The 60,948-nt window shown below is 49.1% G+C and overlaps 4 protein-coding genes across 11 annotated transcripts; 2 read left to right on the top strand and 2 right to left on the bottom strand.

Annotated features, from left to right (window-relative positions):
• The first annotated feature begins 8,261 nt into the window (after positions 1-8,261).
• Positions 8,262-11,390, top strand: SDR39U1 (short chain dehydrogenase/reductase family 39U member 1). The gene is made up of 6 exons (XM_079768502.1): positions 8,262-8,288; positions 8,593-8,699; positions 8,795-8,877; positions 9,205-9,326; positions 10,250-10,393; positions 10,667-11,390. Exons 1-6 carry the CDS (start codon positions 8,273-8,275, stop codon positions 11,077-11,079), a joined length of 885 nt encoding a protein of 294 aa, XP_079624628.1. The 5' UTR covers positions 8,262-8,272; the 3' UTR covers positions 11,080-11,390.
• A 1,258-nt stretch (positions 11,391-12,648) lies between these two features.
• KHNYN (KH and NYN domain containing) lies at positions 12,649-21,345 on the bottom strand. Of its 7 annotated transcripts, none has more exons than XM_079768496.1 (8): positions 21,279-21,345; positions 20,261-20,485; positions 18,378-19,486; positions 18,099-18,229; positions 17,919-18,015; positions 14,898-15,005; positions 14,590-14,691; positions 12,649-14,055 (listed from the first exon to the last, which is right to left on the bottom strand). In XM_079768496.1, exons 2-8 carry the CDS (start codon positions 20,459-20,461, stop codon positions 13,803-13,805), a joined length of 2,001 nt encoding a protein of 666 aa, XP_079624622.1. In that variant the 5' UTR covers positions 20,462-20,485; positions 21,279-21,345; the 3' UTR covers positions 12,649-13,802. The 7 variants fall into 7 exon arrangements, 6 of the variants coding, with proteins under 6 accessions (XP_079624622.1, XP_079624627.1, XP_079624623.1 ...); XM_079768501.1 differs by having other exon boundaries at positions 21,127-21,314; XM_079768497.1 differs by lacking the exon at positions 21,279-21,345 and adding an exon at positions 21,092-21,191.
• Positions 21,346-21,967: 622 nt separating this feature from the next.
• On the top strand, positions 21,968-24,819 carry CBLN3 (cerebellin 3 precursor). The gene is made up of 3 exons (XM_079768503.1): positions 21,968-22,494; positions 22,790-22,909; positions 23,237-24,819. Exons 1-3 carry the CDS (start codon positions 22,195-22,197, stop codon positions 23,432-23,434), a joined length of 618 nt encoding a protein of 205 aa, XP_079624629.1. The 5' UTR covers positions 21,968-22,194; the 3' UTR covers positions 23,435-24,819.
• A 7,713-nt stretch (positions 24,820-32,532) lies between these two features.
• NYNRIN (NYN domain and retroviral integrase containing) lies at positions 32,533-59,118 on the bottom strand. Of its 2 annotated transcripts, XM_079768563.1 has the most exons (9): positions 58,701-58,824; positions 51,145-51,263; positions 50,262-50,908; positions 48,550-50,142; positions 47,520-47,650; positions 47,280-47,376; positions 45,733-45,834; positions 45,404-45,505; positions 32,533-37,185 (listed from the first exon to the last, which is right to left on the bottom strand). In XM_079768563.1, the coding sequence occupies exons 3-9, from the start codon at positions 50,750-50,752 to the stop codon at positions 34,305-34,307; spliced, it is 5,397 nt and encodes a 1,798-aa protein (XP_079624689.1). In that variant the 5' UTR covers positions 50,753-50,908; positions 51,145-51,263; positions 58,701-58,824; the 3' UTR covers positions 32,533-34,304. The 2 variants fall into 2 exon arrangements, with proteins under 2 accessions (XP_079624689.1, XP_079624688.1); XM_079768562.1 differs by lacking the exon at positions 51,145-51,263 and having other exon boundaries at positions 58,701-59,118.
• Positions 59,119-60,948: the final 1,830 nt, after the last annotated feature.

A 60,948-nucleotide genomic window follows, 5' to 3' on the forward strand; every position in this document is an offset into this window, starting at 1 on the left:
CACAAGCACAATGTTGAGAGAAGAGAAAAATGCCAGACTAAAAAGAACATCTATTGTGTCAGTCCATTTATAAAGAGTTCAGAGGCAGACAAAACTAACCTATGGTGTTAAAAGTCAAGATAGCAGTTGCCTTTGGTGAGGATGGAAAAGGCAGGAACTAAGAGGAGGCGCATAGCTTGGGGAATGGCAGGCCTCTGGAGGACTGGTACTGTTTCTGCCCTTGACTGGGGTCGTGCTTACATGCGTATGTTTATTCTGATAATGCACTGAGTTACAATAATGTTATACTGCACTTCAAAGTTTGGGGATTTTGTTAAGTCGGTTTTTAGTACCCCTAAGTTTTTTGGTTACCTCATTTCTAGTTAACATCTAAATCTTGATATTCAGTGACTTCTCTTTTTTTCTCATCCAGCCAATTTTACTATATTTTATTTAAAGGTGTGTTTTTACTTACAGCAGCCAGCCTCCTGGACTATGCTGGTTAGTCACTAAGGAGGAGGATTTTAAGTGCCTGAAAACACTAATCCAGGAATTTTAGTTCTTAATTTAGGGGGTTCTTATGGGTTTATTGCCTTTTAATATTCTATCTTTCCATTTTAATTAACTAATTTCCCTAATTTATTTCAGTTATCTCCCTCTTCCACAAGGATGTTGGGTTTAATTGGGTGTAAACACTATTACTAAAGGAATTACAGTTAATACCTGGCTTTGTTTATGTTGCTATCTATTTGCACATCCCGAAATCTTAAGTAAAAACATCACCTCTAATTTCCACCCTAAGGAGGCATTTTCCACCCTTTGTTTCCTAAAGTAATACAGTTTATGTTCAATTAACAGCTTCTCGAACCTCACTTTTTACTCTGGACACTGGCAACAGCCTGCAGCCCTCCCTTTGAGTGGGTAGGAAATGGAATTTCTGGGCTAGTGAGGCCTCTGGTGGTGTAAGAGCTGCTCATGCTTAATACCTCCTTTCAGCCTGACCAAAGGCTAAAATCTCTTTCATATCTCTGTCTCTCCTCCCTCTTTTATTTCTCTCTCTTAACACACACACACATACACACACACACACACACACACACACACACACACACACACACACACACACACACCAGCACTGACAGAGCACTTAGGAGGGTAACCCTTAGCTCATTTCTCACGTACTGTTCTGGGAACTAAAAGCAGAGAGATACCAGGCCCTAGCTGGTTTGGCTCAGTGGATAGAACGTCAGCCTGCGGACTGAAGGGTCCCAGGTTCGGGTCCGGTTAAGGGCCCATGCCCAGGTTGCAGGCTTGATCCCCAGTAGGGGGCATGCAGGAGGCAGCTAATCAATGATTCTCACTCATTGTTGATGTTTCTATCTCTTTCTCCCTCTTCCTTCCTCTCTGAAATCAATAAAAATATAAATTTTTTAAAAATAGGGTAAAAGCAGAGAGATATCAGGAGCATTCTTGTCTTCACAGCAGGTACAGACCAAGAGCAGAAGATGGGGCTGATACTAGAGGTGAGAAGGTATCAACTCCTGAGTAAAGCTCTACTGTGAATAGATGTCTGCGTAGGGGTCTGACTAGAGAGGGTAGCCTCTAGAAGTCTTCATGGAGGGGAGAGAAGAGAAGGTGTAGCTCTGGGACAAAGCTGGCCTCTCCACAGAGGGAAAGGCTTAGGGAAACCTGCTTTTATTACCATAAACCCCAGGGTCAGAAGAGAATATCTTAAAGAGGAGAGGCAGGGGGTTCCAAATCTGTTGTATCTTCATATTAGGATTTTGGTGGATTTGTTGGTTCTACCATATTTTAATCGGAAACCATGTGAAATGATTATTTGAATAGCATTTAGCAAGTAACGTTCCAGAACCTAAGAGAAGTTGCAAAAATCTGTCCAAACAAAGTGAAGCAGAGGGCATTCACATAGTTAGGGGTGGATGGGGGAAGAGCAGAGGCAGCTGTCACCAGCAACCCCACTTCCCGTCTTGCCCTGCCATGCTGACAGAAGCAGCCAGGATCCTTGCTTCCTGTCCCGCCCAGTAGTGATGGCCTGACCACCCAGAGGGACTGTGCTCAACTCCTTTTACTGTTTCAGGAAACAACTGTGGGGGAAACAGTCCCATTTTGATGAATGAAGTCCTTGCAAGTTTTGCAGACTTAGGAGGGACCCTTGACTTCTTCAAGGGCAAACCCAATGCATTTGCTCCCTACATCAGGATATGTATGAGACAGAAATTTCTCATATCTTGTGGTCCATCACATATTTGAATGTTTTAATTGCCAAATTGTCAGATGAGCTATGAGAACTGAAAATAGTTACATTAGTTGTTGTTAAAGGAGAGGCTGAAGAAGAGTAAGTTGGTCCACCCATCCCCAGAACCCAGAAGAAAAGAAGACTTCAAGGCCTTTGAGGGGAGCTGAGTACACTCTGACAGAGCCTGCTCTCCACCAGCCTCCCTGGAGAGGAAGGAGTTTGTTGCTGGGAGCAGAGCACTGTCTCACAAGGGCACAAAGCTCTGGAAGGGATACCCATCTCACCTCCGTGAGGATATCAATGGACCTCCACCCTCCTGAATCTGTGATCTAAAAGCACCTAATTTAATAGAAACTCCGCTCCCTCTCCCCCCACCCCCACCCCAGAAGCTCACAGGATTGTGCCACAATTTCCAGGCACTGCCTAGAGACTACAAGCCTCTCAGAGAAGTCCCAATTGCCCCCACAGAGCTTGTGGTGCTTTTTATTTGACACTCCTCTCTTCAAAAGTTAGAGCCTGTCCTGGCCGGTTGCTCGGTGGTTAGAGCATCAACCTGTGGACCATTGGGTCCCAGGTTCGATTTCCAGGCAAGGGCACATACCTCCGTTGCAAGTTCCCCAGCTCCACCCCTACTACAGGAGGCAACCAGCTGCTGTGTCTCTCTCATGAGGATGTTTCTCTCTCTTTCTCTCTCTCTCTCTCTCTCTCTCTCTCTCTCTCTCTCTCTCTCTCTCTCTCCCCTCTCTCCCTATATCCCTCCCTTCCACTGTCTCTAGAAATCAAAGGAAAAAATATCATCAGGTGAGGATTAAAAAAAATTGTTTTGAGTTAGAGCCAAATTCCCCTCCCGATGTATTTAGTGACTCACTTCTAACAGAGTATAGTAACAGTGACTGTGTTGGGAAGCACTGGACTTGGTTGAAAAGTCTGTAAGGAGGATTCTCCGAAAGGTCAGGGGCCTCTGGAGGGACCTTGCTGAAGGCGGCATCCCCTACCTTGACTTTTCCAAACAAGTCTGAGCTCCCAGGTGTTCTACTGGAATCTCTATGTTTAGTCTTCAAACCCGACCTTGTAGAAGCATGTGCTTTCTCAAGGATACTTACCCTGCTGATTGTATCTAGAGGTTAATTTTAGTTCAAGCTGTTGTTACAATAAAAGCCTAAGGAGGCAGGCAATCGAGGCTACTTTGTTCATAAAGCAAAACAGCCCCTTAGTCTCTCTTTCACAGAAACATGTCAGAGTAATATATTCATCCATTGCTCAGGGTCTGCTGGTCAGCCCCAGCATAACTGTATGTAACTTCTGAGACTTGGCTATTAAGGGCTTTGAGGCTTCTTCCTCATTCTTACTTTCTTAGATCACTCACTCCAGGGAAGCCAGCTGCCATGTTGTAAAGACAGCAAGCAGCCCTAGGAAGAGGTCCATGTAGCAAGAAATTGAGATTTTCTACCAACAACCAACTAGAAACACGACCCCCTGCCAACAGCCATTTGAGTGAGCCATCTTAGAAAAGGATCCTCCAAGTCTTCAGATCATTGCAGCTCTAACTGCTATCTTGACCATAACTTCATGAGAAACCATGAGTCATAACTACCTAGCTAAGCTGCTTCTAGATTTGTTAGCAGTGATATATAACTAATAGTGTCAGACTGCAGCAAGGTGCCTGGGCCGTCATGCCTGTGGCAGTTAATTAAGAGATGAGTCTGAGGGGAGACTAACCAAGGCCCATACATTCCATGCTATTAACCAGAAGACAAGCCAAGTGTTCCTCAGTGCTCTACAGAAAACTCTGGAACACTGAGATCAAGACAAGGAACATGAACATCAAAAGCAGAAGGTATGATACCCAGAAGCATATGTATCGGTATCAAAGCATTCCCAAAGACCTAACCTAACCAGCTGTGCCTTAGATGTCAGCAGGCAACATCTAAAGGCCCAGTGAGATGAGATTCTTCTGAGCAGGCATTGAGGACTAGACAACAGTGCCTGGACCAAAGGGCCTCCTACACCCAGGTAACTAGCTGAGAGAAGGAAAGGGAAAGAGGGATATAGCACTCTAAAAGACTAACAATTTACCCAGAGAAACTGAGTTAACTGAGAAATTTTAAACTAGAAATGATAACGTTACTTGGGTTGGGTGAGTTTAAGTTTATTCCACTACTAAGGAGAAATGTTCATGAGTAACTTATGTTCAATTTTAAAAAATAAAGTTATATTTATGCATGTCTGAGACACAACTATACATTTTAAATCCACTATATATTGTTTTTTATTATGAAACTAGTGGCCTGGTGCACAAATTCATGCACATTGAAAGGAAATTAATTAGAAGAAATATTTTAATATCCCTATTTGCCCTTTCTCTATAATAAAAGTGTCAACCAAATTCATGACGGAAACATATGCATGCGATTGGCACCAGTGAGAGCTTTTTATGTATCGCACATGCACAAGTTAACTTAGCCTTTTATATATACTAGTATAGAATAAACTTGATTAATTAGACCTGCTTTCTGATTTAGTTAAACTTTTTCCAGCCCAGTGAAGCACCCCAACTTCTCTTGTCAGCAACACAGTAGTAAATATCAACACAAAGCAGATTATTATTATAGATCATGCAGGGAGAACAAAGGGTAAAATATTTAACTGCAGCAGTGTTTGACTATATTCTGCGCATTGAGAAAACCTGAAGTCATTTTCAAGGTCCACCATTTCTTACTTCTCTTCAGTTGGGTCAAATTTCTAAGCTTTCTAAATCTCCATTTTCCGGCTAATGAAAAGAAAATAAGATTCCGAGTCTCCCATCTACCTACTCCAGGACATCTGTGAGGATCAAATAAGATAAAGCACGGGAAAACACTTCACAGACATTTGGTTAAAGTGTGAAATGTTTCCACATGGTTATAAAGCAAGTCGTGTTCCTGGGCTGAAGAAACTACAAGGAGGCTAGTCATCGCTAGGGAGAGGAAGCCAGGTGTTGCTACATGACATCATTACCCAGCACCCACAGTGACTTTTTCCAGGCTGGGCTGGGCTGCGAGCCACGTTTTGCACCATGGCAGTATTGGCTGCAATTTGGTGGGCTGTCGCTCTGGGGTGGTGGCAGGGCCTGTGTCCCACTTTCAGGAAGCCAAGTGTTCCTTTGTCGGCACCAGGTCCACACTGCCATTTCTCTGTAAATGGCCAGTGCACGTCATGGCAGCTCCTGCATTGAGTGTCTGCCCCCTGGTGGTCAGTGCACATCATAGCGACTGGTCAGACCAGCAGAGGGACACTTAGCATATTAGCCTTTTATATATCTAGACTAGAGGCCTGATGCACGAAATTCATGCAAGAGTAGGCCTTCCTTCCCCTGGGTGCTGGCATCGGCTTCCCTCTGGCACCCGGGACCCGGGCTTCCTTCGCAGCCCTGGCTTACTTTGGAAGGATGGAAGGACGTCTGGAAGGACATCCAGTCTAATTAGCCTATTATGCTTTTATTATTAAGGATGACTAGGCATGAATTTTTTTATTTATCCAACTTGAGATTTATTTTGTTTACTGAATCTGAGTATTCCTATATTTCATTACTTTGGGTATTTAATCAGCTATTATCTCTTCAAAGATTTTGTCTATCCCCTTCTCTGTCTCCTTTCTTCTGGAATGCCAAAAAAAAAAAGAGAGAGAGAGTCAGAATCGCTCACTTTATCTTGTGTCTTACCTTTTTTCATATTTTCTACCTCTTTGTCTCTCTGTGCTGCATTATGTGTAATTTTTTCATACCTAATTAATTTTCCCTTAGCCAATAATAAATCTATTTCCTGCTGCTTAAACTCATTCAATGATTTTTTACATTTCAATCATTATGTTTTTAATATTTTAGGAATTTAAATTGGTTATCAATTCTGCTGGAATTTTTTTATAGCATCTTGTCTCTTTCACATGTTTTTAATGTCTCCTCCATTAAATATTTTAGATATTCTAATATCTAAAATCCTTTTTGGGCTAACTCTGCTGTGTTGTTTCTGCTGACTCTTCCTCAGAGTGATTTCTTTCCCTTTGTTTTGTAATTTTGTATTGTGTGCTCATGCTTGGTAAGATTTTATCTATTAGGAACCTGTGAAACCTATTCTTGGCTTAGGGCTTCCTATACCAAGCAAGTAACAATGAGTTCAAACTCCAAAACCGTATGAGGGCAGGACAATAGATACAACTTCTCAAAAAAGACCAATTTTTTAAATTTAATTTAACTTTTTCCATTACCATTTATCCCTTGTCCATGTCCATGAGTTTTTGTTTTTTTCTCTTTTGCTCAATCCCTCCACCCCCATTATACCTCCACCACCAAGGCCAGAGCTAGTCTGCCTGCTATCTATGAGTCTGAGAAAATCTTTTTACAACCAATCCTACCCAAGAGCCAGGCCTACAGAAACAAGTTTATCATGTTCTTTTATACTAAGTGGGCTTTTTAAGTTAACTCTTTCCCTGAGAACATAGCCCACCAAGAACTTTATACAGGGGTCTCAGTCCTAATCTTGCTTTGTTCCCAATCATCATCTCCTGTCACCCAAGCCTCTGAGTTACTGAAACTGACAACCACAAAGTAGCGTCAGTACCAAGGCACACTTTGTTTTGGGTCTCTGAGGATTTCCTTTATTTTCTAGTTATCTCAGCAATCTATTTAAATGGGGACATGTCAACTTTTATTCAGCATATCCAGGAACTTTGCAATTTAAGTTTTTTTTGTTTGTTTGTTTGTTTGTTTAGGATATATATAACCTTAGCGTTCCTCCCACATGGTCTTAAAAGATAATTCAGCTTGCAATGTATGGGCCAGTTTGAAAGGAGAAACAAGCAGAAGCAGGGAAACCTATTAGGAAACTATTGCAGAAATTTAGACAAAGGTTTAGATGATAACTTGAAGGAGAGTGGTGGTGGCAAAGAGAAACAGACGGGCAGTATTCAGTAAGTAAAATCAACAGGGTTTCAGACAATCAAGAACAGATTGTCTAGTGGGGAGTTTTTATAGGAAACAGGAACTCAGAGGAGAGATTCGACTGCATAGAACATTTGGCAAGTCTTTGAAAAACTGGTAATTGAATTCACCCACACAGATGTTTGGGGAAAAGGGCACAGTGGGAAGAGAAGGATCCTAGGACCTAGCTTTGAGGAATACCAACATTTTAAAAACTTAGAGGAGGCGAAACAAGCAACTGAGACTGAAAAGAGCCAGGAGAAAAACCCCAGGAGAGAGTGTGGCTTTCACTCAGACCAAGAGATGAACATTTCCAAAGGGAGGGAGGAGTCAGCAAGTGTCCAGTGATACAGAAATCAAGAAAAATGACTGGAAAACTAGGCATTCGTTTTAGTGACACAGGAGAAACTGGCAGTCTTGGCGAGAGAGGCGATGAGTGATAAAGTCAGAGCCAGACGGCCGCGAACTGGGAAGCACAAAATGGACACTACTCATTGGAAACGTCTGGCAATGAAGGCGAAGACAGAGGACATTAGCAGAGGGAAAAGCGGGCTGGAGAGGGGTTCTTTAAAGACGGGGGAAACTTTAGAATGCTTCAATGCCGATCGGAAGCGGCTGGAACAAAGGGAAACTAAAAGGCCGCGAAAAAAGAAATCCACTGTAAAAGTGGATGGATTCTTTTGGAGTAATGACCCACCAAACCGAATGTCCCTCCAGAATCTAGGGGTTCGAGCAGCTGCGGGTTTTGGGTCAGGCGTGTTTTTCCGCCTCCTCCCCTTCTCCCCCGGCCCCGGGGTCAATTCCGCCACTACTCCTCCAACCCCTTCCCCGACTCCCCGTCCCCACCACCGCGGCCCACACCGTCACACACACTCAATCCGGCCCCGCCTCGCAATGAAACGCGTGTAGTACCGCCTTTGGTAGGAATTCTTCCGGGTCACGGGGCAGGGCCACGCCCAGTCCCATGCCCACGCCCCAATAGGAGCGCACTTCCCGAAGGACGCTTGCGCATGCCCTCCCCTCGCTACCCCGCCCCCTCCCGCCTTCTAGATGTTGCGCAGGCGCCTTAGGTCCTGGTTGCTATGCGGGTGCTCGTGGGTGAGGGAGGGCAGAGGGAAAGTGGGGGCCGGGTTTATGGAAGGAAGATTGAGCCAGAGTTGGAGAGCGAGGTGGACCCCGAGGGAGGGCACTGACTCGTGCACCGGCAACGTGGCCTTGGCCTCCGAACCGGAGAAGCCGAATCTCCCTAATCCCTGTGACCTGGGTCACCTGTGTGTCGCGGGGACGGGGCCGAGGAAGAGGGGAGAAGGCGGGGGTCGAATGGCATGGCACCAGAAGAGGGGGCCACATGCGGGAGCGGAAGGCACCCCCTGAGAATAAACACCTCGTATTTTCTGATCAGGCGGCGGGACGGGCTTCATTGGGACAGCCCTAAGCCAACTGCTGAAAGCCAGAGGTCACGAAGTGACACTCGTCTCCCGACGGCCCGGCCCGGGTCGGATCACGTGGGTATGTCCTCCCTCGGGAACCTGGGGGGCGGGGAGGAGGGGTGGCCCCGTTTGACGGTGCTGGGCGAGGCGGGCACTGTGCGCTTTCTCTGACAGGATGAGCTCGCTTCGTCGGGGCTGCCCCGCTGCGATGCCGCAGTCAACCTGGCTGGAGAGAACATCCTCAACCCTCTCCGAAGGTGAGGCAGTGCTGGGCCCTGAGACTGACATCCTTCAGAGCAGGAGGTGGAGAGGGACGACTCTGAGACCCTCTGAGATGTGAAGAATGGAGCTGCCTGATCCCGGATTACTCATCCTGCCCCACTCCTCCAAACCCGCCCTCACTTCTACCCGCTCAGCCAGTTGACTTTAGTCCTCACTTACAACTCAGGAAAGACAGACAATTCCTCTTAGCCACTCTGCAGGATTTTACTAGATACGGGTTCGGACAAGCCTCAGGGAAAGAGAGAGAAAGGGATATGTGCATGTATGCATTCGGTGGCTTATTTCCCTTGTTTCTTCTGCAGGTGGAATGAAGCTTTCCAAAAAGAGGTTCTCAGCAGCCGCTTGGAGACCACTGACCTGCTGGCTAGAGCCATCACCAAGGCCGCACAACCCCCCCAAGCCTGGATCTTAGTCACAGGTGTAGGTATGCCCCAAATCACCAACCCCTTACATGAGCCAGGGAAAGAGAGCCCACAGTGAGGGGGTAGCTCAGGCCCTTCTAGCTATACATGCCCGGAGGTCTTCTTCCTAGGCCCTTGTTCCATGCATGTTTCTCCTGGCCTTTGTGTACTTTCTCTGAGCGACAGACGCTCAGAAAGAGAGTGGAGTTGTACTGCTCCCAAGTCCCTTGCTTCTCACAGCACAGATCTGTAGGAGCAGCATTTCTGATTCTTGTGTTTCACCTTTGGGACCAAAATAATTGCAAATAAATATACACCAGCCACTGAGTGTTTTACACATATTACAGCATTTAATCCGCACAAGAACTCTATGAGGTAGGTACTATTATTCCATTTTATTTTATTATTTTTTAATATATTTTTATTGATTTCAGAGAGGGAGAGATAGAAACATCAATGATGAGAGAGAATCATTGATCGACTGCCTCCTGCACGCCCCCTAAGGGGGATTGAGCCAGAAACCTGGGCATATGCCCTTGTCCGGAATCGAACCCGGGACTCTTTAGTTCGGAGGCCGACACTCTATCCACTGAGCTAAACTGGCTATGCCTATTATTCCATTTTAAAGATGCAGATATTCTGCACAGAGCGGTTATGTAATTTGCCTAAAGTCATAGTTAATAAATGGTGGAGCTGAGGTTAAAACTCAGCCTGGCGCCCACGTCTTTATTCTTAACCACTACACTCTAGCAGCCTCTCAGCTTAGCTGTGCAGCTAAAGGTCAGTTAATCCAGGCAGTAACAAGTCAGCTAATGAAGAAGCTCAAGAGGAAAATAGCCACGGCTCTGTCCCATGGGATATCCAACAGCCAAGGGGGGACCTTCATGGCAAAGGACCAGGCAGGACCAAGGACAGCTGGAGCAAACCAGCGCTGTTCTATCGGCAGCTTACTACCAGCCCAGCCTGACTGCTGAGTATGATGAGGACAGTCCAGGAGGGGATTTTGACTTTTTCTCCAACCTCGTAACCAAGTGGGAAGCTGCAGCCAGACTTCCTGGAGATTCTACACGCCAGGTGGTGGTACGCTCTGGTGAGAACAAGGGGCCTGCGTGTCAGGCAGGGTTGCCATGTCCTCTAGGCTGGGGGGTTGGGGGATAAGGGGAGCTGAGCTTACTGAGTGAGGATGCCACTTCTGGCCCACTTGCAGATGGGAGGATGGGAAGTCCCAAAGAGAGCCATACTGTTGGACTACTACAGAGCTCAGCCAGCATGGGACAAGAGTGAGAAAAGGGAAATGGGGAGAAACAGTGGGCTTCCTGGAGGCTGAGGGGCCTCCCTGTACCATCCTTCTTGCCTACTCTAGGGGTTGTGCTGGGCCGTGGGGGCGGTGCCATCGGTCACATGCTGTTGCCCTTCCGCCTTGGCCTGGGGGGCCCCATCGGCTCTGGCCAACAGTTCTTCCCCTGGATTCACATTGGGGACCTGGCAGGAATCCTGGCCCATGCCCTTGAAGCAAGCCACGTGCAGGGCGTCCTGAATGGAGTGGCTCCAGCCTCTACCACTACAAACGCTGAGTTTGCACAGGCCTTAGGCACAGCCCTAGGCCGCCCAGCCTTCATCCCTCTCCCTAGCACCGTTGTGCAAGCTGTCTTTGGGCAAGAACGTGCCATCATGCTGCTGGAGGGCCAGAAGGTGATCCCACGGCGGACACTGGCCACTGGCTACCAGTATTGCTTCCCAGAGCTGGGGGCTGCCTTGAAGGAAATCATAGCCTAAGTGGGGACGTTCATGGTAGGGCCTAAGGCCTCAATAGAGGCTTCCCCGTTAGAGACTGTGAATAGGTCAGGTACTCCTCTGAGACCTACAACCTCTTCCTTTTTCTTTCTCATTCTTCTGTTGCTGCACTTTAACTGACTGCCCACTGTTTCGAGGTTGCAATTTTATCTAATTGGGACCTTAACCTCTTCAACTCCTTGTAAAAGAACTTCCAAGTTTGGTTTCCCTGTATGTCCCATTCCTGCCCCATTTCTTTTGCTATGTAATGAATGCTCTACAATTTAGGCAATAAAGATAAATTATCTCATTAGCTTCGGCTCATCTCTTTGGCCTAGGTTCTGCTTGAATGTATTTCAAGGAACGTCACCCTAGATTACTCTTTCCTCTATGTGGGGTTTTGAAAGGGACAATGAGCAACATCTCTTTTTGTTTCCTCCATTGCCAAAAGAGTTGGTAACAAATTGGGAGCATGAGATTATGATAAAAGTAGAGACTATAAGACAAGTGATCCATTTCCAATGGGTTCTGTGGTCATCCTGCTTGCTTATTCACATGGTACCATTAGGATGCCAGCAAAGAAATGGAGCCCCAAGTCTAGGACAGCCTTAAATCTGTCACTGAGTGGCAGTGAATTAACAAACCAATCACATACTGGTCAAAGTTCATCAAGCTGTAGGAGTAAGCTAGCACCCCTCTAAGAAGCTTAGGACAGACCTAACATCAGAGTCCCAGGCAGGACAGGAGATACCTTTGGCCTACTGTACACCCACCATCACTGAAAGTGAAAGGGGCAAGGAATGTGCCAAAAACTGCAAACAACCCTGTGGGGGGGCGGGAGGAATCCCAAATGTTTATTTAGGACCCTCTCCCTTTTTAACTACCCTGATATCTACATGACCAGTGGTTCCTCGGGCCACCTAGCTGTGCCATGTTAACCAATCTCCTTTCTTCCAAGGAGACTTTGAGTCACTGTCAGCTCCCTGGCTAGCCTTTCTCCTACACACCTGTCCCCAACCCAAGTCAATAAGGTCTAGTGATATACATCACCAACAGGGGGGAAGGGCAAAGACACTAGGACCCAGGGACCCTCTCCATCATCACTCAGCTCTCACTAGAATGAAGAACTGGGTGACAGTCCTCAACTCCCCATGCTGCTCAGGGAACAGAAGCCAGAGCCTGAAAAGGATCATGTCCAGGGACTTGCTGCAGGGCCCAAACACAGAACCCTGTGGCGCCTGTCCCTCTTCTTTATCTGGTCTCAGACTCTTTAGGAAGGTAGCTGGCTCTCTATTATTCCTGAGGGAATGACCAGCCTCCAAGGCAGAAGTGCAGAAGAGTATATTGGGGGCTGCAATAAAAGACTAAACTGGCCACGAGGTAATGTGCTACCTTGGAGGTAGTTTTTTGGCACTGAAGGACTTCAAGCAGAGAGGATGTTTTGATGGGACAGCAGTTGATCTGATTCTCCCTATTTTAATTCTTCGGTTTTCATTTTCCAGATTAGTTCATCTAGTTACAACCTCTATAACCCTTCCACCCCACCCCCCCCACACACACACACATAAAAAGCAGAAGTGGGCCTCGCTTTATGGAACATATGTGTTCTGTAGAGAAAATGCTAGGGCAGATCACATTAACATTGTCATAGCAGAGCATGGCTTCCATTGGTTTGGTGAATGCGCAACACCACAGCAAGTGCATTGAACAGGGGACTTTCTGACACATTCGTTAGTTAATCTGTAAACAAACACTTGAATGCAACAGGAGAGCTGCCATTTAGAGGAACCCTGAGAGTATTCTGGTAATGCAAACAGTCACCCCTAACTAACTGTTTTGTAAATGTGGATTTGGGGGTTGCCCAAAGGGACGCAGCCATTATAGGGCACAAAATGAGGGTGCAGTGTTAAAATCTAGGGCACAGGCCCTGGGGACAGAGGACACTCGGTTCTCTGAACGTGAGGTTTTGGTTTGGAAGCCTGTGCAGCCACAGACAGACACACCTGAGACTTGGTCCATGTACTTTTCCTCCAAATAGCCCTGCTCCATGTTCTCATTTCTCCCAACAGGCATTTTTACATCCGATTAATAGGCAGAAGTCAAGGGCAAGTAGCTCAGTCAAGGTCACAGACAGGCACAGCGGAGACCAGAAGCCAAGTCTTCCTCTACTTTCCCCACCAGCTCCCTGCTGCCCCACTCTGACCCCGACCCCAGCCGTTCCAGGGCCCCGCACTCCCTTTTCAAGGTTCCCAGTTCTGCCCGGCCTGGGGAGCATCCTGTCCTCTGGCTATCCAGAGCAGCAGCCAGGGGTAGGAAAGGCTTGCTTCCTTGCCACCTGTCTTCATTCCCCTCCCACCCACCCCAGCCTCCATCCCCAACTCAGCTTTGAGGAGGAACTGGCAGTCCCAATCTCCAGGACCTAGCCTTTCCAGCAGCCTGCACTCCCTCCAGAAACCCCGTGCTAAGGCAAGGTTGGGGAGTTAAGGCTGACCAGAACCCCTTGAGAGCTGGTTGAGGTCCTGACTCAGGAGGAGATCAGGTCTCGTTATGTCCCCAAAGTGCCCCAGGCAAGAGCATTCCCCACTCACGAAGGCTCTTCCTCAGTGCTTCCCTCACCCAACGCACCAACTCAGAGTGGGTCTGGGGAAGGATCTGAGCATCACAGAAGGGACTAAGCTAGGCAAGGCTGGAGCTGATGTGATGGCAGCCACTAGGGCAGGTGAGGCTCAAAAGTTGAGACTGAGCAGGGCCTCAGAGAGCTGGTTGATGTCACGGCAGTAAGGCTCCCGCTGCAGGATGAAGTCCACCTTGTGATCCTGGCCCCAAAACACCTCCAGCAGCTGGCGCCGGAGCCTCTCAGTCTCCCGGGTCTTCCGAATGCCACCACTGCCTTTTTCCTCCTCTTCTCTCCCCTGCTGCTGATTACCATGTTCTGTGAAGCCCCTGGAAGGATGCTGAGCCTTAGAAGATTCCTGTGCCCTAGGAAGAAGCAGAGGGAATAGAAGAGCTGATGTGCATCCTGGAGAGAAGTTAAGAGGCTCAGTGGGCCTTCCAGCACTCCACTGCTGTTAACTGCCCTGCTTATTCCTGGTTCTGAAGTTCCCTAAGCTGACCACTGAGTGGCAGTATCAACCCACTTCTGAAGGGGAGACAGAAAGTTCCTTTGAAACCAGGAACTTGCCATTACTACAATCTAGTTCTAGCCTAATAAATTAATCACTTGCTTAATGGTCCAGCAGAGGGCATGCTGAATACAAGTGGTCATAAGTAAAATCAACCATGATCCAAATAACTCCAGCAAACACTAACTAGAGAAAACAGGAAGCAGCAGCTTCCCTCCCAGCCTGCAGAGTCTATGTCAGGACTTCCAGGGAAGCAGTTAAAGGCAGCCTAAACCACTGCAGAATTAAGCTGGTCCACACTGAGGTCACACTTCCTCCAAGTCTCCAGGCCTGCAAGGCCCCTGCAGAAAGGGGGCCAGGCCAGGCTGCCTAAGAGAGTCTGGAGCATTACCTGACTGGCTTCTTCAGGAATTCATCCAGCATGGGGCCATTTCGCCCCAATGGGTCATCAGGGACCATGAAGAGGTTTCCCACGAAGGTGAAGGGCAGCAGGCTGGATGGGAACAGAAATGTAATGATCACAGAGGGACCCCTGCTCACTTCCCAAACAGCTGAGACCAACTCCACCAGAAGCTGTCAGCTATTATCCTCCAAGCCCATGTCAAGCCCCTTCGCAGAGTCCTCACCCGGTGGCAGAGAAGAACTGGTTTTAGAGAAAGGTCTGAGTCGGAGCCCTTTTCTCAGGGGATGCCCCCTCACCGCTCTCTGATGATTGCCATCCACTTCTCAGACTCCTCCGCCAGGTCCCGGAATTGGTCATTAGAGACAATGATCCCGTCGGTCTCTTCAGCCAGCTTCACCATGAACCTGTCTCAAAAACCACAGCAGCATTCTGGACTTCTCTAAAGCCTCAACCCCAAAGAGTATTATCAACTCCCATGGCCCACTTCTGGTGATGGAGATCTGCCCCCACCACCACCCCCACCTTGACCCAGCCACCAAGAAACTGACGGGATACATGGATTAGAGAGAAAACAAAGACGAATCCAACGTGGAATCCCAAGAACGTCCCCTCCACTCACCACAACCCTCTACCCAATACTTTGTGCTTCATTAATAAGACAGTAAGATCTAGCCCTGGTCCTTTCTTCCACCCTACAATCAGTCACAAATCTATCAACAATCAGTCACAAATCCATCCTGTTTTTCCTCTGGAAAGCCTACCATTCTGTCTCCTTCCTTTCCAGTCCCACCATTACAACCTTAGCTATTCCGCCACTGCAACTGAGATACTGATAAGGGGTCCCCTGACACTTACCACCTTGCAGTCTCTCCTGCCCTTCCCCAAGAGAACATGTTCTTCAGCTACACAAAACTCTTCCATACCTGCCCATTATCTACTGGACAAAGTCCACAAGCCCAGGCCTGGCAGCTAAACCCCTGTAGAACCCAGATCCAGCCACTTTTGTGGCCTTCTCTCTCCCGGTATTCCCAAAGGTACTCTCAACTTGAGCCAAAATCAATGATTGGATTACATCTCTTCTTCAAACATACTCGCCGACTTCTACATTTCTCAAATTATTCCCTCCATTCAGGAAGGTGATCCCAAACCTCATGGATGAACAGAATCCCCAGAATAACTTTTAAAAAGAGATGCCTGCCCTAGCCAGTTTGGCTCAGTGGATAGAGCGTTGGCCTGCAGACCAAAGGGTCTTAGGTTCGATTCCAGTCAAGGGCTCATACCTTGGTTGCAGGCTCCTCCCTGGCCCTGGTCAAGGGCTTGTGCAGGAAGCAACCAATCAATGTGTTTCTCTCACATCAATGTTTCTGTCTTTCCCTCTCTCTTCTAGTCTCCCTAAAACTCATGGAAAAATATCCTCGGGTGAGTATTAACAAAAAATAATAATTTTAAAAATAATAAATAAAAAGAGATTCCTGGGCCCCACCTGAGTAATCCTGATTCCATAGAACTGGGCAGTATGGGGAAACTCACAAAGGCGTAGGTTGGGATCTTTTTTAACAGATTTAGAAAACAAGAGATCCAGCTCATCCCATATTCTTCTCTATCATCGAAAAATACAAATCTCTCCCTTCTCACAAAACCCCAGCCAGAAGTGGGCTCTCTTTCCTCCAGGTTCCTGAAGTGTTTGATTTATAGTTTCTTTTGGCTCTTCAAAATCAAATTCCCAGCACTCCCACCTCCTTCTGCAAGCCACACACCTAGTAGTAAGTGGGCAGTCAGTATTTGAAAGACTGTGGTACAGAGGGACTCCTAATCAGGATAAGGTGTGACAGATGTCTGGTTCTGAGTTTCTGTCTGGGAAACAAATTAAGGAGATGGCATGCAATTGTATACGATGTCATATAATACACAAAAGGTATTTTCAGGCTAAGCTTATTTACCATTATCATGTTACATCACATGTTGTTCAGCAGTATTCACCCAGTTGGCCTATACTATGCACCACTGTTAAGTCACTATAACTAGGCAAAACTCCAAATTCCTACTGTGCTGTCAGCTTGTCAAGACCTACGCAACTGTTCAGACATGTGCCTTTAAAATTCACAACTGGCTTGACTTTCAGTTTCAGTTCTGTGTCAGTGCTGGTATGAAAAGAAGGTTCCATATCTTAGATAATCTGTGAAATCTAGACATTAAAAAAAAAAAGTATCAGGAGACAGTGAATTGCCTTTTTGTAGAATACCATTAACTTGTCAGGAAGAAAAAGTTAAGTACTTGAAAAGATAAAATGTGTAATCACTATGGTTTGGAAACTAGTTGTTTGTTTTTTGGTTTTGTTTTTTTCATTTAAAACTGAAAATCCTGGAGAATCAAGAACTGTAGTTGTAAACATTCTTAATTGGATTAATTAGCTTTTAAAATCTGCCCATTTCCCACACGGTGTTATGTACACTGAGGATGAAATGTGTCCTGTGTTTTTCATTTAAATCATATGGCAGCTTTCAATTCTCATTTTTCCTTTGCCACTTAGTAGGTTTTGCCAAGAGAGTTAACCACTCTTATCCTCTGCTGCATTTCGGTACTGTAGAGATAAGACCTTCTGCCACACTTGATTGTGTTCATGAACTAGGAATATCGCTGTATTCTTGCCTAGCACCTTGAGTGAGAAAAGCACATAACTTAGCTTTGACAGTCGCAAGGAGCATGAATGAATGGAAGAGGACCCTGAGACAAGAGGTTAATTCACAAAGAGACTGGTCCACAGTCAGAGTCAATGACTAGTACACCTTGGGGCTCCAAGTCAGATCATCCAATTCTAGGTCCAGTGATCTTTCTATTATGCCATGTTTTATTTATGTTTTGTTTTATGTTAGTATGCATGAATTGTGTTTCATTTGACTTGTTATTTTGAACATTTACTCTGGTTTTTCCAGAATGTTGGGGGAATTTCTCTAAGTGTTTGGAAATTTAGGCTGTAAGAACATATCTGTTAGCTATTCATGTCATAAACTTTCCCATCTTTCCATTAAACCAGTATTTTCTAGGCAGTAGGCACTATATAGATACAAAGCATTGTTTAGTTTGATGAATGAAAAATGAATGATGAATGAGCAAACACAGTTGTCTACCATCCATTTCATCACACCTGTGGGACAAATTTACCTGCCCATTCATAGAAACACATGAAGGAATAACTGGCCCTGAACCCAATACCCAGGCTGAGAAACAGTGCGAAGGGTCAGGAGCTTCTGACTCTCCCTTGATCTCCCACTGGGCTCCTTGAATGTCAAGCCTGGGGCCAGGGGAGAAGCAAGTACCTGTCATCATAGGAAGAGATCCTCTTGCCATCCATGACTCGGGAAGGAGTGAGGGAGAGCAGACTGAGGGAGTAGAGCTTTTGCAGGTAGTGACCCTCTAGAAACATAGGAGACAATGCAGTTATCTTTAAGGTAGAAGCAGGGTCTATCCCAGGACACAAAAGACCAGGCCCAACTCACCTTTGACCCTGGCATCCCTATTGAAGCGCCACTGAGGCACAAAGACAGTTATGTCCCGGTGGCCACGGTCCCAGAAATACTGCACAGCAATGGCAATGCCCCGGCTGGAGAAGTTGTGCTGGAGGCCATGCCTGCAGTGGGAAGGGGTCGGCACTCTGGGGCCCCAGACGAGGGCCTAGCAGCCTGGCTGGAGTGCTCTCCCCTCGGCATATTTCGCCCAGGGGAAAACTGCCCATCTCCTCCCCCTCCCCAGAACCCCCAGTCCCACCTGGTACTCACACCATGGCCACGTTGCTGCCATCAATGACAATATGGCGGAGGTCTGGCTGGCCAGGTACATTGGCAAGGCACAGGGTAAAAGGGTCCTGTAGGGCCTCCTGGAAACGCTGTGTGCCAGTCACCAAGTTGCCCCCCCGGGTGCCTCGTTTCCATGGAGACCCCCGACCTCGAGCCACAACCTGCTGCTTGTCTCCCCTGTCTCCTCGGTCTCCACAATGCCATGGGGGTTCAGGTGCAGTTGGGGGGCTAGGCACTCTGGGAGGTGAGGCTTCCCCATTGTGGAGCCGTTGGAGGAGAGAGGCTCCCCGGAGCTGAGCTGCCCTCTGACAGCCCTGGGCACCAGGAGGCTCACCCTGGATACCAAGCCTTCCTCTTTCCTGAGGCCCCCCCTCCTTCCCCAGGGCCTTCTTCTTTGGGAACCCTTCCTGCCCTACCTCTCCGCCCCCTGTCTGTGACCTGTGGGTCACTTCTTTCTCCCAGGCCTCTTCCCCAGGCGGCTCCTTCAATCCCAAATCCATCTCCCTGGGGCCACCCTGCTTTCTTCCCTCCTTCTCTATGGCATGCCCCTCTCCCCTGGACTCTGGCCACCCTGTAGGCCCAGTGTCCAGGGACCCCCTGCCTTCATTCAGGGGAGCTCTGACTCCTTGATGCTGAGCACCCAGCAGGCCTGGGCTCCCCCCGTCCCAGGAGAAACGCGCTTGGGGTCCTTGTCCCCTGGATGCCTCCTGCACCAGGCTCAGCAATTCCTCCTGGACAGCCAGGGGCAGCTGCAGCAGGGCCTCTCTGTGGGCATCCCCCTGGGGCTGCAGCAGGGCACGGAAGTCCTTCAGCACTCCAGCACACTGAGAGGCTCCAGGAGACAGCCCTGGCCGGTAGTCCCAGCTCAGCCGCTCCACCAGCTCCTCCACTCGGCTCTGAGCCATGACGAAGGCCTCCGTGAGGCCACTGACCATCAGGGATCCAGGCGCCCCAGGCACCAGGTGGGCTGATGTGCTCCAGGCCAGGCAATCAAGGAAGAAGCCCTGGGCCCCTAGGAAGATGCAGTGCAGTTTGGGTGGATAGTGGATTTCATCCTGCAGCTCTGGGCTACAGAGACCCTTCAGGTATTCCTGGGGAAAGAGGGAAAGGAGGGGAAAAGGAGACTGCTGGGATCCTAAGTGGCCCAGTAGCCGCTTCAGGCTCACTGCTCTCCCCTGAGCTCCAGGATGCCTGGGCAGAGCAATGATGCCCCACAGATCCTGACAAAGGTAGGGGTTAAAAAGGGGTCAAGAATCTCACTTCCTTTCCTTTCCAGCTGACAGCTACCGCTAGTATTTCCATTTAGAACTTGACTGGCTTTAAGATACAATTATAACTAATTGATTACAAGACTGTCTATTTATGTGTGTATGTGTGTTGTCTATTTCTATCATAATGATTGCCATTGCTAACTTTACTGAACTCCTGATTTATTTCATTCATGATAAGCCCAATGAACTGGGTACTGCCGTTATTCACATTTTATAGATATAGAAACTGAGACTCAGGTCACGGGGCTGGTAGGTAGTAGAGCTGTACTGGAACCCAGGCCTGGCCTCCTACAGTGAATTCCTTGGTGGGGCCTGCTTGCCCAACCGGATTTTTCTCTACTTTCCCAAAGAACACACACTGATTTGAATTGAATCACTTGTCTCCAAGCCCTGGCAGAAGTTAGGTCATCATATCAGAAATGAAATCAAAACTCCAAACAAATACCAGGTTGGGAAGCCTCTTACAGTTCAGGGCCACTGAGGTTGCCAGAGAGACAAACAGTAGTGGAGACCATTTCCAGCCTGTCCTCTCCCCAGCCTCTGAGTGGGGGAGGGAGTGAATGTTCCCCGACGGGGTCAGGGAGGAGCGTTCACCTTGGCTCTGCTGACGTTCTCCTTGGGGCCCTCCAGCTGCAGCCAGATGTGAGGGTTCTCAGGGCAGTCCTTCCGGAGGACGCTCATCCTCACGCGGAAGATGCGCTCCACGTGGGGTTGTTGCTCCCACACCTTGTCCTCCGCCTCCGCAGACACGGCAAAGCGGTCCGGGGACGGGGAGCCAGCCCCCCAGGTAGGCATGGCTGCTTGCTGGGCGGCCCAGACCTGGAAGTAGGAAAGGCAGCTCAGAGCCTCGCCGTCCCCTCAAGCCCAAATCTTAAGTCTCCTGGGCTACGTCAGCCACCAACAGGTCGCACCTAGTTACAAACAGAGTCAACAACCCAGGAGATCTCGGGCCATGTTGGAGTTAGGAAGAGAACGTCAGGTTAAAGGAGCGCGGGCCTTCTCTCCACAGAGGACGTCCTGGGTAAACAAGGCTGTCTGTCCGGGATGGGCGTCTGGCCTTTGTAAAAGGGTGACCACAGCCCTGAGCAGGGACGGGGACCTGGGGCGGGGGAGGAGGGGCTCCAGCTCCGCTTGGGGCCAGAAGGAGTGGACGGTGAGGAAAGGGTCCCTCTTTCCGGGGACTCTGCAATCCCTGGGTCGAAGGCGTCCTCTTAAAATGGGTCCTCGCCAGGGCTTGAACCCGGCTGTCCTCTGGCGTCCCTCGTCTTCCATTTCCAAGGTTTTAGCCACTCTCACCCCACCCCTCCCCCGGCCGCCCGCAACCACCCCCCTAGATGGCGCCACGCACCCCACCCGGGGCCCAGGGGCCGAGGCGAGCCCCTCCCACAGCCTCCCGCGGCTGCCGCCCCCGACCGCGCTCCGCACCGAGGCCTCCGCTCCCGCGGCCCGGGCGCCCCTACCCGCCTCGGCCACCCGCTGCGTCCGCTCCCGCCGGCGCCTCTAGGTGCCCGTGGCCCCAACTTCGCCCGCGCCCCGGGCCCCAGCCCCAGCCCCAGCCCAGGGGAGAAAGGCGGGGGGCTCCAATCGGGGCGGGCCTTCCCGGATTTCTCACCCAACTGGGACCTCTCTTCACATCTCGAAGTGTGTTTTTTTGTGGGGTTTTTTTTTTTTTTTTTGAGTCACTTCCTGGCCGGGGGAGGAGTCAGCCGGGCCCCTCGGGGGACGCGGCCAGCACAGCGCCCGCCCCGCCCACCAGGCCCCGCCCCGCCCCCGGCCTCGGCCCCGCCCACTGGCCCGCCGTTCTCCGGGTCTCCCCGCAGTCTCTCCCGATCCCTCTGGGTTCCTGCGGTTCTCCGTAGTTCTCAGGAAAGAGGAACCGCTCGTTGAGAGTCAGAGGTGAAGAGAGTTTTAAAGGGACGAATTCAGGCCCTTCGGGTGAAGTTAGTGGAAGGCCAAGGAGGAAAAGTGACTGGCCGAGTGACACTGTTGGCCCAAGTACATTTCCACCAAAACAATTGTGGGGAAAAGACCAGGGCTTTCCTTTCTAACAATGAAAAAGGTGCCACTGAGAGGGCTGTGAGGGGTTTTGAAGAGGGGAGGCATGAGGAGGAGGACGGACCGTAGGAGCTGTCTCTTGCACTCTTGCACTCTTGCAAATACACACACACACACACACACACACACACACACACTTCTCTGTCGTCCCAATTCCAGCCTTCAGTGCTCTCTGGAGAGGCTGTCCTGGGGTTCTGGATGTAGCCGTCTGGCTGCTTCATCTCTCCTCTCCCTCCCAGAGCCCAACTGCTGTCATCCTGTGCCCTGCCAAGGAGGAGGGAACTGCAGTGACAGCAGGCGTGAGAGGCAGGACAGAGTTGTGGGGCACGAAGAGGGAGATGCTGAGACCAGGTGACCGTGAGACCCAGAGAGAGGGCTAAGGAGTAGGGTGAGGGCTGTTGAGAGTCTGGAGGAGAGTGGAAACGAAAAGGAGGAGCAAGAAGACAGGACTTGTGGGTCACAGCCACTCAGCCATGCTGGGAGCAAAGCGACTCTGGCTACCAGCTCTTGCACCCAACCCCTGGTTGCCCTTGGCCCTGACGCTTCTGGCCCTGGGGACCACATGGGCCCAGGAAGGGTCAGAGCCTGTTCTCCTGGAGGGCGAGTGCCTGGTGGTCTGTGAGCCCGGCAGGGCTGCGGCAGGGGGGCCTGGAGGAGCAGCTCTGGGAGAAGCGCCCCCCGGAAGAGTGGCATTTGCTGCAGTTCGAAGCCACCACCATGAGCCAGCAGGGGAGACGGGCAACGGCACCAGTGGGGCCATCTATTTTGACCAGGTAACCCCCTACCCTGCGAGGACCTGGAGTCAATACAAGCCCACTCTGCTGGTAAAAGGACAGCCCTGCTATGGCCAATTGCCCCTCTACCCCGCTGCCCACCTCCTTTCCCTTCACTCTTACCCCTATTCCTCCTTGCCCTTTCTCACTATTGTTTTTTTAACCTGTGCATTTCTCCTGTGGGCAGCTACTTACAGCCCCTTATTTTCCTTATTCACTGCCCCGTCCCTCAACCCCGTGGTTTCCCTGGGCCCCAGGCATCCCCAGCCCACTCAGCAGGGTCTGCTTCCCCCAGGTCTTGGTGAATGAGGGCGGTGGCTTTGATCGCGCCTCGGGTTCCTTCGTGGCCCCTGTCCGAGGTGTCTACAGCTTCAGGTTCCACGTGGTGAAGGTGTACAACCGCCAAACTGTCCAGGTGACCTGAGCATTGGGCCCTGTCATTGTCCAGACTCGGGTGGGGGGAGGAATAAGTGGAGCCCAGCTGCCTCCTGGGCAGACCCTCCATTGGCCTGTGGCCTGGGGGGCCAGGAGCGAGGGAGGAAAGGGCCTGCCTAGCAGAGAGAGGGGGAACTGCGGAGGGTAACACTGGCTACCCCTCAGCTCTCCCAGGAGATGGCACTGAGCCTCAGGTTCCCAGGTTCCAGAGTGTCCCTCTGGGGCTGGGAGAAGAGGAATAGCCCTCAGAAAAGTGGGGTCCTAGGACAAGGGCTGGGTAGAGACGCTAACTGGTCTCCCTTCCCAGGTGAGCCTGATGCTGAACACATGGCCTGTCATCTCAGCCTTTGCCAATGACCCTGATGTGACCCGGGAGGCAGCCACCAGCTCCGTGCTACTGCCCCTGGACCCCGGGGACCGGGTGTCTCTGCGCCTTCGTCGGGGGAACCTGCTGGGTGGCTGGAAATACTCAAGCTTCTCTGGCTTCCTCATCTTCCCACTCTGAGGGCTCAAGCCTTTCAAGAATGGGAATCTAGCCCCTGACCTCTATCCTCTGCCCTCCCCTACCCCAGAAGCAACATCTTTGGGGCAGGAGAAAGGCTCCCTCTGGCTGCCTGAATTCCACCTTCTTGCATGGGACCTTGTGCCAAACACCCAAGGTGATGAGTAGAGCTTTATCTAGGGACTGGCCCCTCTAACCTCCCTCCCCCTTTTCACATGCCCTCACAACCTCTCACTGCATCTCTCTGTCCGCAACCTTAGGATCAGGGCAGGATTTGGCACGTAAAAAGTCCTGCGATACTTTGCAGACTTTGCTGCTCCTTCCCCCACCCCTCCCCCAGCTTCTAGCTCAGTGCTACTTGGAAACAGGTGGCACAGGTGAGCCTGACAGGCCCCCACAAGGGCCCAGATGGACCGGCCTCATCATACCCTACAGGCTCCTTCCTGTGAGGCGTGCCAGCATCACGGATTTCTGCCAACACAGTCAGGAGCTGGGCCAGTACCATATGGACTAGGGCAGGAGGCTCAGCCACCAGGATAATTGTGGGGAGGGCCACTGAGGAGCCCAGAGCCTATGGCTGGTAGGACAGGAATGGGACACGTGACCATCCTGAACAAGGTACACATTTTTCATGCACACTGGGGCAGCCAGCAGGCAGTGAACCCGGGTGTTCATCTGTACAGGTCCCAAATGGACTCTGGCCCTCACCTCCCCCCTGAGTCATGGGGTGTGTGTGTGTGTGTTTGCTCTGGCTGAGAGCAGGTATACAGTGCTTCCTTGGGCAGCTGTTGGTGGGGGTAGAAGGTCACATGTGGACAAGTGTAGAGCTCCTGGCATGGAACACATCAATGACCACAGCAACCTTTTAAAAGTGCTCAACCTTTGTAGTCTGAAGTTCAATCACTTTATGTTCTGGCCACCACCACCTTCCTCCCAGCTCTATCAATTACCTTCACCAAACTTGTTCTGGACTATCCCACAACCTCTCTTCTTTCCCCTGATCTGTGCTGTCTTAGCCTCCATTTTAAACTTCCTATTTCCTTGGTTTCAATGATGCATTCCTTCAACCACTCTCCTGCCATTATTATACACTCTCTTACCTGGCTGTCCAATTGGCCCAGCATGGATGACTCTATCAATAAAGTAACTAGAGAATGATAGTTGATGAGACACTATAACATCACTAAAGATAAAAGATGCCATTACAGTTTGGATTAGAGACTCCAGGATACAAGCGGGTATGTTGCAGAGAAAATAAATATAAAACTGTGCCCTGGCCAGCATGGCTCAGTTGGTTGAGCATCAGCCCATGCACCAAGAAGTTGCCTGTTCTATTTCCAGTCATGGCACATGCCAGAGTTGCGGGCTTGGTCCCTGGTGGGGGGCTTGCAGGAGGCAGCCAATTGATGTTTCTCTCTCATCAATGTTTCTCTCTCATCCTCTCCCTTCCTCTCTCTCTCAAATCAATAAAAACATATTCTTTTTAAAAAATAAAAACTGGCCCTAGCCAGCTTGGCTGAGTGGATAGAGTGTCGGCCTGAGGACTGAAGGGTCCCAGGTTTGATTCTGGCCAAGGGCACATGCCTGGGTTGCGGGCTCGATCCCCAGTAGGGGGTATGCAGGAGGCAGCTGATCAATGATTCTCTCTCATCATTGATGTTTCCATCTCTCTCTCCTTCTCACTTCCTCTCTGAAATCAATAAAGAAATAAATTTTTAAAAATAAAAACTGTATGTTAGAGTAAAAAAAAAAGATTTAGTAATGCTTGAGTTAAATAGGAAATACCAATGTGAATTTGTGGTTTTCAAAAGAAATAATTTTTTCCAATTTTATTACTAAGGTAGCATAGAAACAACATTAGGAAAAAAATCTGATATGCATTCTTAGCACCTGGATCTTTGCCTCAAATATTATTCACCTTTAAAAGGACTCAGGGTTACTTGGAGAATAGCTCCATATCTGTTGAAGACAATAAGCAAGGATGTATAGAATAAAGCTGAGAAGGCAAAGGAACCAATTTTTAAAAACTCACCTGGCATTCTGTGACAATTTGATAATCAAAATAAAAATAACATAGTTAATTAGAACAAGGTGAATTTTTTTTTAATTCATGACTTTCCATAGTGATATTCCTAAAGGAAAAAAGTCACTATGATGTGATGAATGAATAGGATATTTTTAGTTTGTTTTGATAAATAGAAGAGTATAAATGCAATATATATTTTAACTATTCATAAGATACATTTACTTTTCTTTATCTGTATAAAGGAGGGGTGGATATAGAGAGCTGTGAGTAATTCCAGAAAAAGGTTGGAACTGTACCAAGAATGAAAGAGACTGATTGGCACAATCTGGTCATACATTACAACTAGAAAGAAAGAAAGCCCAATAGTGTGTTACAAGATAATGAATTAGTCAAGTGTCCAAAAGATAACTGCTCACTGCTCAAACTTGATCTTTCATCTCTCGGGAAAGGGAGCCTCTGTATTACCATACTAATTATAATGATATTACATCAACAGTAAAGCCCAAAATAAAAATGGCTTAAGCAAAGTAGATTATTTCTGTCTCACATAGAAGAATCTGCAGATGAGAGTCCAGGGATGAATGGCAGTTCTTTTGGGTTCCTGGATCCAATTCCAATTGTGTGTGTGTGTGTGTGTGTGTGTGGCGGGGGGTGGGGGGGTGCTTCCCACAAAACACCAAGCAATTCTCAGACACCAGCAGGTTAGCCAAGAATTGGGCTCAATTCAACACAATTCTGAGACAGCCTACCTGGATTTTGCATCAGATTCCACAGGTTAAGGATTCAGTCCTACACCACCACCACTCTTTACTTCAGACCCCAGCCGAAAGCCCAGACTGTTAACTGTACTTCTAACCAACTGCTATAGATTGGAGGTTCCAATGACCTCTTCCTTGACAACTTCCAGGTTGTTACCTGTGCCTCTGATTAGGTTCCAGGGTTAAACAACAAACTTTTAATTTCCACCCTGGCTGGTGTGGCTCAGTTGGTTGGGTGTCATCCCCATGCAAGGTTGCTGGTTCAATTCCCAGACAGGGCACATGCCCCAGTTTTGGGCTCGGTTTTAGGCTCGATCCCTGGTAGGAGACGTGTAGGAGGCAGTCAATCCATTGATGTTTCCTTCTCACATCAATGTTTCTCTCCCTCTCACTTCCTCTCTCTCTAAAAATCAATAAAAAATAGTTTTTAAAAACTTTTAACTTTCACAGCTGAGTTTTTTAAAAGAAAGGGTTTATTAGGCCATTTCTAGCAAAAAAAGAAGACTGGTCGTGGGGCATGGAGTCTAAACCAGTGATTGGGTAGGTAGAAAAGATAACATATCCAATGTCCAGGAGTTTTGCCAGGGTTTTTATACATCAAAAATGGAGAAAGCTGTAAGCCATTCTGAAAGATTTTACATTAGCTGTAGATAAAGGGGATGGGGGAAGGGCTAGTTCTGGGATGGGCACAACAGAGTCCACAAAGTTCATGGGCAATAAGAAGCGGAGGCTCCTGGGATTCGATGGCGCCCCAAAATTAATCCTCTCTTGGATGATCACAGAGATAGCTTCCTGGAAATTAATCCTAAATTCTAACAGATACCCAAGAATGTGAGCAGTCTTTTGTCATATAGCAATTAACAGGCTAACTGTTTTGTCTCTTTCACTCTCTGGTGCTGGAGTTTTAACTTACAACATCCCAGAATTTTTTCTCTTGTCACCAGTGACCTCCGATTAATTTGCTAGAGAGGCTCACTTAACTCAGAGAAACATGTTACTTACTTACTAAATCACCTGCTTATTATAAAAAGACTCAAGAGCCCTAACTGGTTTGGCTCAGTGGACAGAGCGTCGGCCTGCGGACTGAAAGGTCCCAGGTTCGATTCCGGTCAAGGGCATGCCTTGGTTGCGGGCACATCCCCAGTAGGAGGTGTGCAGGAGGCAACTGATCGATGTTTCTATCCCATCGATGTTTCTAACTCTCTATCCCTCTCCCTTCCTCTCTGTAAAAAATCAATAAAATAAAATAAAAAAAAAAGACTCAAGAGCCCTAGCTGGCCAAGTAGCTCAGTTGGTTAGAGTATTGTTCTGATATAACAAGTTTACGGGGTTCTATCCCCGGTCAGGGCACATACAAGAATCAACCAATGAATGCATAAATAAGTGTAAGGGGCATCTCTGGTCTTTAAGGATTTTGTCTCTCTGTTCCAGGCCTACCTTCACTCTCAATGGAGAAGGCCCTGGACTGAAATCTGCATGACAACCTTATCGTTGTTCACTGTGCTTTTTCTGGTGGCCTCCCATAACTGACTCTCCAGGGCCAACATCTTTGTCTTTGGCTGATGGTGGTGTTACAAGGGATGGCCTCCACCATTTTGGTGAATTAACTCAGTGATCCTAGGTCTCCCCTATGTATACAGGAGGTCTGCATGTTATTAAACTTTATTTTCTCCTACTAACCTGTCTCATTAATTTGATTATTAGTGTAGTCACCATTAAGGTCAAGGATACATTAGGGTAAAGGATAATTTTTCCTTCCCAACATGGTTGTAGGACTGGGGCTCTGGCCCCCTCCATCTTTGAGCCAACAATGTCAGGCCAAGTCCTTCTCACATTTTAATCTCTCTGACCTACACTTCTGCCCCATGTCTGACTTCAGTGGAGAAAGTTCTCTGATTTTAAGGACTCATGTGATTAGATTGGCCCCACCCAGATAATCTTTTAAGGTTCATAACCTGAACTACATATTAGAAGTTCCTTTTGCCATGTAATAGAACATATTCAGAGGTTCCAGAGTTGTGGGCATGGACGTCTGTGTAAAGTTGACATCAGTTAAAGAAAAGGCATCTAGTTACAATACACTAAATGCAAGGAAAAGGTGTAGGCTTGAAAGGGTCCTATGATAAAAAAGATAAGCTCAGGTTTTAATCATCTTTTTTTTTAATATATTTTATTGATTTTTTACAGAGAGGAAGGGAGAGGGAGAGAGAGTTAGAAACATCGATGAGAGAGAAACACCAATCAGCTGCCTCTTGCACACCCCCCACTGGGGATATGCCCGCAACCAAGGTACATGCCCTTGACCGGAATCGAACCTGGGACCTTTCAGTCCGCAGGCTGACGCTCTATCCACTGAGCCAAACCGGTTTCGGCAAGTTTTAATCATCTTAAAAGGTTAAACCAGTTCCCAGGCCCCAATCAAGACTTCATCAAATTTTTTTTTTTTTAATTTTCATATGAGTTCATTTGAGCCCAATTGACGACATGCTGGAAAGCAAGATCTCAAATGCTGCAGACAGTTTTGCAGTTTTCTTTATATATAATATTCTTTGGGATATCTAAATTCAAACTTTGGTCTCAGCTGAGATAATATCCACCTCTTGGGTCTACAAACCAATTTCTATAACGGGACTAAAGGTCAGTATGGTAAACTTTGTAGGATATGTGTGATGCTTTTAGAGAAGCTGGCATCCTATACTGGTGATTCTATCAAAATATGGAGGAGGATTTAAGTTTACAGTCGATGTTTAAATAGCTTGATTTGTAAAATGTGTTGACTTTGATTTGCTGGTTATATAAATCATGTTTAAATATTTAGACAATGTTTGCTTAAATGGATTTATGAAGTAAATAGATTAAGCAAAAAATAAAGCACAGATGGTGGTTCGTGTTCCCCTCCAGGTACAAAAAGCTCCTCAGACTTTAAATATTCTAAAAATAGGATCCAACTGCCCTGCTTTCCCTACACCCACGCCCTGGCAGCTGCTTACCACAGAGAAAAGTCCCACCACTATAGGATTCACTGTGGATCCAAATCCATGGTCTCCAGCCACCCCATCCTCAAACCGCCAAGCAATTCTTCTATGGTTTCCTTTGCCAGTCTCTTTCCTCACCCTCCCCAGAATCCAATTGAAGCCTTCTGTTTTCTCCTTAAATCCCTTACCCCCCACCCAACTTTGCCCCCACTGTTAGCAGTAGATGGCCTTACCTTTTACAGTGAAAAAAAGCAGAAACTCCAGGCAGGAACCCCTCCCACCACCACATCGAGAAACTCACCGTCCTCCTCATCTTGGCTTCCTCCTAGCTGGTTCAGTAGAAGACGTGTCCCTTCTCTTGTCAATGCGGCAATCTTCATCCTCAAGCCATGGATGCCATTTCTTCCAAACATACTCTCTTCCTTTCCTCTCACCTCTCCTATATGTTCAACTTCTCCCTCTCTATTTATTTCTCCCCTTCAGTTAAATAGACTCAAGTCTGTTCAACCTAAAAGAGAAAAAAATGGGTGTGGAAATGGTTGTAGATGTTTAGTTATTCTCGGCTCTATATGCCCCCAGAATTGACTGGCATAATTCTCCTCCTCTTTAGAGCCAAATATCTATGCTCACCAGTTGCTTGCCTCTACATCAACTATGGCCTCCATAGCTCCACCTAAATTGCGCTCAGCTAGTCACTCACTACTTCCGTGTCACTAAAGTCAATGGACACTTCCTAGTCCTTCTGTTACTGGGTCTCTGCCTAACATTTGATCCTGTTGACCACACCCTCCTTCTAGAAGCACTCTCTCGCCTGATTCCCCGACTGTGTACTCTCTGGGCTTTCCCTCCACCTCTTTGCCCAAGTCCCGGTTTTTTGTTTGTTTGTTTGTTTGTTTGTTTGTTTGTTTCAGGCTCCTCTTTCTCTATCCATCCCTTAAATGTTGATTTTCCTCAAGGTTCTGCTCTAGGATTCCTTCTGTCTCAAAAGCAGGGATTTTTCCCCCGTGTACTGACAACTTCTGCATTTTTTTATCTCTATCCAGAATCACCCTCCTAAATCTCAGACTTATACATTGTATGTCCCACCTTAAAGTCAACCTGCTAAAATTATAGTTTTTCCTCCTTAAATTTGTTTTCCCTCCTTGTTCCCTGTGTCTACATATGGAACCTCCCTGTTACCTCAACCAAACACCAGCTCTTATCTTCAATTCTTGCCTCTCCCATAACCCTTTATCCAATTACTCACATCCATGGGTTCCACCATTGTTTTCCATCCACCCTGGCTCAAACCACCAATCTCTCAGAATTCTACAAAAGCTTCCTAACTGGCCCCTTGACCTCCAGTTTTGCCTCCCCTAGCCCATTCTCTGCACTGGGGTTGCCATAATGATCTATCTAAATGAACTTCACTGGCTAAAGCTCTTCAGAGGAACCCCAGGAGGGGAGTGGGTTTCAGAATAAAGTCCATATTTCTTAACATTGATATTTTAAGGTCCTTTGTAATCCAGTTGCTGCAATATCCCTGCTTCATTTTTCACCATCTACAAGAATGTGGAAACCTATGAAATGACACCATTTATTAGCTGAGGGAAAATGGCACCTCTTGGAAAAAGAGAGTATGACATTCAAGTCAAAACTTACCAGGGCCAGCGCTGGCCAAGTAGCTTAGTTGGTTAGAGCATCATCCCAATACACCAAGGCTGTGGGTTTGATCCTTGTCAGGGCACATACAAGAAAGAGTCAACCAATGAATGCATAGGTAAGTGGAGCAACAAATCTCTCTCTCTCTCTCTCTCTCTCTCTCTCTCTCTCTCTCTCTCTCTCTCTCTCTCCCTCTCTCTCCAAAATCAGTAAATAAAGGGAAAAACATTACCAGGGACAAAGGAATCATTTCTAGACACAACTGAGGTAAATCAGGACCTGTTTTAGTTTATAAATCACATTAATCTGGGCCAAACTGAAATGGAGAAATCTTAGCTGACACTATATAACATTAATGAAAAATGGAAAGACCATAGATGGGTTGGTGGGAAGAAGCTCGAGGAACAAAGTTAATATACTTGCATGAGAGTCAGTGAGCATAGTGGTTAAGATGGTGAACACAGGAATCTCTTACTTAGTAGCTGCACAGGACCTTGAGCAATTCAATTCTTTTCTCCGTGCCTCATTTTCTCCATCTATAAAATGGAGAGAATAATTATACCAGTGTGTACCTCACAGGATTGGAAAGCACTTAGAACAGTGCCTGGCTCAGAGAATGTACTCAATGTATGTAAGTTACTGTTACCATATGAATTAATAGACAAGTTAAAACTTATACATGTCCCAAGGATTTTTGGACAATCTTTAAAAAACAGGTCGGATTTTTATTTTGTTTTATTATGGCCATTTACCAGTTACAATGTTTCTTTCTTTTAGGTATGTTCACCTTTACCCATGAACACAGACTTAGTAAATATTTGCTAGGGAAATACGGTATAGCAAAACTGAGGGGACGTTCTAATCTCACCAGATAATTTATGTGTGTTTTAGCGTGGGAACGGGATACAGTGTGGGACGTTCTGTATAGTCTGCTTATGTCATTGAACTGTCTGCTTACTGGTGACTTTGTAATTTCTCTGTTAGAGACTTGGGGAACCCACCTACCAGTGCCACCAGAGAGAAGGGGAAAAGGTGATGGGTATAAACAAGAGAAGCAGTGACTAGTGTCCAGGGCTCAGCTGTGGACAAATTTTTTTCATTCACTCCTTTTAAAATAGGAGGAATCTTCAATCTCAGTGTAAATTGTTCAACAGTGAAGAAGAGAAATCTCATCCTGTCCATTTTCAAGACCTAAACGGGAAAGAGCACCAGCTGGGAAAGCACAGCCTGGGCTTTCCTCCTGGCCCTGCCATGAACCAGCCATGGGCCTTCAAATCACTTACCTGGGTGCTGGTCTGGTCTGGTCTGTAAGAGCTTGGGTCAGATGAACTTGAAAAGGTGCTATCCAGGTCTTCAAATCTGCAAGCTGGCCTGGTAACATGCAGCAGCCATACCTCACGGCTGCCTCCCAACCCACTCACTCCCATAATTGAAATGAAGCTAAAAAAAGAACTGGGCCCTAGCCAGTTTGGCTCAGTGGATAGAGCATTGGTCTGCAGACTGAAGGGTCCCAAGTTTGATTCTGGTCAAGGGCACAGGCCTGGGTTGTGGGCTCAATCCCCAGTAGGGGGTGTGCAGGAGGCAGCCGATCAATGATTCTCATCATTGATGTTTCTACCTCTCTCTCCCTCCCCTTCATCTCTGAAATTAGTAAAAATGTATTTAAAAAAAAAAAAAAAAGAACTGGACACTGGCTCCATATTGATCTGTTTATTGATAAATCAAATGAAAAATAAAAGGGTATTGGATCATAAATGTGGTTTACAGGAGGAATGGGTATAGCACTGGAGAAGGAAATGAGGTTGGCCATACCATCAGAGGGAGAGGGAAGAGAAGTGGGAGGAGAGGGAAAGGAAAGAGGGTATCTGCTAAAACTCCCACAGCTCACCTTTCAATTTCTCATGTCATCCAAGCATTCTTTCCTGAACAGAATTAACATCTGGAAATGGTTAGAGGGGCAACATTTAGTAGTTTGTCAACAAGATATGGGAAATGGGGAGTTGGAGGGGATATAAGTATAGGATTTTGAGGGATTCTCTGACTTGAACCTGTCACCAGAACCCTTCCCGTCTATGGTGAACTGAGAGTCAGGAAGTTCAATCCTAGTCCCGGCTTAGCCACAAACTATGATGTGACTTGGGACAAGTCACTTTCCCTCTCTGGGCATTTCTTTGGCTGTAAAACAAGCAAATTCTACTCTATGGCAGGTTCTACTCTGGCTCTTGCAATGCCACGTGTGTTGGCAACCTGAGCTAGGCCAGGAGACTGGCTCAGCTTTGGAGAAATAAAACTCCTCAGAGGCCCAGGCAGAGGGCTATGGTGCTGGCCTTCCCTGGAGTTCATTTTGTCAGTGGTGGCAGCAAGTCAGGGGGTGAGTGTAAGCACACACACCTATGAGAACTCACTCTTGCTATAAGAGCAATCATTGCAGAGTGCTCGGACAGAGCCCAGGTTTTGCTCTACACAGAAAGCAGGTCCAGGGGATGGGGGTGATCCAACCACAGCAGTCACACACTATGTGGGGGCTGGGGATGCAGGGCACAGTGGAGGCAGGAGGAGGAGAGGGCTGTGGGCTTTGGGGTGGGGTTGGGAGGTAGAGCCACATCAGCACCTCACCCTCTGCCACACTGCTCATTTCAGACACACTCCCCCTTGAAAGAGAGGCCTGGGCCCCTTGGTCTAGTTGAAGCAGCTCTTCAGGTAGAGGATGCCACACTTGGCATCAAGATCCTTGATTCCTGTGGGGTTAATACCATCACAGCAGGGGTCAGCGTTATCTCCATTAGCTGGAGTCAAATGAGGTAGGCTGACTCAGTCTCCCCCTTGCCTTTCTGTGCTGACAAGCCTGCCCTCCCACCCCAGCTCCAAGCCTCAGGGCCCAGGACTGCCAGCCCTTCCTGGACAGGGGGCAGGCCTAGCCTGGCCAAGAAGCTGGCCCTGAGAATGGGAACAGGCTGCCTCTCCGCAGCCCGTGTGGATTTGTGTCAACTGTGACACCTACAAGGGCAAAGGGTCCCCAAATGAGGGTCGGGGGAGAGGAGTCTACATTCGAGGTTTCTGTTTGAGAGTGCAATGTGGTTCTGGTTCTGAGGTCCCGAGCCACACTGTTTTATGGTTAGGTAGCCAGGAGTCAAATTCTGTGTGTGTGTGTGTGTGTGTGTACACCTGCACGTGTGTGACAGGGTGAAGGGACACTTGGGGAAAGACATTGAGCCTGGCCTACCTTAGTAAAGGGAAACTGCCAGAGGCCCATATCTGACAGCAGATTCTCGCAATACCCCACACTGGGGACATTTCCATAGGGACGCTGGTCCCCAGTTCAAGGCAATTCAGCAAGGCTTTATGAAGTCACTTCTCCACAAAAGGCACAAAGGGGGCCCCCGGGGGGCTTTGAGAGCACTGATGGGGGTAGGGGGAGGCCTAGCAGCAGCAGCCCAGGACCCTGGGAGTGGGACCTCCCCCACTGCTTCAGCTCACTGCTCCAAGAACTTGAAGGACAGGGGGGTGCCGCTCTTGGCAAAGGACTTCATCAGACTGCTCGGATAGATGCACCCGAGCTTCTCTGGGGTTGGGAAGCCCCAGACCCTGTAGAGAGACAGGCTCAGCCGGTCCCCGATATAGAAGGGACCCACCCATTTGGCACTGCTGCCATTCCTGGGGAGGGACAGCAAGAGGACCTGGTCGCCCACGTTCCACTCTTTCTCCTGGCTCTCCCGCTTGAAACGCCTGTTCTCCACCTTTTCACTGACCTTGTCAGCCATCCTCCAGTGGAGCTCCAGCAGCTCCCCCATCAGCTGTAGCAGGAAGACATCCATCTTGAGCCCTTCTATATTGGCACTGCTCATCTCCCACCACAAGGGTCCCATCAGCCTCTCCTGGCCCCCGGTCAGGATCTGGAATGGTGTGGCCTGGGAGGAGGAGGCCCTGAAGGCCAGGTGCAGCAAGGGCAGGGAAGCTGCCCACTTCTTGCCGTGCAAGAAGATAAACTCCTTGAGGGCCCTCTTGAATTCCCAGTAGGCCCCTGAGCTCGTCAGACAGGGAAACTGGAGGTCCCTACTCAGGGAGGTAGCCTGGGCTCCCAGGGCCAGCCCACAGCTCACCAGAACATGCCGGGCAAACTGGGGGCCTTGGGTGGCCTCCAGCCTCACGGGAACACCCCACCTTGCAAATACATGCTGCAGCAGCACTTGGGCCACCGCCATGTGTGTGTAGGGTTTCAGCGGGAATGCTTCCACCCACCTGGTGTTGGGGTCAGCCACAATCAGAACATGCTTGTGGCCCTCCTCACTTACAGTGACCGGGCCCACCACCTCAATCTGCAGGTTTGACCAGGGGGCAGTCGACCTGAGGGGCCACAGGGACTCGATAACCTTCAGCTCATTGCCTAGGAGATTTCGGGGGATGCAGAACAAGCAGCTCCTGCAATAATTTCTGACATGCTCCTGCATCCCGGGCCACCACCCCAGCAACCGCAACTTCTTGTAGGTCTCCTCAGGCCTCTGGTGAGCCCCCACGGGGAGGTCATGCACAGAGAAAATCAGATCCCTCCGGAGCTGCCTCGGGACGACCCAGACCTTGGGCTTCTTATCTCCCTTGAACAGAAGGAGGCCGCTCTCCTGATCCAGGCTGAGTGAGTTAGAGGCAGAACTGAAGGGAGAGGAGTTGGACAATTTCTGCCCAGCCCGCAGTTTGGCAATGACATCTGCCAGGGTGCTGTCACTCAGCTGTAATGCCAGCAAGTTGGGCCTCTTGCCCATGGTATGGGGAGACACTATGGGGACTGGCACATCCGTTGGCAAATTCCAAAACTCCCCGCCCCCCTGCGCACCCTCCTTGGCCAGGTTGTCCACTGTCACAGCAAACAGGGAGCCACGGTAGGAGGTTCGGTAGATAAATGGAAGGGATGGGAGGCCAGAGGTGAGGGATATGATGTAGGAGAGCAGGCTTGGGTGAGGTAGCGGGGACCCATCAGAGGACAGGAAGCCCCGGGCCCTCCACAGGGGCAGGAGCTCCCAGAGGACACTGAAGACCCAGTGGCAGTGCGTGAGGAAAACCACGGGGAAGTGGGACTGGCTGAAGCGCTCCAGGCCGCAGGCCACAGCAGCCAGGTGGGCATAGGTGGGTGTGTAAGGCGAACAAGAGAAGGAAAGGGAGACGGGTGGGCTGGTGGGAGACAGGACATAGAGACCAAAGCCAGCACACCACTCATCCTCACGGTAAAAGCAATAGCCCGACATGTGGATGCAGACAAAAGTGGACAGGTCAGAGAAAGGAGGCAGAATCTGGAAGAAACGAGGCATGGAGGATGAGGGTGTCAGCAGTCGGTTTTCCCCCAGCAGGCCCTGGAGAAGGGTCAATTCCAGCGCCCTCTTGCCTTTGTCCTGTACCAAGAGGGCCCATCGGATCAGCCATGCTTCGGAAAGCCTGTGGCCCTCCCAGGCCTCAGGGTCCACAGTGGTCCGAGCAGCGTAGGAAAGGTCCAGGACCACTGGGATGTCTCCAATGCAGCGGGAAAAGTGTTTGAGGGCCCAGGCCACAGCGTAGGGGCTGTCTCCCCCCGACTGGGGGCCCTCACTCTCCTCGTCGGGGAGGAGGGGTTTCGAGGTATAGGCAATGAGGTGCTTTTTCCCTGAGTTCTCCTGATAGACAGTGGCCGTCAGGGCCACCTGGCTCACCATCACCTCCAGGTAAAAGGGCAGCTGAGAGTCAGGGGCCTTCAGGCAGAGGGCAGACACCAGGGCTCGCTTCAGGGCCAGGAAGGCCTTCTCATGCTCCTGGTGCCATTGCCAGTCCGGCTTCTGCTTGAGGAGGCTGTGTAGTGGGCCCACAAGGGCTTCGTAGTCGGGGATGACTTCCCGGTGGGAGTCCATAAATCCCATGAAGAAGGAGAGTGCGGTGAAGTTCCTGGGGATGGTCATCTGGGCCAGGTGGGCAAGAACCTGCTGGCAGGGAGCCTTCCCATCCCAGGGGATACCTAGGGACGGAGAAGGCACCACTGGAAGGAGATCGATGTCAAGGGCTTCATCGAGGGGATCGTGGAGGCTGAGGCACCGGAGGATTTCCTCTGAAAGGGAGGGGCACTCAGACTTGAACATCGATGTCAGCGAGGAGTCCTGGTCCTCTTCCTCGGCTGGCCTCTGTGTGTCCTGCCCCTCCTTCTGCTCCTCGTCCTGTCTCTCCCTCAGCTCTGGCTCTTCGTCCTGCCTCTCTTCCTTCTCCTCCCTAACTTCTTCCACTTTCTGAGGACTCTCCAGGGGCTCTGAATTGGTGGTATCACTCAGCTCAGAGATCCTGGCTGAGCTGGGAGGAAGAGCCTTCCACACCTTCAGGAAGTTGCCAATGTCAGTGTCCAACCTGCACCGAAACAGCAGAGTGGCGGGACTGATGCAATAGGGAGAGAGAAAGCCCGCCCCCAGAGGTCATCCAAAGGGAAAACCACACGTGTGGAAACACTTTGGAGCATCCCCCCATTTCTCAGTATCCCTGAAGCTGGGCAGAATGCCAGCCTCCGACATAGTAGAGCCTCAGTCAGGACCATGCCTGCAAGTACTTCCCCTACCTCCCCCATGTACCAGGCCTCAATATGAGATTCTGCCTTGCTTTGAAGGCTTATACAGTCAAAACTTCATTGACCAAGTGACATTTTCAATCAGTTTTAAGTCAGTGGTTGATAAGAATTAGATGACTGGTGCTTCCAACCTGACCCCAGGATGAGCAAGCCAAGGAAAGGTCAAGAGAGGGAAGGAGAGGATTCCAAGATGGTGGCAGATTAAGTAGAAGCTGCACTGACACTCTCCCAGGACCAAACTGGGTATACAACTAAAATATAGATAAACCATCCTGAATAATCAACTGAAGACTAGCTGGAGAGAACCCTGATAACCAAGGATGGAAAGTGGAGACCGCATAGAGACTGGCAGGAAGTGTGGAGGCACAGAAGGGCTAGCCGGGCTCCCACAGACAGAAGCTGAAGTTCCAGAGGGATAACTCAGCTGTGAGGGGTTCCCACTGAGAACTCTGGAGGCTAAACCTCAAGCTGGGCTCCCCAGCCCAGAGGACCAAAACCAAGAAAGGTGCCCACGTAACATCTGGCTGCGAAAAGCTGCAGGGTTGCTGTCTGCCAGAGAGAGACAGCTGGAAATGCAGGCACCCTCTTAAATGGCCAATGCACAAAATTTCCTGTGTAGCCAGTCACCTTAGGCTTCAGCAGAGGGAGGGCAGAGGGAACTAGAGCTGTGTGAGGAGAATCCAGGGTTCAGGTCTCTGGGGCTAGAGCTCGAGGGCAGCCACCTGGATTCCTGTGCTGAGTCATTCCCTCATACTGCAGAGGACACCTTTCTCAGGCAGACCTTAACCATCCAGGCAGCTTTTGCCTCGGGGAGGAAGCAATTGCTCCACCCTGTTAGGAAAACCTGCTGAGTTTACATCTTTTAATGGTCTACAGCCTGAGGCTAATTAAGAGACTGAGAATAGCAATCAGCCTGCTGGCAGAGGTGGATCTCTGGGTGCTTTGAGTTTTTGCCTGATCTGCTTCTGGATCCAGGGCGAGGAAAAGCCAAGCTTGGTCTTTTCCAAACTCATCCAGCCCTGGCAGAGGGAGTCACAGTGGTGGGTTGCTTATACCTCCAAACAGGGTACTCAGGGCTAGTCACAAACAGCATCTGACATTGTCCTGCACAGAGACCCTCCGAAGAGGCTGGGAGTCATAGCAGATGTACCTAATATATAGAAACAAACCCAAACAGGCAGCCAAAATGGGAAGACAAAAAAAGCCCCAAATGAAAGGACATTGGGCCCTGGCCACTTTGACTCAGTGTATAAAATGTCAGCCTTCAGACTGAGGGGTCTCGGGTTTGATTCCAGTACAAGGGCGTGTACCTTGGTTGCAGGCTCGATACCCAGCCCTGGCCCAGGGCACATGCAAGAGGCAACCAATGTGTCTCTTTCACATCGATGTAACTCTCTCTCTGTCTCTACCCTTCCCTTTCACTCTCTCTAGAAATCAATGGGAAAAATATCCTCATGTGAGGATAAATAAATAAATAAGAATACATTGGAAGGCATAAACAGAACATTAGAGGAAGCCAAGGATCATGTCAGAGAATTAGAAGACAGGGTAGAAAAAAAATCACTCAGAGAGCCAAAAAGCAAAACCAATTAAAAAACAGGAGGACAGCTTAAGGGAGCTGTGGGACAACATAAAATGTAACAATATTTGCATTACAGGAGTACCAGAAGGAGAAGAAAGTGAGCAAGGGATAGAGAATCTGTTTGAAGAAATAATGGCAGAAAACATCCCTAATCTGGTGAAGGAAAAAGTCACACAAGTTCAGGAGGCACAGATAGTCCCAAGCAAAAAGAACCTAAAATGGCCCACACCCAGACACATTATAATCAAAATGCCAAAAATTAAAGACAACAAGAGAATCTTAAAGGCAGCAAGAGAAAAGCAATTTGTGACCTAGGAAGGAGCTCCATTAGCCTGTCATCTGCTTTCTCATCAGAAACTCTACAGGCCAGAAGGGAATGGCATGAAGTATTCAAGGTAATGAAAAGCAAGGATCTGAAACCAAAACTACTCTATCTACCAAAGTTATATATCATTCAAAATAGATGGTGAAATAAAGAGCACCCTGGACAAAGAAAAGCCAAAGTAGTTTATCACCACCAAATCAGCATTGCAAGAAATGTTAAAGGGACTGCTGTAATAATAAGAAATAGAGAGAGAGAGAAACATAGGCATACAAAATTAAAATAGCAATAAATGAATACCTATTAATAATAACATTAAATATAAATGGATTAAATACATAGAGTAGCTGAATGAATATAAAAATATGCCCCAAATATATGCTGTCCACAAGAGACCCACCTCAGAACAAAAGACTCACACAGGATGAGAATGAAGGGATGGAAAATTTTTTTCCATGCAAATGGAAATGAAGAAAAAGCTGTGGCAGCAATACTCATCATATCTGATAAAAGAGACTTCAAAATGAAGGCCATGACAAAGGACAATTAAGGTCTCTACATAATACTAAAGGGACTGATACAAGAGGATATAACCCTGGCAAACATACATGCACCCTCTATAGGAGCAGCTAAATATATATTAAAGAAACAAAAACTTCTGGAGGACTTTAATAAAGAAATGGACAGCAATATATTCTTAGTAGGGGACTTTAACACCCCACCAACTTCACTGGATAGATCTTCCAGACAAAAATCAACAAGGAAAGAGTGACTCTAAATGACACACTAGGTCAGATATATTTAATTAACATTTACAGAACATTTCACCCCAAAGCTGCAGAATATACATTCTTCTCAAGTGCACATGGAACATTCTCAAAGATAGACCACATGTTAGGACACAACTCAAGTCTCTACAAGTTCAAGAAGACGGAAATAATATCAAGCACCTTCTCAGATCACAATGGAATGAAATTAGAAATCAACAACAGTAAAAACACTCAAAAACATTCAAACACATGGAGGCTAAATAGCATGCTATTAAACAATGAATGGGTTACCAATGAGATCAAGGAAGAAATAAAAAACTTCCTGGAAACAAATGAACACACAACAACACAAAATCTATGGGACACAGCGAAAGCAGTCCTTAGGGGGAAGTTCGTAGCACTACAGGCCTGCCTTTAAAAAAAAAAAATAAGCCGAAACCGGTTTGGCTCAGTGGATAGAGCGTAGGCCTGCGGACTCAAGGGTCCCAGGTTTGATTCCGGTCAAGGGCATGTACCTTGGTTGCGGGCACATACCCAGTAGGGGGTGTGCAGGAGGCAGCTGATCGATGTTTCTAACTCTCTATCCCTCTCTCTCCCTCTCTGTAAAAAATCAATAAAATATATATTTTTAAAAAATAAATAAATAACAAGAAAAACTTTTAATAAATTATCTAACCCTACAACTTAAACAATTAGAAAGAGAACAACTAAAAAGCCCAGAGTAAGTAGAAGGAAGGAAATAATAAAGATTAGAGCAGAAATAAATGATATAGAGACTAAAAAAATAATGCAAAAGGTCAAGAAAACCAAGAGCTGGTGGTTTAAAAAGATAAACAAGATTGATAAACCATTAGCCAGACTCATCAAGAAACAAAGAGAGAGGACCAAAATAAATGAAATCAGAAATGAAAGAAGTGAAGTAACAACTGACACCACAGCAATACAAAAGATTATAAGAAAATACTATGAACAACTATATGCCAACAAACTGAACAATGGGGATGAAATGGACAAATTCCCAGGAAAATACAACCTTCCAAAACTGAATCAGGAAGAATCAGCAAGCATAAATAGAACAATAACAACTGATGAAATTGAAGCAGTAATCAAAACACTCCCAGCAAACAAAAGCCCTGGTCTGGATGGCTTCACCGGGAACATTTACCAAACATTCAAAAAAATTAACATCTATCCTCCTCAAACTATTCCAAAAAATCCAAGAGGAAGGAACACTTCCAAGCTCTTTTTATGATGCCAGCATTATCCTAATTCCAAAACCAGATAAAGACACTACAAAGAAAGAGAATTACAGGCCAGCCCTAGCTGGTTTGGCTCAGTGGGTAGAGCATCAGCCTGCAGACTGAAGGGTCCCAGGTTCGATTCCAATCAAGGGCACATGCCTGGGTTGTGGGCTCAATTCCCAGTAGGGGGCATGCAGGAGGCAGTCGATCAATGGTTCTCTCTCATCATTAATGTTTCTATCTCTCTCTCCCTCTCTCTTCCTCTATGAAACCAATAAAAATATTTTTTTTAAAAAGAGAATTATAGGCCAATATCCCTGGTGAACACAGATGCTAAATTCCTCAACAAAATATTAGCAAATCGAATCCAGCAATATATTAAAAAGATCATACACCACGACCAAGTGGGATTTATTCCAGGGATGCAAAGCTGGTACAGTATTTGCAAATCACTAAATGTGATACATCACATAAACCAATTGGAAGACAAAAATTACATGATCATATCAATAGATGCACAAAAAGCATTTGACAAAATACAATACCCATTTTTTATATAAACTCTCAGGAAAGTGGGAATAGAGGGATTATAGTTCAACATAATAAAGGCCATATATGACAAACCTACAGCCAACATCACACTCAATGGGCAAAAACTGAAACCAGCCCTACCTCGTTTGACTCAGTAGATAAAGCATCAGCTTACGGACTGAAGGGTCCCAGGTTCAATTTCAGTCAAGGGCACATGCCTGGGTTGGGGGTTCAATCCCCAGTAGGGGTGTGCAGGAGGCAGCCAATCAATGAGCTCATCATTGATGTTTCTATCTCTCTCTCCCTCTCCTTTCCTCTCTGAAATCAATAAAAATTTAGAAAAGAAAAAAAATACTAAAATCATTTCACCTAAGAACAGGAACAAGGACAGGGATGTCTGCTTTCACCACTCTTATTCAACATAGTACTGGAAGTCCTAGCCTCGGTGATCAGACAAGAAGAAAACATAAAAGGCATCCAAATTGGAAAGGAGAAAGTAAAACTATTATTATTCACATATGACATGCATGATAATGTAAATAGAAAACCCTAAAGACTCCACCAGAAAACTACTAGATTTAATAAATGAACTTGGCAATGTAGCATGATACAAAATTAACACCCATAAATCAATGGCATTTTTATACACCAATAATGATCTCTCAGAAAGAGAAACTAAAAAAAGGATTCTTAGGAATCAACTTAACCAAGGAGGTAAAAGACCTATACTCAGAAAACTATAGGACGATGAAAAAAGATAGAAAAGGATATAAACAAGCAAAAGAATATTCCATGTTCATGGGTTGGTAGAATTAACATCAGCAAAATGGCCTGCCCAGCTGACATGGCTCAGTGGTTGAGCATCAACCTATGAACCAGAGGTCACGGTTCAATTCCCAGTCAGCGCACATGCCTGGCTTGCGGGTTTGATCCCCAGAGATGTTTCTATCTCTCCCTCTCTCTCTCACTTCCTCTCTGAAATCAATAAAAATTTATATTTTTAAAAAATAATTAAAAAGAAAAATAAATAAAATACTACCCAAAGCAGTCTAGAGATTTAATGCAATCAAGAATAAACTAAAAATGGATAAAATACTTAAATGTAAGTAGTGAAACCCTTAAAATCCTATAAGAAACCATAGGCTACAAAATCTCAGACATCTCTGATATCAGTATGTTTGCTGATACGTCTCCTAGGGCAAGGGAAACACAGGAGAAAATAAAATGGGACTACATCAAAATGAAAATCTTCTGCACAGCAAAAGAAACAATCAACAAAATGAAAAGGGAGCCTGCTGTATGGGAGAACATATTTGCCAATGATACATCTGATAAAGGGTTAATAGCCAAAGTATATAAGGAACTCATACAAATTAACAAAAGGAAGACAAACAATCCAATTTAAAAATGGGCAAAGGACCTAAATAGACACTTCTCCAAAGTGGACATACAGATGGCCGAGAGACATATGAAAAAATGCTCAAAGTCACTGATCATCAGAGAGATGTAAATTAAAATAACAATGAGGTATCACTTCACACCTGTCAGAATGGCTATCATCAACAAATCAACAAATGACAAGTGCTGGAGAGGATGTGGAGAAAAGAAAACCCTAGTACACTGCTGGTGGGAATGCAGAATGTATGAAGTTTCCTCAAAAATTAAATATGAGCTGCCATTTGACCCAGTGATCCCACTTCTAGGAATATAGTCTAAGAAACCCAAAATACCAATCAGAAAGAATATATGTACACTTATGTTCACAGCAGCACAATTTACAATAGCTAAGATCTGGAAAAAGCCCAAGTGCCCATCAGTAGATGAGTGGATAAAAAAGCTGTGATACATTTACACAATGGAATACTACGCAGCAGTAAAAAAGAAGGATCTCTTACCCTTTGAGACAGCATGGAGGGACCTGGAGAGTAATACGCTAAGTGAAATAATCCAGGCAGAGAAAGATAAGTATCACATGATCTCACTTATATGTGGAATCTAATGAACAAAGTAAAAAGATGAACAAAATAGATCCAGAGACATAGAAGCATGGAAGCATGGAACAGACTGATGAATCTCAGAGGGAAGGTGGGGGTGGGTGGGTGGGGAGAGAATAACCATATATGCATAACCCATGGACACAGACAATAGTGTGGTGAAGGTCTGGGAGGAGAGGCAGGGAAAGGGGGTCAATGGGGGGGAGGGGACATCTGTAATACTCAATAAAAATATTTTATCATGCTAAGTGAAATAAGTCAGCCAGAGAAAGACAAGTATCACATGATCTCACTCACATGTGGAATCTAAGTAACAAAATAAATGGATGAACGGATTGGATCCAGAGACATGGAAGCATGGAACAGAATGTGGAAACTCAGAGGGAAGGTGGGCGAGGGGTAATCAACCAAGGACCTTGTATGCATATATGCATAGCCTATGGATACAGACAATGGGGCAGTGAGGGCCTGGGGCGGCGGGTGGCGGGGGGGGGGGGGGGGGTGGGGGGGGGTGGCTGGAGGGGGTCATTGGGGAAAAAGGGGGACATATGTAATACTTTCAACAATAAAGACATTTTTTTTTAATTTTTAAAAGAGAGAAACAAAAAAGGGTGGAAAGGGGCCCCATTGATCTCAGAGAAAAAAGGGTGGGAGGGTGGAAGCTTTGAAACTTTGGCCCCAACTCAAACACATTTCACATGGTGACACAGCGAGATGTGCATTAAAAAGGAGAGAGAGGCGGGGCTGGGGAGAGGGAAGGAGGTCTGACAACGTTTTTTGGAGAAGCCAGAAGACAAACCTCGACCAAATCACTTTTTTTCCAAACAGGGAAAATGGGACTGGGAGGACCTGGCCCAGGAAGCGGTGCCATGCCCAGAAGGTCCACCACAGTCCCCTGCTGGGCTCAGGGAACTGGGAGATGGGCAGCAAGGTGACTGGGAGGGGCGAAGGCCACAGGATCGGAGTCACCGCAAACCAGTGCTGCTGCCACCAGCAAAGGGACCTTAGGAAAGTACTAGAGTCTCAGATTTCTCATCTGTGAAATGAGGATAGTGGTCCTGTATGTATAACTCAGGTTGTGAGGACCGAAGGGGATAATAAACATGGAATAAATGCTACTTGGCATAGACTCTAGACACAGCTGCCTGCCCTTGTTCACAATGGGACAAGAGCGAGGCTGCTCACTGCCGCACTGGTTCCAATGGCACGACAAGAAAACCGCCAATGGCCCTCCACAGAGACCCGATAACTGTTGGGTACTCCTGTAATGGAATACCACACGGCCTTTAAAGTGAGCCACGTGGATTAACATCTGGAAAAAAAAACAAACAATAAATTTGACTACAAATGCCTGTTGTTGAAGGATACATATAGTATTAACGTGCGTGTGCAAAACCATACTGGCAGTGGTTTGTGGATGTGCAAATAAGTGGGAGAAGTGTGAAAACCTGAAGGAGTCAAATCACTCTGCTCACTGTTGAACACTGAACAAATGCTGGCCAGCACTTAGGGCAAGTTTCTAATCAGTCCCAGGAGGGGCTGGGATGCAGGGGAGGACCATTACCTGTTTGGCTTCCTCAGAAACTCATCCAGGGTGGGGCCATCCCGGCCCAGGGGGTCATCGGGCACCATGAACAGATTCCCCGCAAAGGTGAAGGGCAGCAGGCTGGACTCAGAAGCGAGAAGGCACAGTCACAGAGGAGCCCGTGACCCGCCCACACCCCACTGCTGCCTGGGCGTCTCCACAGGGGCCCAGACCCACCTCTCCTCCCGGCAGGTGCTGGTGGGCACGGGCCCAAGGACCCTCTCTCTCACTGCCCCAGGACCCCACTGCCACAGGCTGCCTGACACCCGAGGGGAAGGAACAGCCCAACCCCCTCTCAGCCACCTCACCGATCTTTGACCATCAGCTTCTTGGAAATATTCATCAGGATGTGGAGCTGCTCGTTGGTGACGATGATGCCGTCTGTCTCCTCTGCCAGCTTTACCATGAACCTGCAGGGAGAGCGAAAGCCACTGAGACCCCGTAACCAGACCTCCCTTCCCTGGGCCTCCGGGAAAAGAACTTGCAGCTTCACTTTGTGTTGGACAAAGGCTGCCCCTGGTCGTTGGGAAGCCAGGGCTCAGGAGCCCTTCCCCTCATCTATGCAGCTATTTGGGGTCCCCATTAGGCCCTGGAAGGGTGAACTGGGAACGTACACCTCCCAACTGTTTATTCAAACACAGACCCCCATTTTACACGTAGGAATTCACATACACATGCAGAGACACCCACATAAACCCGCACACTCATTCCCATCCACACATGCATTTTACTGCTTCGGTTTCTGCATCTGTAAAACATAAATGCCTCCCCTCTACTGCTGTGAGGATTGAACTGAATGACGACACATTGAAGCCTCTAGCTCAGCATCTGCCACACAGCATACACACACATTTTCCATTATTATTCTTCACCAACACATAACAGTCATGTACATGCCAAGGCACATATGTGTGTGTGTGTGCACACACATATAAAAACACACCTGAACAAACCTATTTCCCAGGGATCCCTTTTCAATCGCTGAAAGCATGCTATTCCACCAGTGCCCAGCAGAGGGGCCTCCTGCAGAAAAGCCGTCTTCCCTCGAACCCACGCCTGCATCTAGAGGCACTTAAACACCTCACCCAGGGGCTTGCTCTTGAAGGCGAGATGCCTGAGCTGCCCTGCCCAGCCCTTCCCAGGCCTGAAGGGTGTCAGTGTTGGGAAAAGTGAGGAGGGACAGAATCTCTCCCTGCCCGGCATGGGAGGAGCCTGAGTGACGCCAAGACCCGTGTCTGCCGGACCTGGGCTCCAGACCAGGCCCAGTGACTGCCGCAGGGCCTCCCGCCCCCGCAGCGGCAGCATCGCAGACCCCTGTGCACAGTGTGTGCAGCCAGGTGGGGGGCTGGGAGTTACGGCTGACAAGTAGGGAGGCATTCGGGCTTTGGCTAGGAAATGGAGCCAGTGTAACCATTTTCAGAGGCCAGCCAGAGCTCCAACCACATACAGCCACGCACATACCTCCTCCCAGTGCCAGGGCTGGGGAAGGGGAAATTGGAGCAGTTCCTTGAGACATGAACTTCAACCAGCTGCTTGGGGGAGCAACGCACTCGAGGCGCCAGGAGTCACCTGGGCTAACCCACCCACAGCGGGGGGTCTCAGTCCGCAGGTCACGGGGGGAGACAGTCTGTTAACTAGGCAAAGGGAGCTGCGGAGTCCCAAAGCCAGGAGTGCCCCTGGCCTCAGGTAGAGCCGACCTGGGAGCCCTCTCCTCACCGTGTCCCTCTGCGCAGAGGCCATGAGCCAGCCTCTCTGAAGTGGCCCCCTCGGACACAGAGCGGATGAGCAGGACTCCACCCGACACACCAGCCCAACCGCAGAGCCCCACCGAGAGAAGGCCTGGGGACTGGCACACCTGTAATCGTAGGTGGTGATCTTCTTGCCGTTCTCAAGCTGGGAGGGGGTGATTGAAAGCATCTTGAGGGAATGTAGCTTCGTCAGAAAGTGGCTCTCTGGAGGTGAGAGGCAGAAGGTAGAGATCGTCAGAGGAAGGGCTAAGTGGAAACGGCCATGGTGCAGACAGAGAGGCAGGGAAAGGAAAAGCTGGGTGCTGCTGGAGGGGCTGGGTGGGGGCGGGGAGGAGTGGACAGCTCACCTCTCACCCTCCGGTTCTTCTTCAGTTGCCAGGTGGGTACAAACACAGTGACCTCTCGGTGTCCCCGGTTCCAGAAATACTGCACTGCCATGGCAATGCCCCGGCAGGAGAAGAAGTGCTGGAGGCCGTGTCTGTGGGGGGGTGAGGAGTGAGGGAGCAACTTTTTGCCCAGGATCGGCCCTGCCTCCACCCCTCCCTCAGAGCCTGGGCAGCCCAGTGGGCAATGCCAGGGCACCAGCATCAGCACCACAGACACCGGCAATGCCCTCTCCCTTCCCTCCATCATTAAACATTCTGTGAGCACCTACTGGGTGCGCTCACCTCCTGTGTGTTTTACGTGCGTGTGCACGTGCACAGGTGTATAGGGGCCTGCAGGGCACGAAGAGGAAGAAGGCAACCTCTACACCCAAAGGGCTCAGGTGAGAACTGGAAGCAAACAAACATTTGCTGACCACCAACTGTGCTGGGAGTGTGCTCAGCACAGATAACACTCTACCATGTTGGCACATTAAGTGGTCTTACATATATTCATGCTAGCACAGACACACAGTAAGTGCTGTGCAGAGAGGGCCTGTAAGGCTTGATCAGGAAAAACTTCATAGAGGAGGTCTGTGCTGGGCCATACGGTTCGGGCTAAACATCTGATACCTGGCTGGGGGTCGGCTGATGCCGTGTTATGGGAGGCAGGCTGCAGTGGAAAGAGTGGGCACCCCGGCAGTGGACAGTCTGAACCCAAAGACCAGCTGGAACGCTTACTGGCTCCGGGACCTTGGGCAAGATTCATCACCTCTCTTTTCTGCTTTTGCCAAAGAGGGAGAACAGGAACCTACATTTGCAGGGCTGAGAGTGGCTGTGACAATTTCGCACACTGCCTAGCAGGCAGTAGCCACTCAACATGGGCCACTCCCAGCTTTTCCCCATCTGAACCATGTCACCCTTACACAGAGGTCAAAAAGGGGTGCCCACAGTCGCCCCAGGGATGCCCTGTCCCAGCTCCCCAGCATGCCCAGCCTACCCTCATGCTACTCACACCATGGCCACGCTGCTGCCATCAATGACCACTCGCCGCAACCCCTGGTTCCCAGGTTCTCCCGACAGGTTCAGCTCGAAGGGCGTATTCAGGGCCTCATGGTACCTCTGAAAGCTGGTCACTGTGCTGTTCGCCTGCGGTTGTCGAGGCGGCTGCCTCGGGGTCCCCTCCCCAGCCCCCAGGAGTCCACCCACCGGAGGCTGGTGCTTACGACTGGGAGCCAAGGTGCTGCAGGACTGGAGACCCTGCCTCCTGGCCTCCCCCTGGCCCTTTGGGGAGGAAGCACCGCCCCTGGACGAAGGCTGGACCTCTCTCAGTAGTTTGGCTGCATCCAACGCTGGCCCTGGACCTGTGAGCGCCTTCTGGGCCGCGGGTGTTTTCGGAGCTTTGGAGGCTTTGGGGGCCGTAGATGCTTTGGGGGCCGCAGGCACTTTGGGGGCCGCAGGCGCTTTGGGGGCCGCAGGCGCTTTGGGAGCTGCAGACCCCGTTTTAGCCACAGGCCCAGTTTGAGCTTTGGGCGTTTGGGGACCTGCAGGTGATGTTTTGGCTGCAGGGATTCTCTGAGCTGTGGGGGTTTTCGGAGTCGCAGGGACCATTTGAGCTGCTGGTGCCGGTTGACCCACGGCTGCCTTTTGAGCTGTGGGCCCCCCGTGAGTGGCTGGCTTTGTTGGAGCCGAAGGCACTTGGGGGGCTGCAGGCTCTGTGTGGACTGCGGGCATCATCTGGGCTGTAGGCACTTTGGGGGCTGCAGATAGCACTTGATTTGGGGGTGGGGTTTGAGCCCTAGGCACTGCTGCAGCCATGGGCACTTCGAGAGCATCAGGCACTCTTTGAGTGTCAGGCACTGACTCAGCCGTCGGCTCCCCTTGACCCACGGGCCTCTCTTGAGCTGTAGGCACCCCTTGCCCTGTGGGTGGTGCTGGTAAGGGCCCCTCTTCTGGCCCCTTACAATCCCACTGTCCACTTCCTGGATCCCCCAGCTCACTTCCAGCTTGGAGTTGGGGTGTAGAGGTCAAAGGTGGCCCTACCTGTGGAAGTCCTGGGCTAGCTTTGCCCTTGATACCAGAGCCCCCTGAGACCACCAAAACACTCATGACTTTTGGGGGGGTCTCTGGCCTTGGGCAATTCTGTAGGTCTGCCTCTCCTCCCGGTCCCCCATCTGGGCTTTCCACACTGGGCAAAGGAACCAGCTCCTTCTGCTTCCACTCCAGGTTTAAGGGCAAAGGACTCTGCCCCGGGAGCTTGAACTGAATGGGGCCCAGAGGCCTCTGCCAGAAGGGGAAGCTGAAGCACGCCTGGGACAGGAGCCAGGCCAGGTGGAGAGAATGCAGTTCATTGATCCTCCAGAAGGTCGTAGCAATAGTCCCTGGCCACAGGGGCCCAAAGGCTGGCCCCGGAGCCCAGGCCTTCCAAGATGGGCACACACCCAGGGCTGTCACGGGAGGCTGGAAGGAGAGTTTGTCTTCCACCCTCTGGAGCTGCCGCTGCTGTGACAATGCTTGTGAGTGGTTTGCAGGATCCTGGCTGCCGGCGGCTGGCACTGGCCCTTCCTTGTGAGCACTGTCCATATCACCTTGATTGTTGGAACCGACCCTGGAGGAAGCCAGAGTTTGTTGGAAAGGTGGGGAGGCCAGCTAGGTGCAAAATTATTTCCTTGGGGTGGGGGAGGAGGGGAAGGGGCAGAGAAGACAGACTGATTCTCCAAAACTTACCGTACCAGCTGGTTTGCTGTCTCCTGCTGTGCCTTCTGGCCTGGGTTGGCTCCCAGGCTGGTTAATCTCTTTGAATTTTCTGTGTTCCCATTCTGGAGGGTCCTCATCTCCAGCAGAGGCCCAGGACCATCACCCACAGATGTCATATCCGAGCCTTCCTTCTGCTGCTGTGAAGGGCAGATCAGGACCTCCGGGTCGGAGCGGGCGTTGGAGGTGCCAAGGCGGCCGAGCCACTCGATGATGTCCTCCTTGCCCGCAGCATCCCGCACCAGGCTCAGCAGCAGCTCCTGGACTGCTGGGGGCAGCTGCAGCAGGTCCCCTGCATACTGGTCACCACGGATCCAGATCAAAGCCCCAAAGGCCCGGGTCACCTCAGCCTCCCAGATACCCCGGGGGGTGAAAACAGGGGCAGGGCCCCAGCGCAGTCGCCCCACCAGCTCCTCCAGCCAGTTCTGGGTCATGATGAAAGACTCGGTCAGCCCGCCCACCATTAGGGAGCCAGTGGGGCCAGGCACCAGGTAAGCCTGGGTACTCCAGCAGAGGCAGTCGAGGAAAAGGCCCTGGGCCCCAAGGAAGGCGCAGTGCAGGGCTGGTGGGTAGCGAACCTCCTTCCACAGCTCGGGGTTGCACAGGCCCTTCAGATACTCCTGAAGCCGCAGTGGGGAGAACACAAAGGAAGTCATTCCTTTAGGGGGCGGCCACTGGCTCACACTGCCCAACCCAGAAGGGCCATCCCTCACCAAGCAGGTGCCCTTCCCCGGCCTACCAGAAGCCAACGACTTCCCAGGGCCAGCCCCGCTCTCCCTGGTCTTGCCCCCTCACACACTCATTTCTTTCCAGGAAACTCTGACAGAATGGGGAAGGCCTGGAGAGAAGGGAGCACCTGGGTTTGGAGTCAAGGACCTGGTTCTACTTTCAATGTGACCTCAGTAGGTCAGGTTAATTGTGGGAAATTTGTCATCTTTCCAGGCAATGATAGGAGCATGGTCTCAGCCTCTTCACCTGTATGACAAGTTAAACAAGGTACACCTTAAGTCCAAGCATTCAAGAATTGTGAAATACCTAGCGGGAGGCGTATTGCATCCTCCAGGTGCCAGGAACTTAGGTGACCTGGGGCAAGTTATTAATCCCCCCTGTACCTATATTCCCTCAGAATTAAAATGGGGATAATAGTTTTTTAATTGATTCAAAAATCAATGGCCAAGCTCAGAAAATGGCAACACCAATAGTGCTTGGCACAGCCTATTCCCATTTTGCAGGCTCAGAAGGGCTATGCAACTTGTCCAAGGACACACAGCTAAAGAGTGACTGGGCCAGGACCACAAGCCACATCTGTCTGACCCTGAAACCAGGTGTTCTTTCCACTTCCTCAGGCTGACTACACAGTGACAACAGGGTAATCTTGTGGGATTCTGGCTTAATCCCCCTTCAGAAGGTCTGTGGCACAATCAGTACCCGTAACCATGGTAACTCTGTTACCCAGAACAGACAGAGAAGGAGAGGAGGAGATAAGTCACTGGGCCAGCATCCAGGAGAACCACACAGATACACACGATGGCTGAATCAGAAGAAAGGCCTCTGGCTTTCTGGGCAGACCAAGTCCTCCTGTTTACAGGGTGCACACACTCGGTCTTTAGTAGTTGCTGGGATGGGAGAGGTTGGGCTCCTCCACTAGATGGCTGAGTTCCACCAGGACAATCCCATGAGCTCCAAGGGAGCGTGAGCATTCCCTCTTAATCAGCCAACTCATGTTGACCACGTTCGCCCTCATGTCACTTCAGATCACCATGTTGATAACCGTCATCTTCTTGCTCTCCCCTGGCAGTTCCATTAGAAATAAATGCTCCATTTTGGGTCCCCACCAGCTACCCTGAAATCGGCTCCAGGTCCTCTGCTCAGTGCCTAGTCCATTCTTCCCTGCGATGGCCTATGTTTGCCTCTTCCATCTGACTCAGGCCCTAAACTGCCAACCCTTCCCCCAAAGGGACCGAAATGCACCCCAGCAGTTAGGCCCAGGTCTAACCCCTTTCTAATCAGTCCAAAACCATCTCAAAACATCATCCCACCCAGGACCTCAGCTGGACCCACTGCCAGGCAAGGGTGAATCTGACCAGTATGGGATCTCTCTCCTTAACAAGCTCTCCATCCCATACACCTCACACTCTTACCACGTGAACGCAATATGTAAACACAAATATGTATACTGGGTAAGAAGATGGTGGGTGGTTTCTTTCTCTTTTTGTAAAGAGCTTAAAATATTTATTGTGCCATTAACTGTTCAATATTTTTAACTAAAAGATATATAGGAATTGAAATAATTTTCAAAAGAATAAATCTGAATATTTATTGAACACATACTATGTGCCACACATTATCTCATTTATTCCTCTCTCAGCTCTATAAGGAAATTACTATCATCCCCATTTTAGAGGAGCAAGGATGGGCCCAAGGTTACACAGATAGTAGGCTGGGACACGCAGCCACTCTGACTCCAAAGTATAACCATGATGCTGTCTATAGTTTCAAGCAAAGAAGAAGAAGGAGGAGGAGGAAGAGAAGGAGGGGGAGGGGGAGAAAAGGTATACAGCAGGCATTTATATCCAGAAAATACCTGGAGCACTTTTTCTGCATAAAGCCTACCCAGACCTTTTTCCTCCAAGGGGAAGAGAAGTAGAGAGGAGGCAGGAAAAAAATAAGCACAGAAAAAGAATGGTGTGTTTATGAAAACATAACGCCCAATGTCCCACAGGTCCTTTGTCAAATTGTAAATTAAATAAAAACACCACTAAATCATTTAATACTGCTCTATACTTGATCAAGTTGTTTTATTATTTAACACCTGACTTAGGATTCTCCTTTCTCATAAGTCAATTATCATTCATCGTCTACTTTCCAGAACCACCCAAAATTACACTGCAGAGTACACAGAAGGCTCAGAAAACGGCAACACCAAGAAACTCTGGAATTGGAATTGAAGGGGAACATTAAAAAAAATTTTTAAAGGCAAACTGAGGTAAAATTGTTTGAATAACACAGGCTTGGCAAGTACCTCCCTACCCACTGGAGGCTTGTTCTCTACAGAGTTGAAAACGGGTCCTAGGATTAGAGGTTTATCAGCATACTTGAGAGTGCAAGTACCATAAAAAATAAACATGGGGGAAGAGAGGAGGGCCAAATATGATGTCTACAATGAAGGCCGAGTGTAGAGAAACTCATTCTTCTCTTTCAGAGATTCAGCAGCCAGACCCTGATGCTCCAGGACAGAGAATAGAGAAATGCATTCTAGAAATCCAGCCAGCTCAAGAGCAAAGACCATCAAACAGGTTCCCTAACAGACAGTGCCCCCAGATATCCGTACAGCCAAGCTCCAAATCAGTAAGCCTCAGTCTCAGTTCCCAGTTAGCTTTTTGGGTTTTACTCTTAACCATGCAAAGATTACCAAACATATGAAGAAAACTAATGTGAGATAAATATGCAAAATATATGTAGGAAGAGGTGGGGAGCAACTTGAAGAAAAAGAAAGTAGGGAGGGAGAAGAAAACTTCAGAAAGTTTACTATCATTCTCCTTAGAGAGATAATAATTGAGAATATTGTACACACTGAACAAGAATAGGATACTATTTTTTAAAAGAGAATTCAGAGAGAACATAAATGACGTTTAGACATTAAAAATATGACGGCAGAAATTAAAGACCCAAGAAAAGGATTGGAAGATAAAGTTTAGGAAATCTCCAGAAAGCAAAGCAAAAAGTCAAAGTTGGAAAAAATAAGAAAAGTGGACCAGTCAGTCCAGAAAGTCCAGTGTCTGATTAGGAGTTCCAGGAAGAGAGAGAATATAGAAAACACAGGGGGAAATCATCCATGAAGTATTTTCAGAAAATGCCCTCGATCTGAAGAACATGAGTATCCAGATGGAAGGGCCCATGGAATACAACAGTAACTAACAATGGATGAAGACAGATCTACGCAAAGGGGTCTCGCTGGGAAACCTCAGAACAGTGGGGAAAACTACAAACTTTCAGAGAGGAAAAACTTCTCATGCAAAGGACCAGGGACCCAGAATAGCTTCAGACATCTAAAAAGCAAGAAGTCTTTGGAGTAATGCCTTTACACTTCTGAAGGAAAATAATTTCCCATTTATAATTCTATGCCAGCCAAACTATCAATCAAGTGACCTTCAGATACACAACTCCAACATTTCACTTCCTAATCTTTCTCAGGAAGCTACAGGAGAGTAGTTCCCGGCAAACAAGAAAGGAGACCAACATTGGAAAAAACAAAACAAAGGCAATCTCCAGGATGATAATGAAGAGAATTTTCAGAATTTATTTATCCTTTCAACAAATCATTATTGAGCACCTATGTGTCAGGAACTGTTCTAGGATGTCAACTATCAGCAGGCATAGAGGACAACTAGTTCAGATTGGAGGAGAGGACTCAAGAGACAACCACATTGAGAGCAGTCATCCGTATACTCTTTACCACGGCTCCATCTTTCATCTTGATGAAGCTATTTTTTAAAACATATTTTTATTGATTTCAGAGAGGAAGGGAGAGGGGAGAGAGAGATAGAAACATCAATGATGAGAAAGAGTCATTGATCGGCTGCCTCCTGCACTCCCTCTCCCGGCGATAGAGCCCGCAACCCAGGCATGTGCCCTTGACCGCAATCAAACCCAGGACCCGTCAGTCCGCAGGCCAGAGCTCTGTCCATTGAGCCAAGCCAGCTAGGGTTTGATGAAGCTATTGATGGATGTGCTCTAGCAACCCAAGAAAATAAAGATATTCAGCCCAGGAAACAAGACATTTAACAACAACAACAACAAAAGGCAAAGGGATGCCAAGAATGACAGCAAACGGAAGTCTCAGGATGACAGACCAGACAAGACAGAAGGAAGGATGTCCACTGAAAGTTGTAGAAATTGGCAATAGATACAAAGAAAAACAAGCATATTAAAAAAAAAAACAATAAGCTCTAAACCTCAGTGAAATAAAAAAGAAAGAAAATGTAATCATAGTACACTTAGATGTTAATATTTGCATAAGGCATAATGATGCAAATACTAAATATAAATTGAACAGAAAATTAAAAAATAATTATATTGGGAATAATCAAATCTTCACCTTCAATAATAGGAAGTAAAAAAATATCTAAAATGGATTGATCAAAAGATAACAGTATCTACAATTTTGTTTTAGGAATGTAGAGATGTGTAAATGTCAGAGTAAACCTTGTCTACAAGAAAGGGCACTGAAGAGAGAGTTGGGAAAGACAGGCAGGGATTCACTGTGTTCTATTGTGAACTTTTTCAAAAGTGTTGGACTTTTAAGTTGTTAATTACTTGGATAAAAGAAAAAAAGTTTAAAATAAAGGGGAAGGGGGAGATGCCCACAACACAATTGGGGGGTAGCTCTGATATGTAGCATTTGTCAATTTCTGTGGTGTAAAGACTCCCCCATGGCTGATTTCAAACTACCAGTGGAATGTTACCAGTTTGCAAACTTCCTGAAATTTTAATAGGGCCTGCTCCAGCACACCCCTGGCCACTACCAGCTTCCATGGCTCTGTGCTCAACTGTTAGTGCGGAGTAGGAATAGGTGAACTTCCAACTGACAGCCAAGCCAAAAGACAGCAAACCACACCTTGTTCCCCAGCTCCCTGAACCCGGTCTCTGGCTCCCCATCACCTCCCTCCCCCATCTTCAAAAAGAGTCTCCAAGAAGGGGAGATGCGAGCATGTCATCTCTCCTCTGTGAGTCCAATCCTTCCTCACATCATTGCCCAGGAGGACAGAGGGCTGGTCCCTGGGCAACTCGGATCATTATTAAAACCTTCCTTTCCACTTGCTGATTTCACCCCAGAGGTCAGTCATCCCTAGTATTTATTTTTGCTGCCTGGGAATGAATTCCAGCAATGTCCTTATTTTTTTAAAAATATATTTTTATTGATTTCAGAGAGGAAGGGAGAGGGAGAGAGAGATAGAAACATCAATGATGAGAGATAATCATTGATTAGCTGCCTCCTGCACACCCCCTACTAGGGATCAAGCCCACACAGCTCAGGTATGTGCCCTTGACTGGAATCTAACCCGGGACCCTTCAGTCCTCAGGCCAACACTCTATCCACTGAGCCAAACCAGCTAGGGCAATGTCCTTATTTTTTAAATCCCACCACGACAAAACAATGTAAAGGCACTCTTGAGTTCTACAGAGATTTTCCTGGAAAATCAGCCACATATGATATAGAAACACAACCCAGCCCTTCTCCAGATAGGCCTATATCCTTCTTAACCCTTTTTCCCCTCACCAACATGCCATCCTCATCCTCAACCCTTCCACATCCTGCAACCTCCAATCTCACTGAGACCTCACTGCCAGTTGGTTGGCCTGTATACAGCCTCCCATTAACAAAGTGCATGATTGTGTCCCTACAGCTGGAATTGGGGTCGGCCACAGCACCTCCAAACGGAAACCACGATACATCCTTACACTTGGGAAATTCTCCTGTAACAGATCGCTCGACCTTAGAGAGCATTTAATCCAAGCTTCTCACTTTACAAACAAGGAGACTGAGACTGAGGGAGAGAAAAGGACTTGCTCAAAGTTACACAGCTACTTACCAACAATAACTGACATGTGTGCTCTATAGCTTTCCACGTTTTGCAAAAGTGCGTAAGCATGCATTATTTCCGCTGATTCTTACAACCCTTCCGTGAAGTGGGTGTTGTGTTATTTTATAGATGAGAAAATAGGCTCAAGGGAAGGGAAATGATTTGGCCCAGTTAGCAGGTAGCAAACCCCAATCTCGAACGCTCCCCACCATACATACCCCTCTGTCCCAGTGTGACTTGGTGACAGCAAGTTGAGCCCAGATCTCATAACTCCTGGGACAACGCCTTATACTCCCTGCCCTTCTGCTCATTCTGTGAAATCAGGGAGGGAGTTACGTAGAACCCCCTCATGTTCGGATTCCATCTTAAACAGTGCCTCTCCCCAGGGGAAGACAAAGGGGAAGGAGGTAACAGGGTGGGGGAGCTGAGGGAGCCACATTAGCAGGGCCTGGGGTGTGAGGGAGGGATCCCTGAGGAGGCAGTGGGAGCAGGAGCAGACAGGCCTGGAGAACGTGATCCAGGATCTAAGCAGGGAACAGGGGGAGCTGGGCACCTCAGAAAGCGCTAGTAACACACAAGGGTGAGCTGTTGTAGTTCAAAGCAACAAAAAGATTAAGAACCCAAGACAACCCACCCAAAAGGTTCCTCTCGTTAACCCACCCTGAGAGTCTTCATCTCAGGGGCTCCTACATCTGTTCTCTGGGCAGGCACCCCTCCCCTCCCCCAGCACCTCTGTCAGAATTGGAAAAACTGCTGATACAGCAGCTCAGCAGAGGGGCTGAGGGAGGAACTTTCCAGCCTGTCTGCCCGCCCGCCCGCCCGCCTGCCTGCCTGCTGGCCAGTGCGTTAGGGCCTCCCCCACCCAGGGCCTTGGCCAATTAGGATGTTGGTGTAGACGCAGCTGGGGAAGACGTGTGCGTTGGTGCGGTCTGGGGGAGAGGGAGGCTGTAGCATTCCTACCGGGAAAAGATAAGATAAAGGAATCCTGGGGAAGAAGGAGACCTTGGCCATGACTGGGGGGGCAAAGGGAACTTGAGAGACCAGAGTGGAGGAGAAGCTTGAGAGAGAAGCCAGGGGAGAATACCGAGAGGAGCACTATGACCTGCCTATCCAGAAGTCATTTAATCTGAAAGCCCACGGCCCACTTCCCAGATTTCAACCCATCCCTAAGGGCTGGTGCCTTCCAGAGCAGCTGCACCCCGACCCTGAGCCCCTGCAAGAGTGTGGAGCAGGGAGCCCAGAGCTCTAGGTTCCTGCCCCAGCCCCCTCCGCCTCCACCTAGCTGACCTGAGCACTCACACAGGCCCCTTACCCTCTCCAGGCCCCGACAACTAGTCGGTAAAATGCCGGCACTGCTTTAGCAGCATCTCTAAGGGCCCCTCGAGTCCCAGCACTCTGGGAGGTTCCAAAGATTTAAGGAGACTTAAAAAGAGACGGAAGGATCGTCTTGGTGGAGAACAAAGAGGTGTGTTGCACAGGCCACAGAAATGCAGGAGCTTAAGCTGTGTACCCCGATGGAGGAGGGGAGCCGTGGGTGCTGGGGCCCAGGCCAAGGAAGGCTCCTGGGGTACACACCCGCGGAGCCTCTCTCAGGACACTCGAGGGATAGAAGTGACACTCGAGAGGGGTGGGGCAGAAAGAAAGAAGGAGCCAGAGAGAAGGAACCAAGGCTGCGGATCTGGAGGGGGGAGGGGGTGTCCAGTACCTGCCCTTCACACTGCCGAAGCCAGGTCGGGGACCTTGGGGACCCCCGTCTCCGCGGCTGGCAGCGGGGCGGGAGAGGGGTCTGGCAGGAAGGGACGGGTGGGGGCGGGGAGACGCTGTTTACCTTGGCTTTGCCCATGTTCTCCCGGGGCCCCTCGAGCTGCAGCCAGAAATTGGGGCTGTCTGGGCGGCTCTGGAAAGCGTTCAGCTTGATTCTGAAGATGCGCTGCACTTGCAGGCGCTGCCGCTGCACGCGGGGCTTCGATGTGGTTTGCACCATGACCCATTCCTGCGCCGGGGGGTCGCCCCCGGCCAGGAGCATGGCTGCCCCCCTGCCCCGGGAAGGAGGGAGCCCGAAGTGTCACCCGGGTCCCGGCGCGGGAGGCTCCCCAGCCCCGGTCCCGGGAGCCCAGGCCACGCCCCCTGCTCCCTGCGGCGCGCCCCCCGCCTCGGCCGGGTCCCGCGGGCTCGCCGACCCACCCGCCGCCGCTCCGGCGCCCGTCCTCCCCAGCTCGTCCCTCCGGCGGCGGCTTCCGCGACGATCTCTTCCTGCCCGGGGCTGCAGCCGGGGGTGGGACCGGTCGGGCTCCCGCCGCCCTTCCCTCCGCCCCCAGCCTTCCCCCTCCACCACTCCGCCAGCCCCTCCGGGACGAACTCCTCCGTCCGCCCGGCCGCTCACGGGGCGGGGAAGGACGCGGGAGGGAGAGCGGGGCGGGCGGGAGGGGGCGGGGAGGGTCCTGGAAGCCTCTGCCTTCCACCCAAGTTTCGGGCCCTGAGCCAGAATCCGGGGGTCAAAGTTAATTTCCTTCCACGTTCCCCTTTCCCCAGTGGAAGGGAGAGGAAGGGGAAGGAGGGGCATTCCGGCGGGGGAGAGGTGGCTTGCTTTCAGGGACCCGGCCTTTCTCTCCGTTCCTCCCTCCCGCCCGCCCCGCCGCCCCCCAGGCCTCCCCGGAGAGCCAGGACCTGTGCCGCTCCCTCTCTCCAGGAAAGGGTTAAGCGAGGGCAGAGTGGGGAGCCCAGGAGGCCAGGGCCCCAGGAAACTCGGGGCTGGAAACGGGGCGGGCGGGCGGGCTGGAGACCGTAACGGCACCGCCTCCCCCCACTTCTCCCCGCGCCCCCCACCCCCGCCCCCCAAGTCTGGGGACAGCCTGGAGCTGGCAGGCAGCCCAGACCCTCCTGAAGCCCCCAAGGCTGGAGGGGCCTCCCAGCCCGAGCCCGAGCGTTCAGACTTGCGTTGTTTATGAAAGGCCTTTTTAGCAAGTTTGAGTTATACCCTGAGGCTTTAGGATGGGAGCGAGGCTCCGGTGGGTAACACAGCCTCTGAGGATTCCCGTGGAGAAAGGGTTGACCTTGACCCACAGCCAGCTGCTTGGCATCAGTGGTCAGGGACTAGCCCTGGGCTGGGGCCGCCTCCAACACAGGCCCTGGAGGCATCCCCAGGACAAAGGACACCTTATGCAGCCCAGCGGCCTGAACAGAACCTGGCTCTGTGGAGGGCACCATCTGCGCGTCTGGGCCTCAGCGACCTTTATTTTCCATACCAGAACCCAGAGCTGCAGTCTGACAGGCACACGTGTACCTACGGAGACAAAGGGCAGTGGAGTTTAAATAAGAGCTGCCCTGGAACATCTGGAACATCTATGTTGGTCTGCCTACAGGCAAGGGCCAAGAGTGCCCACTGGAAGGAAGGGGCCCAGCTGGAGGAGGGGAGATGGGCTGACACCACTTCTAGTCTGGACGGAACTCGGCCCAACCAGTCCCACTCCCACTTCGGCGTCTCCCTAGATTGGAATCCAGACAAGGAGAAAGGTGATCTGTAGAACCTGTGGTGGCTCCAAGTCCTGCACGTCCCTAACCTGCACGTCTACAGCACCTTGAAGCACACCCTCAGGGTGAACGTGCATCTCTCCACTCTTCTCACCTCTACCTGCTCTCCCTTTACCAAGAGAAGCCCCTGCCTTATTATGATGCTTCTCCTCTGAAGCAAGGTGACAACCAAGTACCCCTGCTCCCTGCTAATAAATACTTAACTCTTGCTGCTCTCTTCCAATTAACTGTGGACCTCAAGCATCTGAAAGGAAAACTCTCGGCTTTAATCCTGTGTTCAAAGAGGCATGTGGAGGGTGGAAAGAGATCAAGCTTGGAGTCAGGTACTTGATAAATGGGAAAAAGAGGATAATTTGTTTAAACTCTTGTGCCTCCATTTCCTTGGCTCATAAAAATGGGGACAATAATACCTACAGCACAGGTTGGTAAATCATACCACACAGGTACAGCTACTACACCTGGCACATTGCCTGGCAAGGAGTAAACATCCAATACATTTCAATTTTTTCTTCCCAGATCTTGTGTCTCTTCTCTGGCCACTACGT

This window comes from Cnephaeus nilssonii (genome assembly GCF_951640355.1).
Source record: "Cnephaeus nilssonii genome assembly, chromosome: 4".
Classification (NCBI taxonomy): Eukaryota; Metazoa; Chordata; class Mammalia; order Chiroptera; family Vespertilionidae; genus Cnephaeus; species Cnephaeus nilssonii.

What these genes read in the sequence shown, in the direction of transcription:
- SDR39U1 (XM_079768502.1), top strand. An exon ending in GATCTTAGTCACAGGTGTAG is followed by an intron (nt 9,327 to 10,249) that starts GTATGCCCCAAA and finishes TTCTATCGGCAG; the next exon opens with CTTACTACCAGCCCAGCCTG. An exon ending in CCAGGTGGTGGTACGCTCTG is followed by an intron (nt 10,394 to 10,666) that starts GTGAGAACAAGG and finishes TGCCTACTCTAG; the next exon opens with GGGTTGTGCTGGGCCGTGGG.
- KHNYN (XM_079768496.1), bottom strand. Translation starts at nt 20,461, where the DNA reads ATGCCTACCTGGGGGGCTGGCTCCCCGTCCCCGGACCGCTTTGCCGTG. An exon ending in GGCAGCAACGTGGCCATGGT is followed by an intron (nt 18,230 to 18,377) that starts GTGAGTACCAGG and finishes TTCCCACTGCAG; the next exon opens with GCATGGCCTCCAGCACAACT. An exon ending in ATGGCAATCATCAGAGAGCG is followed by an intron (nt 14,692 to 14,897) that starts GTGAGGGGGCAT and finishes GTTCCCATCCAG; the next exon opens with CCTGCTGCCCTTCACCTTCG.
- CBLN3 (XM_079768503.1), top strand. Translation starts at nt 22,195, where the DNA reads ATGCTGGGAGCAAAGCGACTCTGGCTACCAGCTCTTGCACCCAACCCC. An exon ending in GGGCCATCTATTTTGACCAG is followed by an intron (nt 22,495 to 22,789) that starts GTAACCCCCTAC and finishes TGCTTCCCCCAG; the next exon opens with GTCTTGGTGAATGAGGGCGG. An exon ending in ACAACCGCCAAACTGTCCAG is followed by an intron (nt 22,910 to 23,236) that starts GTGACCTGAGCA and finishes CTCCCTTCCCAG; the next exon opens with GTGAGCCTGATGCTGAACAC.
- NYNRIN (XM_079768562.1), bottom strand. Translation starts at nt 58,898, where the DNA reads ATGCTCCTGGCCGGGGGCGACCCCCCGGCGCAGGAATGGGTCATGGTG. An exon ending in GGCAGCAGCGTGGCCATGGT is followed by an intron (nt 47,651 to 48,549) that starts GTGAGTAGCATG and finishes ACCCCCCCACAG; the next exon opens with ACACGGCCTCCAGCACTTCT. An exon ending in TTTCTGAGGAAGCCAAACAG is followed by an intron (nt 37,186 to 45,403) that starts GTAATGGTCCTC and finishes GTTTCGGTGCAG; the next exon opens with GTTGGACACTGACATTGGCA.